The sequence below is a fragment of the Callithrix jacchus genome, chromosome 3 (assembly GCF_049354715.1).
Source record: "Callithrix jacchus isolate 240 chromosome 3, calJac240_pri, whole genome shotgun sequence".
NCBI classification, from domain to species: domain Eukaryota; kingdom Metazoa; phylum Chordata; class Mammalia; order Primates; family Cebidae; genus Callithrix; species Callithrix jacchus.
In genome coordinates this window covers 144,433,994-144,503,089 of record NC_133504.1, presented here as the reverse complement: position 1 = coordinate 144,503,089, position 69,096 = coordinate 144,433,994, and the positions used below count along the sequence as shown (strand labels likewise).

Sequence of the window (69,096 nt, the reverse complement as noted above, 5' to 3'; positions counted from 1 at the left end):
TTGTCTACTAGTTCTTAATTCCTAAGCTTTGCCTTTTTCTCTCTGCTGGGAAAGTTTTCTTCCCTGGTGCACACACTCTTATTTGTCCTTCAAGAATCTGTTCAAACATATTTTCTCTAAAGGCTTCAGAGGCTCCCACAGATCTCTTCCCTAACTCTGTATCTAGCCTTTTGTAGCACTTCACATTGCATTGTATTTTTATCTTGTCTACCTGCTGACTTCAAAAGATGGTGTGTTCTATCTGGAAAGTAGGTGTCTTACTCATCGTTTTATCTCCAATGTCTAGCACAGTAATTAAACTTAATAAATATCTTTGACATCTGCCCAGTATCCCAGTTTCTAACCCCCGACTTGCTTTGCCAACTACCCTCCCACTTAGGTGGTGAGATACCTGATAGCTAATCTTCCTGAAACCAAATGCCCCTTTGGCTATTTGAACATCACCTTCTCTTAGATTCCCTCCTCATCACTAATGTCCATCTCTGACAGGACATCCCACTATTCTTAATGCCAATTTCTATTCTCTCTCTCTCTCTCTCTCTCTCTCTCTCTCTCTCTCTCTCTCTCTCTTTTTGAGATGTAGTCTTGCTCTGTCACCAGTCTGGAGTGCAGTGGTGTGATCTTGGCTCACTGCAACCTCCACATTCCCAGGTTTAAGTGATTCTCCTGCCTCAGCCTCCTCAGTAGCTGGGACTACAGCCATGCACCACCATGCTATATTTTTAGTAGAGATGGGCTTTTACCATGTTGGCCAGAATGGTCTCCATCTCTTGACCTCGTGATCCGCCTGCCTCGGCCTCCCAAAGTGTTGGGATTACAGGTGTGAGCCACTGTGCCCGGCCTCTATTCTCTTTTAAAGAGATCCAATTTACTCACATGACCACATTTTAATGTGGATCATTTTCAAATGTACTATCGTCACCTTTTTTTTCCCCCCTGAAATAATGATTTTTAAAGTCAACTACATGCCTGGCAATTCCTCTTTTACAAATGAAGAAATCAAGGCTTGTAGAGGTTAAATGGCTGACCATATTTTCAACTATTCAAGTGCCAGTATTGAATCTAAGTCCATAAGTGCCCTTTCTGCCATACACCACAGCCTTTAATTTTGTACTTTCTTTTGCCTGTTGCATGATATTAGCATTTGGAAGCACAAAACAGAGCTCCCCAGGGCTGTAGTACAAGTCAGATTGTGAAGACACTTATCCCTTTGTTCACTTTGCAGTGGTTTGAATAGTGCCCTGCAAAAAGGCATATCCCTAACCTCCAATATCTGTGAATGTGGTGTTACTTTGAAACAGGCTCTTTGCAGATTGTTATAGACTGAATGTTTGTGTCTCCCTTGAATATTTCTTATTAATATTCCCTGAAATATTCATATTTCATATGAATATTTCAATTTTTTCTGTTGGGTTAAAAAATATTACTAGCATCTAAGTATCTCTGACATTGGTATCTAATGCTCACCATACAGTACCCCATAGAAGGGTACTAGACTAACCCTCATCTCTGTGTCTTCTAAGTGCTCTTTCTGGGTCCAGTTCTGCCCCTTCCATACACACAAAGATGATATGAACATAGAAGCAGAGATTGTAGTGATCACTCTACGAGGCAAGGAATACCAATAATTGCCAACTGCTACCAGAAGCTAAGAAAGAGGGATGGAGCAGATATACCCCTATAGCCTCCGAAGGAACCAAGCCTGCTGGTTTTTGGCTTCTAACCTCCGGAACTCTTGGACATCCAATTTCTGTCGTTTGAAGCCATCAAGTTTGTGTGTTAACAAATACACACTTTAAGCTCAACACGTGAAAAATTTGAACTCAAAATCTTTCTTCCCAGTCTGCTCCTCCTATGTTTCCTTAGTGAATGATATCACCTTCTAGTCAGACACTCAAAGTAGTTCTATACTATTTCTAGAATGATCTTCCTAAAATACAAATTGGATCATGTCACTGTTCACCCTCAAGCTGACAATCCTCCAATACCTTTCGTGATCAAATTTAAGCTTCTTATATTAGTACACAAGGTCCTTCGCCAAAAGGTTAGGACCTTTTGGTCCATCTGCTCCTTTTTAGCCTTGTTTCCTGTCCCTCCTACAAACACATCCAATGTGACTACACTGGAGTGAGGGAATCAGAGACAAACTAATCTATCCTGTTACCCGTGTGCAGTATTTGCAGTCCCCATCTAGTTGCTTGAACTCATCAAATTCTTAATGTCTCTGTTCCTTTGCATGTGTGCCTCTTTCTCCTTTTAATATAGCTGTTCTCTACTTGTCCACTAAAACTCAGCTCAAAGGACATCTCTTCTGAAAACTAAACCTTCTGCCCATCATACATTTCTGATTTCTGTGCTCCTCTCTGTGATCCCCAAGCATGCTGCTATTGTCACATCACACTATGCTGACATTTATTTACTTGTCCATCTGTTTTACTTATCTGTGAATTCATGCCTCTCCAGATTCTTCCTATTTTTCAGGACCAACCTCAGTCCTACCGCCTCCTGACTATCACAGCCAGTCCTTATTGCTCTTTCCTTTTAACTGTTATTGCACCAAATTGTTGTGACACCCATTTGATACTTAACTATCCTGTTATTTTACTTCTCATGCATATACAGTTTGCTTCTGATTAGACTGAGTTCCTTACAAAGCAGAGGCAATGTGTTATTAATTCCACATTGCTCTAGGTCCTGAACACATTAAGAACCAAGTACATAATACATACTTAATAACTCTGATGAATGAATATTAAGTTAATTTTTTCTATTGGGTAAAAAATATTGCTAGCATCTAAGTAAGTATCTCTGACATCGGTATCTAGTGCTCACCATACAAGTACCCCAGAGAAGGGCACGAGACTAATCATCTCTGTGTCTCCTAAGTGCTCTTTCTGGGTCCAGTTCTGCCCCTTCCATATTTAACCTCTTGTGACCTCCAATATGATATAAAAGAGACCCAATCATACAGTTTTTCTGTTTACAGCCTTTTGCTGCTTCCCCACTGCTTATGAAATAAAGATCAATTCCTTTTTAGCCTGATATATAAGACTCATCATAGTTGAAACCGGGACTGTCTTTGCAGTCTTGTCTCTGATTCCCCGACTACTCTGTAGTCACATTGGACTACTATTTGTCATTTTCTGCCCCTCCATTCAATTTCATACCTCTGCTATGATTCCTCCTGTTTCCATTTGTTATTCTCTTCATGGTAAACATCCATCCTTCCAAAAGAGCCTCTAAACATCACCTTATTCTATGACTTTCCCCGATCCTTTTTCAGAAGGATGGGAAATGAGGCAAAGGAGGAGTCATTGCTTCGGCAGAACTTTATATCTACTCTAACTGATCACATTGAACCATGGTTGATGTTTCTCTCATTTAAATAGACTATGAGATCCTAGGGAGAAGACACTGAGCTTAATTTTGCCCATGCTTAAGGCAGATGGTGTCTCACGCTAGAAATTCAGTAAATGTTTATTAAAAGTGCTGAAAAGGCTCTATTTCAACATCACTCATCCTAGGGACTGTCTCATGCTATTCCATATCCCTCTCCTGACATGCTTAAGGACATCTTGCAAGATAGACCATTCTCACTGTGCCTCTGCAATAGCTTAATGTGTCCTGAGCTTACTCCTCCCATGGGGGTTTTCACAGAACCTGACGTTGCCATTGAATTTAGCTAGCAGAGCTGCAAAGATGGAGGGTGAGGATGGTCTCTTCTGGGTCCAGTTCTGCCCCTTCCATATTTCAAAAACCTATGATGGAAACCTGGGTTGCGATAGGAAGAATATTTTGCGGCTCTCCAAAATCACACTACATTTACCTTGTTTTTTTTTTCTCCTAATCTGTATTTGTTGCAAATGTTCTATAGTTTATTTAGGTTCTAGGTGATACATTTGTGATATATTTAAAATATCCTTTTTTTTTTATAGTTTAATCAATAGTGCATGTGAAATAATTGTACAAAAAATTTCTGAACTGTTGCTCTGAGTGGGGAGTGCTCCTTGGCATGACACAGGAAACAGCATTCTTGCTTCTGTCAGTGGGGAAACCTGCCTCCAGCTGAGCTCCCGGTAAATTTATTTGTTCTCCATTGGGTGATTTTTAGAAAATTATTTCCCTTTCCCTTAATGTGGCAGAGAAAGGGACAAAACGAAACTCTTGAAAGGAGAACACAGAGCACTCAGGTTAGAAAACACTTAAGTGGACAAAGAAGTGTTTTGCTACCTACAAGAACAAAGTGCCTCTGAGCACGAAGAGCCTAAGCAATACATCAGATGAACATTGTATTTAAACTCAACTTTATGCAAGTGGGTCAGCAAAGACTAAAAGATTTTCCACAAGTAGTAATACAGGCCCTGATCCAAAGACACAAGATCCAGACACAGACAGCAGAAAGACAAGAATAGCATGGGTCAGCTGGGAAAGGATGAGGAGTGCTTAAAAGAGCATCCAGGCCAAAAACAGTTGTTCTTATAGGCCCCTTGGCTAAGGGTTAGCAACTGTCCTTAGTGAGGAAGACTTGAAATTAAGATGAGAATCACACTGCATAATATAATCCCCTGTAATTTATTGCATGTATTTATGTTTGGTGTAGTGTGAACTAAATATACATAGCTCTCACTTCAGGCAGTGGATTCAGTTAATCTTTTGTTGGAGTCTTAAAATCCCCAATTAAAAATCTTTCCAGCTGACTGACGTAGGTAAAAATCCAGAGTAGAAAAAATTAAAACTTATTCCAAGGCCAGGCACATTGGCTTACACCTGTAATCCCAGCACTTTGGGAGGCCGAGGCGGGCAGATCACCTGAGGTTGGAAGTTTGAGACCAGCCTGACCAACATGGAGAAACCCCATCTCTACTAAAACTACACTTAGTTGGGCGTGGTGGCGCATGCCTGTAGTCCCAGCTACTTGGGAGGCTGAGGCAGGAGAATCGCTTGAACCTGGGAGGTGGACGTTACAGTGAGCTGAGATCATGCCATTGTACTCCAGCCTGGGCAACAAGAGTGAAACTCTGTCTCCGCCCACCGAAAAATAAACAAAAACAAAAAACCTATTCCATCTAGATGTTTGACACATTACCCTTTCTAGAACAAATCACTCCTGTCTGGGTGGTAGAATTATGACACCATGAGAACCACCCATTGGCTGTTAAAATTGCCTTGTATCTCAATGGATTATGACATCAGATATGAAGCAGCAAATCATGTCCTTTCCTTTCCTATTCTGTTTCCTATTCCTTCCTCTCTTCCTCCTCCTGGTTCCCAACTTGTTTCTTCTTTCTTATGTGCCAGTTGCTGTGCTGAGGATATGAAACTAAATAAGCCTCTCTCTTTTTCTTCATGAAGCTCACAAGCTTATATAGGAAGCAAATAAATATAATACAGTGTGATAATTGTGAGAATACTAACACATCCAAAAGTTAAAGAGAGAAAGCATAAAGAAGAAAGTGATGAGCTCTGAGAGGTTGAAGTAATTAGGAAAAGTTTATCAGTTTGAGCTGGGTTTAATGTGTTAAAAGTGCAGCTGTAGAGAAATTCCTTGTTTATTGACTGGAGGTTAGAAATAGTAGTTATTCTAGCAAGCTTGCAGAATAAATTGTACTAAAAAATGGTGCCCAACTTTTGATGATTGGCTAATGTGCTCAGAATTAACGCTTGACCTAAAGTGAACTGTGAACCAAAAATTGAAACAAAGGGCAAGATTTGCTCAACCCTGAACCTAGTCAGTATGGTAAAACAGTATTAAAGAATGTCAGAACTGCAGGAGATCTTGAAGCTCATCTAGTCCCTATTACTCATTTTATAGATGAAAAAAATACCTGAGTGATTTAAGATTTATATAGTCACAAGACTTCACTAACTGGCAGAGTGCGAGATAAAGCAACAGTGGTCGTGTTTTTGAGTTTACTGTTCTTTCAGCTTCTCCCAAAATTGCTTAATTGGTAATGTCCTAAAATAATCAAATGGGGGCAAAATTTGAGCATCAAAATATTCCCCAAAAAGAATCATTACATATCTGGTATTTTCTTTCATATGTGAAAAAAAGATGGCTTATCAACTTTTACTTATTTATTTATTTAAGATGGAGTCTCACTCTGTTGCCCAGGCCGGAGTGTAGTGGTGCCATCTTGGCTTACTGCAACCTCTGCCTCTTGAGTTCAAGTGATTCTCATACCTCAGCCTCTTGAGTATCTGGGACTACCGATATGCACCACCAAATTTTTGTATTTTTAGTAGAGATGGTTTTTTGCTATGTTGGCCAGGCTGGTCTCAAACTCCTGGCTTCAAGTGATCTGCCCACATTGGCTTCTCAAAGTGCTGAGATTACAGGTGTGAGCCACCATTCCAGGCCAAGGCTTATCAACTTTTAAAATAGAATCTCAACCAGTTGAGTGCATGCTTATAATTTAAAACACATGGACTCTGTAATCAGCAGTATAAACTATTTGCACTCGCTTTTGCTCTCTCTTAAATTGATTTTTAAGAGAGCTCTACAGAGGGGACCATCATTAAGGGCCCTTATGAAGACATCCACTTATTCCAACAGATATGCAAGTTCTAAGCTTCTATCAAATAACATCACCTGAGAACTAGAAATGGGGTGTCAGTTACTTGGCCTGCTCTTTGAAGAGCTGTTCTAGCATTACTCCTTCAGTATTGATCAAAGGTGGCTTCACAAAACAATAATATCAATATTTTTTTCTATATATTTTTTAAAAAGGTTTATTAAGACATCGTTCATCTACATTGTCCAATACTCTTTGGAAATGAGCAAACACATTTTAGATTGGTACCAAGAAAACGTGTTTTGATTGAAAGAGCTAGTATGTGTACTTTAAACATCAAATAATCATTATCATAAAACTCATTTTCCTTTCTGCTTTGGCTTCCACTAAGCCCAGAAAGAAACGTAAAATGAGGTTGTTAGTTAGTACATGGGCATACATTTTGGGCATATTTGCTTTTTCCTCTAAAAAATATTACTAATCTGACAGTATTTTTATGTCTCTTACTATAAGCCATCTCAGATACTTTTTTGGAAGTAATGGGGTAGGAAGGGTAAATAATGAATAAACATGTGAAACGTTTTCTTGATTTTGATCATCAAGAAGAAGATCTATGCTTCTTACAATGAACACATGTTCCTGCTATATACAACACATCTCTTGAATTCTAGAGAAGCCAAGATGTACGTGAAATAACTGCAGGTCCTAAAGGTCTTGAATCTAATCATGGAGCTGGGGCATATGTAGAGATAAATAATATCAGGTAGCATATGCTAAAGTGATTTTAAAGATCCATTCCATCTTAAGACACTATAAGTCTATTAAATGAGCAATACGGACATTTAGTCAAAGCATGTTATGTTTTGAGGGAGCTGCTTAAATATTGGTATTTTGGCTAACATTTTTCTTTCTGAGGGTGGTAAAATTTTTGGGTAACTATTAGTCCATTTTCATGCTGCTGATACAGACATACCTGAGACTGGGCAATTTACAAAAGTGAGAGGTTTAATGGACTTGCAGTTCCACATGGCTGGGGAGGCTTCATAATCCTGGCAGAAGGTAAGGAGGAGCAAGGCACATCTTACATAGATGGCAGCAGGCAAAGAGAGAGCTTGTGCAGGAAAACTTCCCTTTCTTTTATGAAACCACCAGCTCTAGCTCTTGGGAGACTTATTCACTATCATGAGAACAGCATGGAAAAACCTGCCTCCATGATTCAATTGGGTCCCTCCCACAACATGTGGGAATACAAGATGAGGTTTTGGTGAGAATACAGCCAAACCATATCATTCCACCCCTGACCCCTCCCAAATCACATGTCCTCACATTTCAAAACCAATGATGCCTTTGCAATAGTCCCCCAAAGTCTTAACACATTCCAGCATTAACTCAAAAGTCCACAGTCCAAAGTCCAGTCATCCTAGAGAAGGCAAGTCCCTTTCACCTGTGACCCTTTAAAATCAAAAGCAAGTTAGTTACTTCCTAGATATTAGGGGGTACAGGCATTGGGTAAATACAGCCATTCCAAATGGGAAAAATTGACCAAAACAAAGGGGCTACAGGCCTCATTCAAGTCTGAAATCCAGTGGGACAGTCAAATCTTATTAAAAAAATTTTTTTTTGAGACAGAGTCTTGGTCTGTTGCCTAGGCTGGAGAACAGTGGTATGGTCTTGGCTCACTGGATCCTCCAACTCCCAGGTTCAAGTGATTCTGCTGCCTCAGCCTCCTGAGTAGCTGAGATTACAGATGCCTGCCACCAAGCCCAGCTAATTTTTGCATTTTTAGTAGAGATGGGGTTTTGCCATGTTGGCCAAGCTGGTCTTGAACTCCTGACCTCTGGTAATCTGCCTGCCTTAGCCTCCCAAAGTGCAGGGATGATAGGCATGAGCCACTGCACCTGGCCAGTCAAATCTTAAAGCCCCGAAATGATCTCCTTTGACTTCATGTCTCATATCCAGGTCATGCTGATGCAAGAGGTGGGTTCCCATGGTCCTGGGCAGCTCTGCCTCTGTGGTTTGCAGAGTATAGCCTCCCTCCTGACTGCCTTCACAGGCGAGTGTTGAGTGTCTGCAGCTTTTCCAGGCACATAGTGCAGGTTGTCAGTGGATCTACCATTTTGAGGTCTGGAGGACAGAGGCTTCCTACAACTCTGCTAGGCAGCACCCCAGTAGGGACTCTGTGTGGGGATTCCCACCCCACATTTCTCTTCTGCACTGCCTTAGCAGAGGTTCTCCATGAGGGCCCCATCCCTGCAGCAAACTTTTGCCTGGGCATCCAGGTGTTTCCATACATCTTCTGAAATCTAGGCAGAGTTTCCCAAATCTCAATTCTTGACTTCTGTGCATTTGCAGTCTCAATACCACATGAAAGCTGCCAAAGCTTGAGGCTTGCACCCTTTAAAGCCATGGCCAGAGCTCTACATTGGCCCTTTTCAGACATGCCTGGAGTGGCTGGGACACAGTCACCAAGTCCCTAGGCTGCACAAAGCACAGAGACCCTGGGACTGGCCCTTGAAACCACTGTTTCCTCCTAGGCCTCCAGACCTGTGATGGGAAGGTCTGCCATGAAGACCTCTGACACACCCTGGAAATATTGTCCCCATTTTCTTGGGGATTATATTTGGCTCCTTGTTACTTATGCAAATTTCTGTAGCCACTTGAATTTCTCCTCAGAAAATGGGATTTTCTTTTCTATCGCATTGTCAGGCTGCATATTTTCTGAACCTTTATGCTCTGCTTACCTTATAAAACACAATGGCTTTAATGGTACCCAAGTCACCTCTTGAATGTTTTGCTACTTAGAAATTTCTGCCAGATACCCTAAATCATCTCTTTTAAGTTCAAAGTTTCACAAATCTCTAGGGCAGGGGCAAAATGCTACCAGTCTCTTTGCTCCATTTCCCAACAAGTTGGTCATGTCCATCTGAGACCACCTCAGCCTGGATTTTATTGTCCATATCATTATCAGCATTTTGGTCAAAGCTATTTGACAAGACTCTAGGGAGTTCCAAACTTTCCCACATGTTCCTGTCTTCCTTTGAGCCATCCAAACTGTTCTAACCTCTGCCTGTTACTCAGTTCCAGAAAGTTACTCAGTTTCTAAAGCACTTTCACATTTTTGGGTATCTTTTCAGTAGCACCCCACTCCTGGTACCAGTTTACTGTATTCATCAGTTTACATGCTGCTGATAAAGACATACCTGAGACTGGGCAATTTACAAAAGAAAGAGGTTTAATGGACTTATAGTTCCACATGGCTGGGGAGACCTCACAATCATGATGGAAGGCAGGGAGGAGCAAGTCACATCTTATGTGGATATCAGCAGGCAAAGAGGAGCTTGTTCAGGGAAAATCCCCTTTTTAAAAAACCGTCAGATCTTGTGAGACTTAATATCATGAGAACAGCAAGGGAATGACCTGACTCCATGATTCAGTTACCTCTCACTGGATCCTTCCCACAACACGTAGGAATCCAAGATGAGATTTGGGCAGGGACTCAGCCAAACCATATTAGTAACTGTTTTTGGTAACTTTTTCTGAATAAGTTTTCATAGAAACAATTCATGGTCATGGTAGAAATTTGAAAAAATTAGAAAAATATAAAAGAGCAATTAAAATAACCCATAATTATACCTTGGATTCACATTGTATAATTTAACACAGTATATACAATTTAGTGTTCTGCCTTTTTCATTTAACATTATATAGTGAAAATTACTAGATAGTAGATACTCTACAATCACAAGCTTTTTATTGTGCAACATTTCATTGAATGGTTTGCTCAACTATTACCCTATTGTTGGAGATTTCGATTGTTTACAACTAGTTTTCTTTATTAAATATAAACTAATACTAATCTACATTCCTAATAATAGTGGATGTAGGTCATTAGTTTATATTTAATAAACAGCAATTACTGGAGCAATTACTACAGCATATGCCAAACATTGTGCTAAATACTTTACATGAATTATCTTAAGTTTCATCATAATCCTATGAAAGAAGAATTATTTTCCTTTTACAAATGATGAAACCAAGGATTAGAGGCTAATTAACATTCTCACAGCAAGGAAAAATAGTTTACCTCTAATTTATCTGACAGAAACAAATGTTCCAATTTGTTTTTTTATGAAAAAGTAAATGACACTGTTCAAAGATTCCCATTGCCTATTGAAATATGTAATTATTAGGTCCAAATTGAGAAATTTGAGGTTTTTCTCAATTCAATATATATATCTATATGAAGTTGTCTAATGAATAGTTGTTTTTTGAGGGAGTATTTTTAACACTAGTAATTATTATTCTACTCTGATCAAATAATATGTTATACCCTTATAAGTCCTTATTTTGTGGTCTACAGAGAATAATAGGAACACAGGCTCCAAAAATGAGCCTTTCATTTTCATTAGCAGGTAGTAAAGCCACTGTAATTAAAATAAATAAAAAAGAGCTGGTGAAAATTATTGATTTTACAATACTTGAATATATACAGTGTTCAAAGATTTTCAAGTCCCTACAGAGATGAAACTAAGTTAAACTAGCTTGCCAACCAGCTGAGGTTCTGCTCCACCACCGCTGTTTTAATGAACACAAAGGGATGATTTATAATCAGCCCATTGTTTTTGATGGTATATAAAAGGGCTTGCTTTGAAAGTGCTTAATGATGGTCGAAATGGTTCATTTCCTAAGTAGTTGAATCTATTCCTGTAGCAGAATGTACACTTTTAAAATAGTGCCAAACCAGATCACAAAGTCCCAATTAGAGAATTCAGAATTCAATGAAGCTTTAGAGCTTCAATGACTCTAAAAAAAATACTAAAATATATACTGCCAAATCTTATCCAACCTGAGGGATTAACTTTAATTTGTGAACATCCTGGAACATCTATTGACTCGGGTACGCTCCCAGTGGGTCAGGGAACAAAGCAAAAACTAGAAGCAGGAAGTATTGAAATTTTAGATACAAGTTGCATACAGGTAAACCCTAGACGCTACAAATGAAGAATTTAAGGAATGAAAGGCGGAAGAATAAAGACGCCAGAGTTGTGCTTCTGAAAGCCTAGCCCCAAACTTCTATGGAGACTTAACTTCTGCTTTTCTGAACACGCGTTGGCACCCAGAGCCCTGGCTAGGGAAGAATGCTGTAGGCTCCCTGCTGCCCTCCAGCCCGCGCGACGGCGTGTCTCAGCCCACCCAGGGGGCGCGCAGCTGTCATCTGAAGTCTCGGCGCTCTCCAGCCCCTGACCCAGCGCCGAGTCTCAGTGACTTTGGCGCCCTCGCCCTCGGCCAGCAGCAGCAGCAGCAGTAGGAGGAGGAAGAGCAGCAGCAGCAGCAGGAGCAGCGTCATGGCGCGCTCAAGCAGGGAGGGCGGCCTGGCGGCGGGGGCTTGGGGGAGCAGTGAGGGCGGGGCGGCGCGGGCGTTGCCACGACGCGGGCCGAGCGCGTCCCTGGCAGCCAACCCATCCACGTCAAGGTTTGTTTAATAATCGCCAGGGTATTTATGGCCCGGCTGGGGCGGCGGCTAGGGAGCCAGGAGACCGGGCGGGTCGGCCCGGCTTCCCGAATCGGCCAGGTCCGACCCAAGGGGGAAGATGGAAACACCTGCCACGCTCTGAGCCCCTGCGGAAGAGAACACCCTTCCCGTCATATCATCCCACCGTCCTGCGGAGGCCACCGCCTGGTCCCCCCAAGTCTCCTTTTCCTAGGGGTCGAGCGGAACAGTGAGCGATGGCGGAAAACCTGAAGAGACTGGTCTCGAACGAAGCTTTACGAACATTGCAGGAAAAGGTAGACTGCTGGCTGAAGGAGTACAACGTGAGTCTGGGTGAAAAACCCCCGGGGCTCGCCCTCCGGTAGGTTCCCGCACAGCCCTCGGAGGTGATTTCTTAGGGCTGGAGTCGCTGGCCGCTTTGCAAAGCCGCGGTTGTGATTCCTAATCCGGTCCTCAGCCTTTGACCGGGATCGCGGGGCAAAGAAGGACACGTGTGCAGGTGCCCTGGTCTCCGAGCTGCGCCGGGCGACGCGGGGGTGGGGCGGCAGGCGAAGCGCAACACTAGGCGGCGGATACTAGAGAGTGCTTCTAATTAGTGGTAACTAAGGACGCCGGCGCCCTAGCAACAGGTCAGCGGTGCAGTAGCGGCTGGTCTGGTGGCGCAGGCCCCTCTTTCCCATAGTCCTCACCAGCGCAGTCCACACCACCTCCTTCTCCAACCCCGAATTATTTTTTTTTACTACAACCCTCTCCTGCCCACGGTTGTACCAGAATGGATTTGTATAAAGTCACACCCAGGGGTTATTTACCCGGAAGTCAGCGAAACGGACACTTGTTAAAGTTGAGGTTTTCAGTTGTGTGCTGGGGGGGCCTGGCAATTGAGGCACAGTTCCAACACCAGGGCGGATTCAGGCCTTTTGCCCAGGCATTTGTGAGAAACCAATATTCTGTCACCAAACCCATGAGCACTTTTCAAATCTCATTAATCCCTACCCCCACCCCGGCTCCCCAAAAATTCCCCCCTCCCCAAAATAGAACTCTGAGTGTTGAATTTGCTTTACATTCGTTCAGTACGTCTTAAATAGGGATTTCCCTTCTCATATAGTAAGGAGCTGTCAGGCAAAAAGAACTGTGGACCGGGAATTATCCCCCCTTGTTTCTACTTTTAGATCTGCATAGAACTAGCTGAATGACAGGGTCAAATTATTTTACTTCTCTGGGTCTCAATACTTCATCTGTGAAACAGCAGAGATTGGTCTAGATGATATGTAAATTTCCTGTTCAGATTTCAAGTTTTTGAGTCTAGATTGCTTGTTTCTGAGATCCTACCTGTCATGAGGTCCTTGGGTTTCCCTATTCACCCTTTATCCAGGGCTGCTGAAGAGGTGGGGAGCTCAAAGAACGGCTACAGCTTTCTCCTTAGCCTTCCTTTCTAGTGCTTCCTGTTCAATCTCTTTGCTTCCTTTTGAAGAACCAGCACGGACTATTCCTTCTCCATTAGAATTCTGGAGAGTTAAAATGACATCTTTATCACAAAAGACTTGGGTTCTTCCCGTTAATTTAAAAAGTATCCGTTATCTAGTCTCAGGAGATTGAGCATAAGAAATCCTAACACATATACAGTATCACTTCCCCCCCAGTGGCCTAACGTCTGAATTAAAAAAAAAACCACCTTGTTGTTTGTCACAATGTTTACAAATAACACTAGTATTCCTCTGGAACTAATAAAGTATAATTTTAGAACCCCCCTGTAAATGACGAAAAGTGCCTTAGTTTATTACATTTTTCTGTCTTGAGAACATCCCATTCTCTACTCTTGTTAAAACCATTTTCATCCAGCAGCTCCCTTCATCTCTCTACAATAGAGGCTTCACTCACAACCACCAGTGTTTTTCATACCTTGTGGCCATTCCCCAGGCTCCATCATTTCTCTTGAGTTGGCTGGCATCTTTATCACACTGGAATGTTGACACCTGTATTCTTCTCCTCTACTCCTGCTTCATCTCTTACATGTATGTTGATGAATCTTATTTCTATGAGACGTGTTCTCATCTGAGCTCTCACTTTTCCAACTACACATTGGACATCTTTCAATAGTGAATGCTATTGTCATCTCAAAGTCAAATCTGTACAAAATGGAATTGAGCCTCTCTCATGCCCCAACCACAGGCCTCTTTTCTAACTAATCTTCATTGTTCTATACTATACTCCCTTTCACCATCATAATCTGTTGGTTCTAACTTCAAAGTTCATACAGAATCTGAACATTTTTCACCACCCCCACTGCCACCTTTCTCCATCCTTGATCTTCTTTCACCTGGATCATTACAAAAATAACAACCTAAAGAGACTTTTCTAAATGTCAAGTCATATCAAGTTATCAAGTTACTCTTTTTGCAAGACACTCCAAACTTCAGAAAAAGCCAAAGCTCTTACAGTGACCTTCAAAGTCCTACACAATTGTGCCCCTTTAACTTTATCTGTTACTCTCTCTCTTGCTTAGCCCTCTCCAGCAGTATCAGCCTTCTTGCTCTTCTTAGAGCCTGCTGACCAATATAACTTTATATGATTATGGACAGGTTCTATATTTGCATTGTCCAATGTGGTGACTATTGACTTGAAATATGGCGAGTGCACACTGAACAATGGAATTTTAAATTTGACTTAAGTCCAACATAAATTCAGATAGCCACATGTGGCTCATGGCTACTATCTCAGACAGCACAGTTCCATAGATGCCAGACAAGCTTTTGCTTCAAAGCATTTTGCACTGTTTTCTCTGCCTGGAAACCTTTTCACCTGTTGATATTTGAGTGCGGTAGTAACATCCTCTCTTTCTTCCTAAAAGGCGTTGCTTAACTGTCACCTTCTCAGAGAGGCTCACCTGACCATCATATTTACAACTGCAATCTCCTCTTCTCTTAGCACGTACTATCTTCTCTGCTTTAGTTCTTCCATAGTAACTGCATCTTCTAATTTTTACTTATCTACTCATTTATTTTGGTGATCACCAGTCCCCTCTCCCCCTCCACTGGAATGTAAACTCCAGGGATTTCTGCTGTATTCCTGGCACTTAGAACAATGCTTAGCACCTAGCAGCTACTCAACAAATACTTAATGATTTAATTAATGCCAGACACTAAGTTTCTTCAACTAATTTCTTTTCTTAAAACCTTATATCAGGTGTAGAATTAAAAATGATCCCCACATATCTTTAATTTGACCTTTATTAAAATTGAATTGAAACTGGAAGCCACAATGTCCAATTTGGAGCACAAGTGAGAAAATGCAGGTATTCCCAACAATAAGTGTTTGTGTAGCTAAAGAGAGAATGAGAAAAATCTCTAAACCACTTATCATAAAATGTGAGTTAAACCTAAACTTATTCTGTATCTTGCCATCTATATTTTTGGTTCTGGTCAATTGCTAAGTGTTTCCCTGTAATACTGCAAGGTTATCTTATTAGTCCAGGGACTTTTGACTTGATACTTTAAGATGAATATTCATAGTAGCAAACTACAATTGTTAAAACGTTGGTTGTAGAAAACTACATTTGTTTATTAAAACCTAGACATTACGTTTGCTATCAAAGGTAGATTTTGCCGACCATGACCACATTGGTTTAGTTCTAATGAACACAAGTCAAATAAAAGGCCACATGTACTCTTTCAGAATTAGGAAACTGATTAAAGCAATGCCCATGGGAAAAAGTTGTTTTCAAGGAAAATAAATGAATGACTTAGATAATTCTAAAACACAATACAAAATTTTGATTTTATTTTCTTTCTTTCTTTCTTTCTTTTTTGAGACGGAGTTTCGCTCTTGTTACCCAGGCTGGAGTGCAGTGGCGCAATCTCAGCTCACGGCAACCTCCGCCTCCTGGGTTCAGGCAATTCTCCTCCCTCAGCCTCCTGAGTAGCTGGGATTACAGGCACGCGCCATCATGCCCAGCTCATTTTTTGTTTATTTTTTAGTAGAGATGGGGTTTCACCATGTTGACCAGGATGGTCTCGATCTCTTGACCTTGTGATCCACCCGCCTCGGCCTCCCAAAGTGCTGGGATTACAGGCTTGAGCCACCGCGCCCAGCCGATTTTATTTTCAATAGCCATTATTTGGACTAACTGTTAGAACTAAAAACATAGTTTTGCTTCTCAGTTTTTCTCACATGATTTTCTTCTTCTTCCTTCCCATCACCTCCACCTTCATCTGACCATCGCCAGGATTTCATGTATAACATTTTAGCTGTGCTTCATGATCTGTTTCATTGTATCCTCTATATGATATCAAAGAGACAGTACATTTTCAAAAAACATAATCTTCTGCCCCAAAGCCGTTGTTATTTACTTGCTGGCATTTTTTTTTTTTTAATCCTAGCATTCTTTTTTTTCTTTTTTGAGATGGAGTTTCCTTCTTGTTACCCAGGCTGGAGTGCAATGGCACGATCTCGGCTCACCGCAACCTCTGCCTCCTGGGTTCAGGCAATTCTCCTGCCTCAGCCTCCTGAGTAGCTGGGATTACAGGCACGTGCCACCATGCCCAGCTAATTTTTGTATTTTTAGTAGAGACGGGGTTTCACCATGTTGACCAGGATGGTCTCGATCTCTTGACCTTGTGATCCACCCACCTCGGCCTCTCAAAGTGCTGGGATTACAGGAGTGAGCCACTGTGCCCGGCCCTATCCTAGCATTCTTTTGTGTCATAGGAAAAACCATGTATCAATTGATAAAAACTTCAAGAATGGATATTTTTCAAACACCTTAGAGAAAAAAAAAATTACTAAAAACAACAAACCTTGCCAACTAATTTTCTTTTAGTCGTTAAAGTGATGCTGAATGAATCCCAAGAGTTGATGAGGACTTTGCCTTTAGAACTTTGATTCAACTGGAAGTTCAGGGACAGCTTGGTGTGAACACATGACTTTCAGAAAGTTTTCCTCCTCTGTGGTTGTTAAGAATGTTGGTGAGAGAGCCATCAAGAATCCCTTCTTCTGCCAGTGTGGTGGTTTACCCCTGTAATCCCAGCACTTTGGGAGGCCAAGGCAGGCAGATCACTTGAGGTTAGGAGTTTGAGACCAGCCTGGCCAACATGGGGAAGTCCTATCTTTACTAAAAAATACAAAAATTAGCCGGGTGTGGTGTAAATTGCCTGTAATCCCAGATACTTGGGAGGCTGAGGCAGGAGAATCGCTTGAGCCCAGGAGGCAGAGGTTGCAGTGAGCCAAGATTGCACCACTGCATTCCAGCCTGGGTGAAAAAAAATTGTTCAACCAAGAACGAAGTCAATTATCAAAAGCTTAATAATTCATTCAACACATGGTTACAGAGCTTTTTTTGTAGTGTCCATTCATTCATTCATTCATTCAACATTTTTCAGAGCTTATGGTGTGCCTGTTTATGCTAGGTACTGGGAATAGGCATGTGAACTGCATCTTAATGATGAACGTCTAACTAGAGAAGAGGAGAAAGGATAGAGAGAATGGCAGCAGGGAGGCATGAAAAAGCCGGCAGATTTTGAGGGGGGGCTATGAATAGTTCAAGGCAGGGAGTGGAAGTGAGATGAGGCTGAGCAGGTAGGGTGGTTGGGGCCAGATGGTGAAGAACCTTGGTGTTGTGACAGGGAGTTCAGACTTTATCTTGAGGGAAATGGGGAGAAACTGAAAGCATTATGCATCAAGGAGGCATGTTTGGATTGTGTTTTAGAAAGGTTGTTCTAGTTGTCCCATGATGGGGAAATTGGAAACTCTAGGAATAATATATGGGGCTGGGTGACACTTTAGGCAAGAAATAATATGACCCGACATTTCATAAACTAGACTAGCACGTTTAGTAAACAAAGTCAAAGATTCTAAGAATGGCCTTTAAGTGAACATAAGAGTATGCTGTCCCAAATGCCCCAAATTTATCATGCAGTGTTGGTGTGGTTTTCTCAATCATCTCTTCAAAAGGCTGAAATAACCTTATGTACAGAACTGAATTCTGGCTACCTAATTACTCTATAGAGATGTTATCCATTCTCATCACCTCTACCTTAATCTGGCCATCACCACCATTTCATGTGTAACATTTTAGCAGTGCTAAAAAATTACCATTCCTGTTGGTTTATAGTGACATTAATATAAATCATAATTTCAAAGTCAACATTCCTTTCACTGTGAACATAAGTGAAGAGAAATTGACCTTACATCATTAACTATACCTGGAGGAGGTCGACTCTGAGCGGAATCCCTCCTTCTTGAGATGCTTTTGTTTTCCCTGAGTCCTGTTGATTACGGAGTTGATCTGGGATAGATACTTGGAGATTTGATGTTTTCTAAATATAATCTACATACTTACAGTAGCAAGTGGTAAAAACTCACTATACTGTGATAACCCATCCCCAAGATAGGATGAGATTATATATATTTTAAGTAAAATAGTGGACATCAGAACATTACATTCTATTCATAGAAGCTTTTGATTATTTAATATGTGAGTGGGATGGTGGAGGGGGCTGGTAATGCAATAAGACTTCCTCAGACATTAGTCTTCTCGTGTTCTAGAAATCTGAACTAGCAAGTGAAAACAGTATATTAAGTATCAACACATAGAAAGGGGATCTTAAAGAGGTGTCTCATCTGTTTGTTTTAGAATCATCTTTGTGAGTGAGGGATTATAGACTGCCTCCATGCTGAAATATGCCTGATTCCTAACTCAAAAGGTTGTTGTAGTTGCTATGGTGAGTTCAAACAGACTCCCTGCCCTCCTTCACACCTCCTCCTTAGTCAACATACTTCTACATTCTTGAGGATTCAATCTGATTGGTAACTTTATAGAGAACATATTTCTTCCCTTTAGGACCTTCGTCTCTTTACTTGCCAGACCAAGATGCAGTAATGAATAAAACCCTGCACCTTGGTGTCTCAACAGAATGGAGATTTCTCTCTTATTCACCTGAAGTCTGATGGCAGCTCTCCACCACCACTAACTCAGTTTCAGTCTCTCTATCTTGTAGAGCTGCCATCCTGGAAGGTCTCCGGGGGAGAGAGAGCGAAAAGCTTGCGCTGCCCTTAAATCCCACACACTACTCAGACTCATCGTTCCTTGGTCAGAATTAATTGTAACTGGCTCCAATCTAATCGTAAGAGAGCCTGAGAAATGGGGCAGAGCGGGGGACTGTGGAATTTTATCTGGTGCTACCCCTTTCACCACCGTTACCAATAATGAAGTTATAACTCCAAAAGAAATTGCCAAGTGATGAATGCAGGGGGTATTTTTAACAGAGAGACTGTCATCTTTTTAAACTTGACTTTTCTTATTTTCATTTTCGACACATTTGTTAATGTAAATATTATCATTGCTTAATACTTAAAACGATTAAATAATTAAAGAAATCCAATAGGATTATTAACTGTGGGTCCTGACACTATAAAATCTAGCGGAAAAGCCTGAATAGAAGCTTTGCTAAGTTGTTGGGGATTCATAAGCCTACCTTTTCTGATGTCTAAAATTCAGTATTTCGGTTAGAAAACTTTGTGGTTTAGGTAGTGGTGTTGTGATAAGGTCAGCCACAGTGTAGAAGAGAGGACCAGTTTTACGAACTAGGCCTGCTGAAAAAGCTGCCCACATATGGGACTGCTGCCTTCCTGGAGGAACTATTGTAGCCTGTTATAACCAGCATACAAAGAGCCCTTGAAAGCTTTCAAAGTACAGTACTCTTCATCCTTTATTGCCTTTAAACTTTGTTTTAAAAACCCCTGTGAATTAAGCATGTTTTATTTTATTTTCTGCATTATATGGATGAAAAAACCAAACCTCAGGAGAGCAGCTTACCTGTCCAAGGTGTCTTTTGGTTAGAAGGGGTGGAACTTAGATTTGAAACTAGGTCTTTTGGATGCCAGTTTATTCTCTCAGCTCCTACAGAGGAAAGGAGGGTACAAAAAAATCCCATTTATCTGTAGTGTCCATTTCCTGCCATCCTCTTCCAAACCCCCCATCCCAACCATGCATACAGATCCTGAACAGTAAAAAAATATGGTCAAAATTAGACCTTTGTTTTCCATGTGTTAATTTTCATGGCCAGTTAGAAAAGGCTGAAAATTCCTTCTCTTCTGTCTAGTGTCAAGATACTTATTAGCTGATTCATCTTTTTTCCTTACTCATTTATGAATTCTCTACTTGGCAGAATAGGAATGACATTTTTTTGGGGGGATGTAAAATGAGTCTTTTTAGAAATAAAAAAGTCAGTTAAACCATTTAATATTGTAATAGCATTTATATTTTAAAGGAATATTGATGGATTTTTAAAAAATAAGACTAATAAATCCTTTCATATTCTTTTTTTTTCTTTTAGAGAGAAAAAAATAATGAATGAATTTAATGATCAATTCCAAATATACAGTACAGGGAAGGTAGAATGAGTAAGAAAAAAATCATATTTTCTTTCCCCTTTAACGCTAAACCATATTATTCAAAATGTGTTTCAAAATACTTAGATCATCAAATCCCAGTAACTACCTTAAATATTCGCTAAGAAAATATTCAAGCAGCAGAAATCCATTGTGAGACACCATCTAGGGAGAATAGCTACACTGCTATATGTATTAACTTAGTCTCCAATATTTAGCAAGTTTGTTTAAAAATTACTATTCCTGTAGGTTTATAGTGACATTAATATAAATCTATAATTTCAAAGTCAACATTCCTTTCTCTGTGAACCTAAGACTTCTTAAAAAATAGTTGTGGGTTGGGGTACAATAATGACAATGACTGTGGCTGCTGGGCATGTTCAAAGCCTAAAAGACTGGCAGGCTTAGAAAGGAATAAACTATATATTAAATATATACATGCTCAGCCTACTACTGTTCCCCACATTTTTGCTGTACATTCTTGTCTCAAAGTCTGGTATAAATTATTCCCTTAAATTTGAAAAAAGGATGAACACATTTTCATCTTCATTTCAAAACAGCCCTTTTAAATAAAAAAGAAGTTACTCATGTTTGTTAAATTTGTTCAAAAGATGGATTTAAATACCTTCTTCACGACATGTACAAATTTTTTACCCTTAGTGCCTCATTACCATCAGTTTGGCAATAAGACCTCCAGTGTTTTATCAAAAACAGCATTCGATAGATTATACGATTGTTAAATCTGCATTTGAATCATTCTTAACATACTGAATTATAACAAAGTCCAAAAAATGTATGACTACTCATCATCACCCTTGGAACTTATGAATTATTGCACATCATCTTACATGTGTATATAATTAAACACATTTATGGGGAGGGGGTGTAAAATAAATACTATCCATATTTCTTCAATTCTATGTAATGCTGCCTAGATGGACATGCCATCTGAAGGTCCTACAGGCCCCTTCACTTGTTCAAACCCAAACTCAGGATCATCCCTCTCATACTTCTTGCTCCTTTCTAAACTCCCTGAACTTCTTAGGTAATGCTGGAATCAGTGGGACCTTGACTGGCACAGATGTAATTTGGGGCTGGGAAAGACCTTTGGGGGACCGTTGGTGTGTCATGTCTACAGCCTCCAGCATCTCTCAGCCAGATGGTTATACCCATCTACCTCCCTACCAGACTCACTCTGTAACCCAAATTCTATCTGGACTGCTTTTGTCAGAGAGATTTTCATAACATGCGAAGCAAATGTGAACGTATCATACCCACCTTTCTCTATTGCATCCTTAGACATTTTGATGATGGAATAAAGCCTAAGACCCTTAATGTGGCAAGTCGAGTCTTCCAAACTTGGTCTCTTGACCCTGTACTCACTTCCCCCTACTATGTCTTGGTACTTTCTGTTCTTTTGAAATGCCCTTCTCTCTTACCCTTCACCCTTCACCAGAGCTTATTTTGCTGCTCCTCTAGCTTGTTATCCACACAGGACACTTAACATAAACTCTACCGTAATTATTTATCCCCTATGTGCCTCTTGTTCTCCATCTTACTTCCCCATCTAATTAGTTCATTGACTGCAGTCAACTTTTTTTTTCTTTTAAGTATAGCTTTGTTTCCTGAGCTTTGTTTCCAAGGCCTTCCATATAATAGGAGCTCAACGATTTATGAATGAATAAATCTGGAGAGTCTGTGCTCTGGAGACAGTATAATTAGTCCATATCTTTGCTCTGTTTGTCTTGTGTGGGTATGTGGGTATGTGTTTACTAGAATAATGTGACCCTATTGCAACTTGACTATTGTGCAATGCTTTGTGTTTAGAAGTTGCAACGTGTTGTAACATGTCTTGAGAAGGGGAACTGTGTGATACAGGCTATTCTCTCCTGTTATTTAAGTTGTGTTTAAAAACTCATTTGACCAGTGTTCCTCTGGGTACCCACTATGTACCAGGCACTGGGCATGGCATAGTAACAGATAGGAATGATACCGTAATAATGCTTCTAATTATTGTGTACCTCTTTTATGCTAGGCTATGCTCATGAGATCAACTACCTCCTAAACAGGAGGAAACAGAGCCTCATATTTAAATGTCTTTTCTAAGGGAATGCAGCTGATAAGTTGAGAACCAGATTTGGAACAAAGGTTATTCCTAAACCACTGGCACCTTTCAGTACTGCATGCTACCTCATAGGTGCCAACTGATGGACACTGTCTGTGTCTCAGGTGTTGGACATGTATTATTTTGATTTAATTCTAATGCTAGGCAAGGCATTGCTATCCCCATTCTATGGGAAAGGAATGGTCTCAGAAAGGTTAAGTAACTTGTGCAGGGTCACACAGAATTGTGGCAAGTGACAGGGCTGAGATACTTAGGTTTGCTTGACTCCCAAGCTCATTCTCACTTAGCACATGGACTGATCTAGTCAGAAGGCGAAAGGCTTGTAAGCGGGTAATTGAAGTTCAGTGTTATAAGTGCAGATATAAAATGGCCAGGGCAAGGAGCCGCTGGATTAGTCAGGAAGGAATGGAGATAGCTGTTCAGGCTCTGGGTTTTAAATGCTCTATCATGTTAACATTAGGTTGTTAAACCATTCATTCATCAACTGCTGTTTGGACCCTTCAATTTGCTAGGATACTAGTGGCAATAGATACAAACATGAGAAAAGCAAGGTCATTTTAAAAAAGAATTCATGATCTTTTTGGGAGGAGAGGTTAGAAGGACAAGATGGAGAAAAAATGGCTACAGGAGAAATCAATGCTACAACAAAATTAGTCATCAGGTAGCATTTACCGAGCATGGAAAGTAAACCAGCGGCCCTCTCAGTTACAAGCCCATCCCATCCAAACTCCATGCCACGCCTGAAAGGCTCTCCAGGTCAACCTGCTCTGCCAACCTGCCCTGACCTTCTTTGCCTCTGCCACATTGACAAATGTTTTGTCATCAAGGTTGCCAAACTTGTTCCTGCCTCAGCACCTTTGTCCTTGATATTCCCACTGCCTGGCATACCCTTTCCCTACTGCTGTGCTTTCCTGAATCTTATAATCCAGGAATGCTCAAGGGTCCCCTCCACAGAGCGGCCTTCCCTGGATGCCCTCCCCATTCACTCGTGGTTGCATTGGAAGCCAGGCTGCTGGGGTTCCAATCTCAGCACTGACAATTTACTAGCTGGGTAGCCATGAGCCAGTTACTTAACCTTTCTGTGCCTCAGCTGTCTCATCTAAAATGGAAATGCTAGTTCTTCTATCTCCTAGCGTAGCAGTGCGAGGATTAATTGAGTTATATATGTAAAGCACTCATAGAGCCTGGCATGTAGGAGAGAGAGAATCAATCCAAAGTGAGTGAATCATCTCACTGACATGCTTCCATCCAACACATAATGAGTCTGAATAAGGGTGCTGTAGAATGCAGGGTTGGGAATACAACTAACAGGACAGGCCCAGTCTCTGTCCTCAAGGAGCTTCCTGCCTGTCTGAACTGTTTCCTTGGTTGATGCAGATGTGCATTTGACTTGCAAACTTTTGCCTAGAGATCATCTCAACTTTTCCTCTTCCTTCTAGTTTCTATCCTTTTTGTACCCTGTTTTCTGTTCTGGGATTTGTGTGTCCAGGAGGCACCGAGGACCTTATTGCACCCTTAGGTGACACAAAAATTGATGCATTTTTACACCCACGTGATGTTTGCTACGTAGTTGTTTCCCTTCTTCTAGTGTTGGAGTCAGCTAGAGGTTTGGCTAATGCTGAAATGGTAGAATCTTTAAAAGGAATGATGAAAGCAGAATAATAGCTGTAAGGTTCACTTCTTGGACTCCTCCTGTTCTGTTCTCATTGCTTAGAGTATGGAACAACTGGAGCCACCTCTTTTTCCAAGTCTGGCTAATTTCGTCTTGGCCTAGATTTCACTTCCTCTTGGAAGCCTTCTCAGACTTTCCAATGGACTCTTGGGTAGAGCTTGCACTCATTTGTGTAGGTAAGACTTATTCCACTGCAGGGTAACTGGCTGTTCATCTGTCTGCCCCACGAGTCTGCAAATGCCAAGTCCCTTATATCCTCAACCCAGCAATACCTTCTTGCTGTTAAGAAGTAATGTTCTCGATGCACATATAATAGATACATATTGAATGTATACAGAGGACAGCAACCAATAAAGCAGATAAATTCGGCAGTGATTTGTATTGTCTTACCACAGGTCTCTTTACTTTTTAAATGTATTTTTGTATGGTTTTACTGAGTAGGATTATTGCTATAAAAAACCACATGCAAGTCTCAGTGGCTTAACACACACAAACCAACTTTCTCAACCATGTGACAATTCAATGCAAGCATTCAGTCAGCAGCCTTGCAAATCTTGTGGCTCCTCCATCCCTTATGCCCCCAGCATCCTCTCTTGGCTCTTCTGCATTCAGCTGGCAGATGGGAAAAGAAAAAAAGTTGTTCAAGAGGTTTCCGTCTGGGCCAGGCCCCAGGCATGTATCATTTCCCATCCAGTTAGCCAGAACTCAGTTACACAGCCATACAAACTGCTAGGGAAACTGAGGAAAGTGGTCTAGTTGTGTGTTCGGGAGGAAAGGGAAATAGGTTTTGATGACTATACAGAGCATACGAGAGCTAGGCAGCTTTTGGGTCAAGAGAGGCCCTGGTGTTCCTGCAGTGGTCCCCAGAGTGAAGGAATTGCCCTGTTGATGTACTCTTTTGCTCTTGCAGACAAACACCTGTGATCAAAATCTAAACCACTGCCTTGAACTCATTGAGCAAGTTGCCAAGGTGCAGGGACAACTCTTTGGGATCCTCACAACAGCAGCCCAAGAAGGTGAGAATGGCCTGTACTTTCCCTCCCAGCTCTCCTTTCCTTTCTCTTCCTGGTGCTCTTTGACTGTGGGTGCGGTTGGGTTTCTCTTGCTGACCTGCTGTGTGTATTCTTTTAGGAGGACATAATGATGGCGTGGAAACAATCAAGTCACGGCTTTTGCCTTGGCTGGAGGCTTCCTTTACAGCTGCTTCCCTGGGAAAACCTGTTGACAGCAAGGTCCCCTCTCTGCAGGTGGGAGTGCTGAGAGATAATCCTTGACTTCATTAAGAGTGAGATAAAATGAATCAGAAACCTCTAAGAGAAGAGAAGGACTTAACTCTGGTAGACTGACAAAAGAGTGTCACAATTTGTGATGGATATTGGTGGTTTCCATAGATGGTGTTAGTTTTTGAACAGGTGGAAATTAGATCGGAAAGAGGGAGCCCATACCTTGCTAAAGGCATCTGCATCATTACATCTGGGCAACCAAAACATCTGTTACTTTACTTTTAAACATTTATGTGGATTCACCTATAATCATTTCTAAAATGGAAGCATTTAGAAAGCATTTATTCTGTTCTGAGAAAACCAAACATCGCATGTTCTCACTCATAAGTGGGAGTTGAACAATGAGAACACATGGACACAGGGAGGGGGACAACACACACCAGGGCCTGCTGGGGGGTTGTGGGGTGGGGGTGATGAGGGGAGGGAGAGCCTTAGGACAAATAGCTAATGCATGCCAGGCTTAAAACCTAGGTGACAGGTGGATAGGTGCAGCAAACCACCATGGCACACATACACCTATGTGACAAACCTGCAAGTTTTGCATGTGTATCCCAGAACCTAAAGTAAAAAATAATAATAATAAAAAGAAAACATTTAGTGTGTTCTGAGCAAGAGCCTTATAATATAGGGGCTGAAGGATCCCTGCTTGGAGATCACTGAGCAGAAAACCAGTTCCTCTTTTATGGCTCTGGGTAGGTATCTAAGTGTTTCTGCCTCAATTTCCTTATTTGCTGAATGGGGCCGATGGTTTTGCTGACCTAATAGGGTCATTTGTGAGAATTAAATGTGATAAGCACCCTAAACAAGTTGCACAGGGCCTGGCATATGTTAAGTACTTTATAGACTTAAGTTGTTGTTATGTAAATTCTTTTTTCCCTGAGAATTTTTGGATGCTCCTCAGATTTTTACCCTCTGTGGGTGTTATTCTAGGTATAGAGATGTAGAATGATGTTTCAAAATCTTTTTGGATATTGAGGTATAAATTATATTCAGTGAAATCCATAGATTGCTGTTTTGACAAATGCATATACCTGTGTAAACTCACATCCCTGTCGGAATATCAGACATCTCCATCACTCCAGAGCTTTTCTTACACCTTCCCCAGAGCAACCATCCCCTGATTTTTATCACTCTAAATTAATTTTGTCTGCACAAGAACTTCATGTGCTTGGAGCTGGACATTATGTGTTCTTTTGAGTTGGACTGTTTTTTTCCCCGAATTCCTCTATGCTATTTCATGTATTCAGACTGTGTTTTTTTTGGTGTGTGTGTGTGTCTATCTTTCCAGGACACGTTTGACAGGGAGAGACGTAAAGATCCCAGTCGTCAGGATTGGGATGCACAACAATTAGATGCTAATTTGAACTCAACCTGGAGTCAACTCAGCCAGGTTCAAGACAAGTAAGAGGAATGCAAGTTATCTTTTTCCAAAAAGAATTGTTTTCAATTTAATTAAGTTTTAAATTTTAAAGGAGAATAATGGCTCATGTGAAATGTGGGCATTTGCAAATAAGTAATATGATTGTGTGTGTGTCTGTGTATGACAGAGAGAGAGAGAGAGGGTTTAGAGTCTGCGGATTTGGGGACAGTATATCTGTATTATGATACCTGGTCCAGGAGACCTGTCCATTACACTCATTTAGGGGAGTATGTGTGCCTCTCTGAATCTGAGAGAGTCAGTTCTTTTAAGAAAGGAAGAATTCAAGACTTTGGAATAGCTATTAGGTAGAAAAATATATTTTTAAAAAGTTAAATGCCAGGCAACAACAGATATCAGATGCATGTTAAGGGCAGGGCCAGGTAGCAAGCTTAGGGAATCACTGCAAAGAAAATTGCAGACTTTGGGTTTGTCCCTGAGGAAGGTAACAAAAACGTATGAAACTGTGTTTGACATACCTAACAAAAATCCATCAATGGGAGTTCGTCCTACCCCAGCACTGCTTCATTGCTGACATAGTGGGACAGAAAGGAAGCTGTTTTTTAAAAAATTAATAGCTAGTTAAGGCTTGGGCTGGAATAATGTGTGGTGCTCTGCCTTGTTCTCTGACATTTCCTTTTATCTAAGGAAAAAAATTTTTATTGATTTAATTTTGCCTGATTATAAAACTAATACCCATTTATTTCTCAAAATGCAAACAATAAAAATATGATGCAAATCACCTGTTTTCTTGTCCCCATTAACATTTTAGTATATTTTGCTCCAGACATTTTTTTGTGCCTGCACCTCTACACACACCCATTCATTTTTCCAATTGGAGTCATAATCAATGAGCTGTTATATACCTGAAGCACTCAAAATTTATAAATGTAATATGCAAAAAGCATAAAATCTTCTACGGTTTATTTCAAGTAATGTCAGCTCATTTTGGAGGATCCTTCAATATGCCACTTCAAGGTCACACAGTCATTTCTGGTTTATCGTAGTCCATTTTCTCTAAACATTCAGTTCATTCCAAGTACAAACATGCATTAAGAGCCTGTTTTTGGCCCCTCATGGGGTCTCCTTTCCCCTCATCCTTCCTAGGGAAGGGATGCTTGCATATTCTCCTGGTGATGGACGTGAGGAGTTTTCGTTCTTGTACTGCCCTCTGGGTTCTTGCTGGCCTTGGTTTCATCTAGGCACTAGTGTCTTGTGCTGATGGGTCCTGAGTTGTGCATGTCTGGTCTGGTTAGGTTTCCTGGGACATTAGCTAGCAACTGCTGCAGATGACCCTCCACTTTCCTCTAGCTGTGAGGAAGTGCATCAAGACTTCACTGGTTCTTGATGGCTGTTGGCACCAATAAGGGCCAGGGTTTCCCACTTCTCTGTCTGTTTCAGTGACACTGTTGTTACCTGTAAGGGGCACCATGGGTCAAGAAACTTAATGCATGCTTAAAAAAAACTTTTCATTTGAAAAAAATGTCAAACACAGCAAATCTTCTAGAATAGCACTAAAAGTATCCAATACCCTTTCATATAACTTTGGCCCTATTTGCTTTATCATTTATGGGTGCCTTCGCTCTCTGTATGTATTCTCTCCCTCAACCATTTGAAAGTTGCATCCATGAAGGTGCTTGACACTTTCCCCTGGATTTCTTAGTTTAGTTTTTTATTTTTATTTTTATGTTATTTCACTAGATTTTGGGGAACAAGTGGTATTTGGTTACATGGATAAATTCTTTAGTGGTGATTTCTGAGATTTTGGTGCACCTGTCACCTGAGTGGTGTACACTATAGTCAACGTGCAGTCTTTTATGCCTCACCCTCTTCCACACCTTTCCCTCCAAGTCCCCAAAGTCGATTATATTATTCTTATGCCCTTGCATCCTCATAGCTTAGCTCTCACTTTTAAGTAAGGACATATGATATTTGGTTTTCCATTCCTGAGTTACTTCACTTAGAATAATGGCTGCCAGCTCCATCCAGGTTGCTGCAAAGGCCATCATTTCATTTCGTTTTATGGCTGAATAGTATTTCATGGTGTATATATACCACATTTTCTTTATCCACTAATTAGCTGATGTGCATTTAGGTTGGTTCCATATCTCTGCAATTGCGAATTGTGCTGCTATAGACATGCATGTGCATGCGTCTTTTCCATATAATGGCTTCTTTTTCATTGGGTAGGTACACAGTAGTGGGATTACTGAATCAAATGGTAGTTCTACTTTTAGTTCTCTCAGGAATCTCCATACTGTTTTCAATAGTGGTTGTACATTCCCACCAGCAGTATAAAAGTGTTCCCTTTTTCTCCACATCCATGCCAACATCTATTATTTTTTGATTTTTTAATTATGACAATTCTTGCAGGAGTAAGATGGTATTGCATTGTGATTTAAATTTGTATTTTCCTGATAATTAGTGATTTTAAGCATTTTTAAAATATGTGTATTGGTGTATTGGCTGTTTGTATATCTTCTTTTGAGGGTTGTCTATTCATGTCTTTTGCCCACTTTTTAATGGGATTAATTGTTTTTTCTTGCTGATTTTTTTTGAGTTCCTTGTAGATTTCAGATATTAGTCCTTTGTCAGATGCATAGTTTGCAAATATTTTCTCCCATTCTGTGGGTTCTCTGTTTACTCTGCTGAGCAGAAATTTTCGTTTCTTCGTTTCTTGTGCTGTGCAGAAGCTTTTTAATTAGGTTCCATTTATTTATTTTGGTTTTTGTTGGATTTGCTTTTGGGTTCTTAGGCATGAATTCTTTGCCTAAACCACTATCTAACAGAGTTTCCAATGTTATCTTCTAGAATTTTTATGGTTTCAGCTCTTAGATGTAAGTCTTTGATCCATATTGAGTTGATTTTTTGCATAAGGTGAGAGGTTTCAGTTTCATTCTTTCATATGTGGCTTCCCAGTTTTCCTAGGACCATTTGTTGAATAGGGTGTCCTTTCTCCACTTTGTTTAGTTTTAACCCACCTGTGGTTCTTATTCTATTTTTAAATTTAAGGTACGACTAAAAGAATTTGTTCTCCACATTCTGTGGTAACCAACTCTCTCTTCCTTCCCTTACATTGCCTCCTTGTCTCTTAAGCTGGGGTGCTGCTGACTATGGAATGAATGGCCCACCCAAGGAGGTTCCCTTTGTCTAATCTTGTGGAGACTGGTTTGGTTCTGACTTGGTTCCAAAAAGCAAATTCCAATAACTATGGCCTAATGGCCACAACTCTGCACAGGTTTGATGAAACCCCAGGCAAGGGAAGACTTCTAGATTTTATACCTGGATTCTGGTTATGAATCTTGCTTTTCCTTCTCTCCTATATACAATCTATCAGATTGTCCAACTGAAACTGCCCCCTAAACTTTCACACTTGCCCCTTTCTTTCTATTCTGCCACAGCTGCCCTGGTTCAAGCCTCTGATATCTCTTTCTTGAACCAATTGCCTTCCTTCTAACTGGCTTCCCCACTTCAATTTTTGCTCAACCACCATCCATTTTTCACTTAGCAAATATATATATATTTTTATTGTATTAAGTCATCCTTCTGATTGAAAGCAGTTTCCTCCTTTTAAAAATATTACATCATATTTTATTTTAAGTTCTGGGATACACGTGCAGGATGTGCAGGTTTGTTACACAGGTAAACATGTGCCATGGTGGTTTGCTGCACAGATTATCCCATCACCTAGGTATTAAGCCCCACATACATTAGCTATTTTTCTGATGCTCTCCTTCCTCCCAACTCCCAACATGCCCCAGTGTATATTGTTTTCCTCCCTGTGTTCTCATTGTCAGCTCCCACTTATGAGTGAGAACATGCAGTGTTTGGTTTTTTGTTCCTGTGTTAGTTTGCTGAGGATAATGGCTTCCAGCTTCATCCATTTCCCTGAAAAGGACATGAACTCATTCTTTTTTTGGCTGCAGAGTATTCCATGGTGCATATATACCACATTTTCTTTATCCAGTCTATCACTGATGGCATTTGGATTGATTCCATGTCTTTGCTATTGTGAAGAGTGCCGCAGTAAACATACATGTATCTATAATAGAATTATTTATATTCCTTTGGGTATATCAAATGATATTTTTGGTTATAGATCCTTGAGGAATCACCACACTGTCTTCCACAATGGTTGAACTGATTTACATTCCCACTCACAGTGTGAAAAAGTTCCTATTTCTCTGCAGCCTTGCCAGCATCTGTTGTTTCTTGACTTTTTAATAATCACCATTCTGACTGGCATGAGATGGTGTCTCTCTGTAGTTTTGATTTGCATTTCTCTAATAATTAGTGATATTGAGCTTGTTTTTATATGTTTATTGGCCGCATAAATGTCTTCTCTTGAGAAGCATCTCTTCATGTCCTTTGCCCACTTTTTGATGGAGTTGTTTGGTGTTTTTTCTTATAAGCTTGTTTAAGTGGTCTCTTCCTTTTATACTTAGAAAAAAATTCTAAATTTCTCCTGCGGGCTCTCATAGCACCCCTCTTGTTTTTCTGCTCCAGTGTCATTTCATGTCACTTTCCCCCGGCCCAGTCTACTCTCTACTTCCTAACCTTGAGGACTTTGCCTGTGCTCTTCCACTACCTGAAAGAACTTTCCAGTCTTCCACTGGCTCTTTGCCTGCCTGGCTCTTTATTATCCTCCAAGTCTCAGCTTAAATGTGACTTTCTCAGAGTCCTTCTGTGGCTACCATACGTTAAAAGGTCTCTCTTCTCACCTTTAATTCTCTTTCATGGTGATCTACTTTTCTCATAATAGCACTCATGAGAAAAGTTAGAGAGTGAAGTCACAACTGGGGACTTAAAAAATAAACTTGCTTGCGTATTTATGATCTATCACCCTGACTAGCCTGAAGATCCAAAGGGCTACTGTCTTGCATTGCTGTCTGACACTGTTGTATCTCTAGTACTGAGCATCATGCCTGGCTCAGAGTAAGTCCTCGATAATCTGCTCAATGAATGAACAGATATGCAGCAAAACATTTCAATAGAATTCCAGCCTGATTAAAACAATTCTTGGCATATGAATGTACTTTTCTTTCTTCTCTCTGTATGTCATCCACACATGTGAAGTCAGCATGTGTGTTTGCTTGTATGTGCATGCGCTAGAATGTGTTAGGAGAAAAATACCCAAGTTCTTCATTCCTGCTTGTATTTTCCTTCTTTTCTTGGCCCGTTTTCTACAGTTCATTTTCTCTTGATATAAATGTTCATTTTCCCATATTTACTTTAAAAAACCCATTACATCTTTATATTTGAATTAAATCATACTAGTTTCCTTTCAATCTCCAATAGCCATATTATGAAGTTAATGCTACTGTGGCCTTCTTTTCATCTTTAGACATTTCATTCATTCATTCATTTCTCATAAAAAAAATATACTGTGTGCCAGGCACTGTTTAGGTGTCGGGGGTAGAGATGAATAAAATAAAATCATTCTCCTCAAATAGTTTAGAGTGTGAATGCAATGACGCAAATGTGAATGGAGCTCAGAGAATGGGAGACAAGCTTCGTTTCGGAGAGTTGGGGATAGTGTGTGGAAGGCCCTTGCTGAGTGGGCATTTATTAGGGGAGGAAGCAGGTGGGGGATAGGATCTCTGGGATTGACAGTGCTGTTAGCACATTATTTCTCAGTCTGCTTCACTCTCTAAGTGAAAATCCCAGTGTTTTGCCTTCCACTGTTCTTCCATCCAGAGGGAAGGAGAAAGGCTGGTGTGAGTTTGATAGGCAGTTGCACTCTCTTAGCCTCAGGAAAAGTGCTGTGATCTCTCGCAGGGTCAGAGAAGTCAAGAAGACTTTGTCAACTCAAGTCTCACTGTTCTGGGGCAACTTTATTGAGGACCATTGGTCTTCATTCAATATCATCCATCTCACTTCCTTTTTTCTATTTGAGACATGCTCTCACTCTTGTCACCCAGGCTGGAGTGCAGAGGCACAATCATAGCTCACTGCAGCTTCAAACTCCTAGTCTGAAGAGATTCTCCCACCTCAGCCTCCTAAGTAGCTGGGACTACAGGTACACATCACCATGCCTGACTAATTTTATTTTTATTTTTATAGAGACAAGGTCTCACTATATTGCATAGGCTGGTCTTGAACTCCTGAGCTCAAGAGATCCTCCTGCCTTGGCTTCCCAAAGTGTTGGAATTACAGACGTGAGCCACTGCACCCAGCTTCACTTATTTTAAATTAGATAGACTTAAATAATAAGATTTATAATGATTTGTCTACCATGAAGGAGATTTGAAACTAACTATGACAGAGATACAGAGAAAACTCAGAGAATTTGTGCTCAATAAGAGGTAAAGCCAGAGGCAGGAAGACGTGAGTAGCTGATAGTCAAGGGTGATTGTGAGGACTTTATAGGTGAGGATGTTATTATTATGATTATTTTTAATATTTAGGAAGTCTGCAGCTCCACAGTGCAAAGTAATGAATATCAATGTTTGGTATATTGTAGAAAAATGGAGATTTTGTAGAGAGAAGCAACCTGGGGCTTTGCTGCAATGAGAGCAAATGAATTAGGAGGTTGAGAAGGAGAAATTGAACAGGTTTCTTTGTCCTTTATTTTCTAATACTAATAGTCTTTTGGGGGCAGTAGCTCTATAGTTTCCTAGTGTTTGACATTTGAGCAAAGGATGTTAGCATGTTTTTGCATACAAGTCCACCACAATATTTCCAACATAACCTGATTGAATGCAGATGTCTTTTAACTTGATCTTACTTATGTTGAATTTATGTCATAGACCAAAATTTCCTAAGTGAGCCTCTGCCTTGATTTAGAAAGTCTGCCAATTTTGAAAAATCTGTCTTTAGTTACTGATTTCTCTTACAGTCTGGCTGAAACGGAAAAGAATCTTGAAGAAACCAAGAACAGATCGGCCATATCCCTTTTGGCTGCAGAGGAGGAAATAAATCAGCTAAAAAAGCAGTAAGAAAAAAATTTACAGGATTATTGCAGCCTAAATCATTGAACTTAGGTTTTTTGTGCTCCATTACAACATGAAAGAATCTGTTCACCATCAGAGAGAAAAGGCAGAAGTATTTTTATTAATTATATTTATATTTAGTACAAAAATATTGCTTATCTACTATGGAAAACTTCCAAAGTACAACATGGTATAAAGGAATATAAAAACCCTTTCATAATTCCAGAACCAGTGATTGTTACTATATTACATTCTCTCCAATCAATGTATTAAAAATAGAGCTGAGACTACAGAATAAAGTATGTAAGTATATAATTCTGGATCCTAACTTTTCACCTGACATTGTTTTCCTCTATCACTAAGAAAAACATACTGCAGAAGTTAGTTTTAAATAGGTTCATCATGTTCCATCATCTGGGTATTTCCCTCATATTGAATATTTACTTGTATACTAATTTTTAACATTGGAAATAATATTGGGATAACTTTTGTAGAAAATCTCAGTTGAATTATGAGATTATTCCTTAAAGATGAACTTCTAGAAGGGGAAAATAAACATTGATCTTTTAAGGTTATGCCTTTCTGGATTTTAATTTTGATCCCCCTCCCAAAAGAGTAAGTGGGAGGTGTATTTTACACACACACACACACACACACACACGCCTTTTGATTATCCTTAGAGGTGTTCCAGTTCTGATTTTGTTAGGAACACCCATAGATCTTACCTAGGAACACTGTTCTGTTTTCTACTTCTGTCTTCCCCCTCCCCATCATTTTAATCTTGAATTTCCTATTTGTTGTCCTTTCTCAAATCCATCAATCATATTACTCATCAATTTCCTATAGCTCCGATTTTGTTCCTATTTGTAGTGCAGCTTTTCCTTCCATTACATCTTCAGCTTCTTTGCATCTTCTTAATCTCATTAACTTCCTTATCTTATTAATCTTACCTTTTCAGCTTACACCCTTGTCATTTTCATCACAGCATATTCTCTTCTTATGGCTTTTGCTCTTGTTTTATGGTGGCCATGCCTCTTTGTATCTTAATGAGGATGCCAATTTTATTTCTAAAGACTTTTTTTGTGTGTTTTTTCTACATTATTTTCATAGGTTCACACTTTCAGCTAGTGTTTTGGATGTTATTCAATTTCCATTATAGTTTTCTCTCATATTCCAACTCTTCAGAGAATCAAAGATTCTAATTAATATTAAATATTCCAAGTAATATATTAAAAATAGAGTTGAGACTATTCAGAGAATTAAAGAACTAGTGAGGGTAGGAGATTATATTTTAGACCAGCTTCCTGAATAGCTTTTGGAGGGCAAATGTTTTCAGAGTTTTGTGCAGTTAAGATCTGTCCAACGTGGGACAGTATGACTCTGGGCCCACTGTTCTGCATGAGTGTCCTTTCTTTAGGAACTTTTCCCTATGCAATCTGCAGACATGGAGTGGCACCCTGACCCTGTCTGTTCTGCTCCTTGCTAATTTGTTTTCCATCAGAGTTTCCCAAAGCAATAATGGCAGGCTGAGTAGAGTAGCGTCTGTGGTTAAGCATCCCAATTGCTGCTTATTGCCTTTTCCTTCCCTCACTCTCTTCTCTCTTCCCTTTCTCTGCCTTCTCTCTTTGCTGTTCAGGCTTAAATCTCTTCAAGCCCAGGAGGAGGCTCGCCACAGAAACACAGATCACAGGAGCTCAGAGAGGAAGCCAGGGGAGCCTCGGAGCTCAGAGCAGCAGAGGTCTGAACAGAGGAGCTCAGTCAAGCGGAACGCAGAGCGGCGGGACACAGAAGCCACATCCGATTATGAGAAACCGCTCCAAAACCTGAAGGAGGAGAGAGCTGTTCTGTCTGCTGAGAAATCTGGACTCCAGGGAAGGTCAGACAAACTCGAAGTTCTTCTCATTTAAGCTTTTTTTTTTTTTTGATGAGTTAAGGGGCTGGGGGGAATAAGTAAAATGATACCCTGAACCAAAACCTCACCAATCTGGCAAGGGATTGTTTTCTTAACTGCCCCCCTTCCAGAGAGAAAATACTTCCTGGCTTGCCAGGACTGGGACACTAATTTAACTTTGGGCTGTGAGATATGTGGAAGGAAAGTTCTTTTCTTTTTTTTTTTTTTAGACGGAATGCTGCTCTGTCGCCCAGGCTGGAGTGCAGTGGCACGATCTCCACTCACTGCAACCTCCGCCTCCTGGGTTCAAGCAATTCTCTCCGCCTCAGCCTCCGAGTAGCTGGGATTACAGGCGCACACCACTATGTCCAGCTAATTTTGTTTGTATTTTTAGTAGAGATGGGGTTTTGCCATGTTGGCCAGGCTGGTCTCGAATCCCCCTGCATTGGCCTCCCAAAACTAGGATTATAGGCATGAGCCACCATGCCCGACCATAAGGAAAGTTTTTTGGCTTGAAACCAGATTTGTGTGGGCCTGTGGTACAAGAGGTAGTACCCACGTGGAAAGAATACTCTGTAATATGAGGGTTATTTTCTCTAAGGCCTGGGAGGCCTCTCCCTAGGGATGCTGTCCATTTTACTGCAGGGATGCTGTCTCTCTCTCTCCAGGGATACTGTCCATTTTATTGCAGGGATGCTGTCTCTCTCTCTCCAGGGATGCTGTCCATTTTATTGCAGGGATGCTGTCCATTTTACTGCAGGGATGCTGTCTCTCTCTCTCCAGGGATACTGTCCATTTTATTGCAGGGATGCTGTCTCTCTCTCCAGGGATGCTGTCCATTTTACTACCGGGATGCTGTCTCTCTCTCCAGGGATGCTGTCCATTTTACTGCAGGGATGCTGTCTCTCTCTCTCCAGGGATGCTGTCCATTTTACTGCAGGGATGCTGTCTCTCTCTCTCTCCAGGGATACTGTCCATTTTACTGCAGGGATGCCGTCTCTCTCTCCAGGGATGCTGTCCATTTTACTGCAGGGCATTTCCTTTTTATATCTGACTTTGATGGCATGTGTAAGTGAAGTGTTCTTTTGAAATCCCTTTGTACTGATGCACAGATGTTAAGACAAGTCATCAAGTAAGGACAAAGTAGATGTTTCTCTGGAGTCTCTGCATTACCCTTGTTTTTAACAACCCCCCTGAAGCCCCTAACGTGTCCTGCTGCAGGCTATGAGAGCCCCCCATTCCCATTGTCTAAATGTCATAATCTTTAATTTTGGGGAATCATTCTGTTAGTGTTGTGTTTGTGCCAACTTATACTGGCTCCCAAGAACCAATTCTGTGCCTGTCAGACATGGTGGTAGTATTTACACAAAGGAAATTGGCAAACACCATAAATGCATCTCCCCACACCCAACCCAACCCCCTGGCTGTTGTACTCAGTTTTGCATTACCTTTCGTCAGATAGTTTCTTCTGTAAAACCTCCCTTTTTGGAGACCCATTTACTTTGGGCTAGCTAGTCTGAGAACTTGCTTCATACTTGAGAGCAACATACTTTTTACTGACACAGTAGTTTATAATACACTCAGTACTTCCACATGTGTTTGCTTATCTGACCTTCCAATCCCCACCTCCACCCTAAAATAGGGCAAAAGTTATATATGTGAAAACTGGGAATTCCAGCTACTTAGGAGATTGTGGCAGGGAAGATTGCTTGAGTCCAGGAGTTCTAGACCAGCCTGGGCATCATGGCTGAACTAATCTCTAAAAAAACGTTAAAAAAATAAATAAATTAGCTGGGTATACCTGTGGTCCTATATCCTCTGGAGGTTGAGGCAGGAGGAACTCTTTAGCCCAGGAGTTTGAAGCTGCAGTGAGCTATGATTGAGCCAAGGAATTTTTGGAAACCAATCAGTAAAGGTTTTGACTCAGTTTTGGTTACTTTGGGAGAGTGTGTTTAGCCATTTGGCTTCTTTGAAAATTTCTCGGACATGAGTTTCCACTTTTCCTGACACATTAGTGTAGATCAAGACGTTTAACTGATGACAGCACAGTTGCCTCCTTGTCAGCTAGGAGATAATATAGAGCTGTTTCAAAAACCATTCCTGCTAGTGAGCCTAAGACTTTTCTAGCAATGATAGACTTGCACCAGTATTTGCTAAGGCCAGGATTTGCCAGTATTTCAAGGGAGGTGAAAAGTTTTCATCGTGTGATTTTACGGTAAGTAAAACCTCCCCAAGGGGCAAGAGTTGCAATAATTCCCACAGCTCTGGCTACAATAAGTCCTGGGGCCCTTTTTCTTCTAGAATGGGATTCTAGATTGGAAGTTATGTTCAAGACAGTGATTTGGGTGGGAGCTATTGTACCCGGAGCACAAACACCATAATAAAGAGAATTTTGAAGGTGAAATAAAGCCAAAGCTTGAAAAGGGTTTAAATAATTTTTAGCAGTACTGCAAAGCCATAAGAGCTCAGGATGGGACGGGCAGGTAATAGAGTATTATTGGTTTGATTACAATGTCTAAAACAAAAGAAAGGGGACTTTGACAGTTTTTGAGAGGCCCCATACCAGAGGAGAAGTCATGTTAATGTCCCAATTGGTTGGGGGATGGGGGACATGGCGATGGTGTTTAAAACCAGGGAAGTGTATGTGCAATGGATAGGATATAAGTGGCATGATGGTTATTTACCACATTGTTTATATCATTATAGTAACATACATGAATGGTATTAGGAGTGCAAGAGGTGGTGTATACTGGAGGCCTTACTAGATTAGTTCATTTAAAAGGCTTAAAAATCAGCAGTGATGAGATAGATTCAGAGTTTTGTTGTAAGAGGCTAAGCCCTTAAATGGGTTAATGTCACCCACAGGAGTATCATTATAACAGTTATACATCCCAAAGTAACATTACAAATTTTAAAAATTACAATGATACTATGAGTATGGATGGTGGGGGAAGTAATAAGATCACATAAAGGTGGAGACGTTTCCATTTTACCAGCATGGAGAGAAATGACTGGAGTAGGAAGGTGTGGTGAGAAGACTTGCTCAGCTGCAATTAGATTTACCCAAGGCTCATCCATAGAAATGGAAAAGACAAGGGCCTGGAAGGACCCAAGGCCTCATCAGTCAACCAGAGGATGACTTTCAGAGGCTTGGTTATAATCCAGGAATAGAGTTAGAGGTGTTTGTCCTTCCTCGTGTCCTCGTTCTACAGTACCCCCTTGTCAGGTATGTTGGTGAGGTTGTGGCTGTGATCTTAGGAGAAAGAAGTGCCTCTCCATCTCGAGGGAGGGAGGGACACTCACTTTTCCATTGATGCTCTGTTTGCAATGAGGACAGGGTCCTGGGGCAGTTTGTAGCCTGGAGGTTTTGGTCATTTTCTACTCTAGTGTCCTGGATTTCTGCAGCGATACAGGCCCCTGTTCTGTTAGTGTTATGGGGATGAGCCTTGGGGTTATTGGCTAATGAAAAAGAATGTGCCATTGCTGTCACCATGCAATTATTGTGGCGCCGGCATTTTTCCTCTTTGAACACTTTTTATTTTTGATATTTCCTCCTGATTATTGAAAACCTTAAAGGCTACATTTAATAAAGTAAGAAAGGGAATTTGTGGGCCTAGCTCTAATTTTTGGAGTTTTTGTCTGAGGTCTGGGGAAACCTGACTTATAAAATGTATTGCCAGAATGGGTATGCCCTTAGGGATTTTGGGGTCAAAACTTGCACCAACGTAGCTTAGAAAAGGATGAGGTTCTCAGATGGCTCCTGAGTGATTTCTCATAATTTAAAAAAAATTAAAAGTTTATTACTGCCTTTTTCATTCCTTCCAACAAAAAAGAGATCATGTAATCTCGTTTGCTCCTGCCTCTGTTTGGGCTGGCATCAGTGTCCTGGTATTGCCAATTGGGTTCTGTGTCGGGGACATCTTCTGCCCTGGCTTTATCATTGTGATGATTAAGAACATGAGCTTCATCTGCCCGAACTTGGCCGTATGTGTGATTTGTCTTCATGGGAACAGCAAGTAGTTAATACCACAAATATTTCTTGCTAGGTTAAATCAAAGGCAATAGTTAAAGCCTGAAATTCTTGAATGAACTTAGAGGGATTCTAACTAAATGAACTCAGACTTGGTTGAATTTGCGAAAGATCAGACATTAGAAAAGGGATCTGAACTTGGATTGCCCCTAAATCTCAAGTAGCCACCTCGCAGAGAGGCAAAACATTTTGGGATTTTCCGAGGACTCTGCACTAGTGGCATATGTGACTCCTGTGCGAGCATCTGAGAGGGATAAAGTATTTGGATATGGGGGTGGTTGATTAGGGGATGGAGCAGATGGAGAGAGTGTAGGTGAAGGAGGAGCAGGCAGAGGACAGTGTGATAGGCAAAAGGATCATCTAAGACACCAGAATCGGGAAGGAGGAAATTCCTTGGAAGGATAGATGAAAATTTTTATGTAACTCTGGGTTTTGAGATAAAGCTAAAAAGACCTGAATATATGGGACCTATGAATCCTTTTCGAGGTTATGGTAAATGCATCGTCTAGTTGTAAAATAATATTGTGATCCAAAGTTCCATTAATAGGCCAATTTGATTTATTAGGGATTACAAAAGAAAATGATATCCTTCTTTTTGAGAGTGTATGGGTTAAAATGGACTGATTTTTTCATGAATGCAACCCAAGGGTGAGTTGGATGGAACTGAAGAATAAAGAGAACCTATGTTGGGTTTAGATAAAGGACTACAAGGTCCCCAAATTCCTGAGGGATCTGGACCTTCCTTTTCCCTTTGGTTCACTCTGTTTGGGGGATAGAGGGCCTGCCCCTGCCTGGATGACCGGTCTGGCTGTGCCGTTGTTTGAGTGGTCAGCTTAAACCTATTTGTGAAAGGGAACTCACCTGTAACTTGGGATGCGATGTCTGCACCAAAGTTGAATCCAAAATTGAGTCAACAATGGTAGAGAGTGTCTGTGCAGAATTGAGAACTCCACTGCTCATTTCCAAGGTGTGGTTCACACAATGTTAAGTGAAAGTGGACTTACCACCCTGATGGGCAATAGCAAATCAACTCTTTTGTCTTGGCCTTTGGGTAACACTGGGGAGTGTCCTTGGCAGGAAACCATCAGTCACTAAAGAGTATTCAAGCTAGTTCACTGGCAATCCAAAAGCAGAAAAGAGCCCTGGCTAGTCCCTCACCCTTAAGAGCACTGATAGACAGGTATTCCGTCTCTAGGGCTTTGGGATCCCACCAAAGACTGAACTCACCAGGGAGTGTCAGTTTCCAAGGGTAAAGAACCACACCATCAAGGGAAATGGAGAAAAAGGAAGGGGAAATTCCAGTAAAGTCCGCGTATGGCCACCAAGATGCGAGGCATAGTATCAGAGCCCTGGTAGCAGAGAGTGGTTGGCTTGCAGATGGTAAAAACAATTCACCAGCAACAATAGGTTTGAATAGGAAAGTTTTATTAGAAAGAAGGCTGCAACAGAGTGCAGTGGGGACTTCAGCTAGAGAGGACTGAGCACTGCGGTGGATTTTCCTTAGGGTTCTTTATGGAGCTTAAAGTGGAAGCTTAAGGTAATTTGGGCCACATTTATCACATGGGCCATGATAAATGATTGCATTTGTAGACATTTTGGTGCCTTGATGTCAGCAAAGATTGTACAATGGGTTTTGAACATGCATGCATTCTGGAGATTTATAGAAATTCTAGTTACTTATAAATTTTTGGTAAAGGAAGTTGATACCAGATTCTGGCTTTAGATAACAGGGAAGTCTTATCACGTCTGAATTCCTCAGATGAGGGGTTTTGCCTCTGGATGGTCGGATTGATGGCCACCAGGTGATCTTTGCTCTACTCAAGAAGCAAATCAAAGGGTTTCCCTGGCTGATTCTTGCTCATCAACAGGTGCTCCAGGAGCCGGTCTCCTAGCCCTGCCTCTCGCAGCCACAGTGGATCTGCCAGCCCCTCCACCACTGTCAAGGTCAGGAGTCCGTCCCCAAACCGCTCCAAGCTGTCCAGTGTGGGGCGCAAGGCTGCTCTCTTGTCCCGGTTCAGCGACTCCTATTCCCAGGCCCGCCTGGATGCTCAGTGCCTGCTGCGGCGCTGCATTGACAAGGCTGAGACCGTGCAGCAGATCATCTACATAGCCACAGTGGTATGTGACACCTGCGGGACTCCCGGCTCCTTGGGGCAGCCAGGAGACATATTTGGGTAACATGACTCGAACAACTTGCAAAGACTAGTGGATCCTGAGGTCACTGAAGTGGGAGAGATTTCAGTCTCTCCATCTGTCTCCTTCCTTCTCTTCTTTCTTCCTTCCTCCCTCACTCCCTTTCTTATTCCTTTCCCCTTCCTTCCTTTTTTCCTCTCTCCCCTCTCCCTCCTCCCTCCCTGCTTTCTTTCCTTCTTCTCTTTCTGTCTTTCCCTCTCCCTCTCACCTTCCCTCTCTCTCTCTCTCCATCCCTTCCTCCTTACTTCCTTCATTTCTCCCTTCTTCCTTCATTCTTCCTTCCTCTCTTCCTTCCCTTTCTTTGCCTTCCCTTTCATTACAAATATTTAGGAGGGGTGAATCATTTTCACAGTCAATAACTATTTACATATATAGAATGGTTCTATAATATTTATTTATTTATTTAGTTAGTTACATTGACCAGGTGTTTAAGAAGTAGCCACAAATGCCATAAATGCAGGACTATCTTGAATGGGTTTATACAAAGTTGATTTGCACTGTACCTTTTTTCTAATATGGACATATGTACACACAGTGGATGTGGTATTGTCAATGTCTGTCATTTGGTTTCCTTCAGTTCTAAAAGAAAATCAGAAGGTTGTGATTGTGTTAATTCTTCTGTTTATTTAATTAAGAATAGTTAGTAAAACTGCTAACATATCAGCTATTTGAGTATGGCAAATTAAAAAATTTAAAAAGTGCACATATGTATCCTTAATTTCCAAAGCAAATATGTTTGTATTATGGGTTGGTACCATACTAAGATCCTGAGAGTTCATAAGGAGAATTGTTGAATATTAAGAAACAGAACAAAACATTGGTATGAGAGCAGAATTATCAGAAACATTGAACTTTATCCTATATTTATTTAAATCAGGGGTTAGCAAACCATGACCTGGCTCATATTTCTTTTCTTTTTCTTTTTCTTTTTTTTTTTTTTTTTTTTGAGATGGAGTCTTACTCTGTTGCCCCGGCTGGAGTGCAGTGGTGCCATCTTGCCATCTTGACTCCTGGCAACCTCTGCCTCCTGGGTTCAAGTGATTCTCCTTCCTTAGCCTTCTGAGTAGCTGGGATTATAGATGTGCGCCACCACACCCAGAGAATTTTTGTATTTTTAGTAGAGATAGAGTTTCACCATGTTGATCAAGCTGGTCTTGAACTCCTGATCTCGTGATTCACCTGCCTTGGCCTCCCAAAGTACTGGGATTACAGGCATGAGCCACCACATTCAGCCCTGACTCGTATTTCTAAGAGAAATACTACTGCCTGAAAGCTAAGAATGTAAGAATGTATTTAGATTTTTAAAGGGTTGTTAACAACAACAACAACAACAAAAAAGACAGAAACTCTATGTAGCCCAACATGCCTAAATATCTGCTGTCTGGCTCCTTATAGAAAAACATTTGCTGTCCCCTGGTTTAGATAATTAAGAACCACTTACTGAGTTAAAGCTCTGTAAATGTGCAGGCCACATCTTCCTGGCATAAGTGAGTTTTCTCAATGCTTACCACACAATAGGCATTTAATAAATATTTGTTGAATTAATATATGCCAGGAAACATGCCTGAGGCTTGATATGTGTTTATAACATAAACATTACTGATCATTTTCTCTTATTTCTTGACCAGTAATGCGATATTGCTATGAGCTCATAGCAGAGGATTTATTTCCTTCAATCTCTGTGCTGTCCTGCTTCCTGCACTCAGAATTTCCAGAATAATGGCCAACTGTCTTGACATTAGTGAGCATGGATGATCATATATGTGTTTATGTACTTTTCAAAATGGGAGATGTATTTCCTTCCAGATTAAAAATGTTTTTGACCGACTGCGTTTAGTTATCAGGAAACCACTATGATGTTGAAGCTTGTATTCTTTCTAGTTCCTTGCTTTGTATCTCTTCACCTACCTGTTTCCACCAAATAAATTTGCCGCATTTTTATATGCAGGAGGCATTCCATATAGCAAAAACGGCATTCAGACATTTCAAGATCCGTGTGAGAAAATCGTTGACACCACCTTACGCGGGGTCAAATGACTTTGAGAATGCTGTCTCGGACTATGTCGTCTGTCACCTTGATCTCTATGATTCCCAAAGCAGTGTCAGTGTAAGTGTTGGGTCTCTTATTAGGACTGGTTTGTTACTGCTGCTGCTGCTGTTTATATTGAGTACTGATAACTCAGAAATCCATCCAGTGGTTAGTATTAATTCTATGTAATGAAAAAGAAGAGAAGAACAGCATCCAATTTACTTGGTAGCATCTGCCATTATTGACTATTTCTTCCTTAAACATATTACAGGGAAGAAATTGTCTGAGTTTCTTTAGACAGGCTCTTCAGGAGACAGAATCTCATAGTTCTTAAAAGCAAGGATTTGGGGAAAAATAAGTATGGATTTGCTTCCTGACTCTGCCACTTACTAGCTGTGTGATCTTACACACTTAGTTAATCTCTCTGTGCTTTAGTTTTCTCAGCTTTAAGTGGGAGTAACAAGGTTTGTTACTCCATAGAGTCACTGAGAGCGTTAAATGATAGAATGTAGGCAGTTTGCTTAGCACAAGACTTGGCCAGAGTTAACACTCAGTAAAAGCAAACTATTATAATGATTATTATGGTTTATAAACAATTCAGAATTCTGTGTTGGCACATCATACTCTTGCCCAGAATGGAAAATAGGGAAATGATAAATAAAAGCCACAGAAGTTCTGTTTCCTTTGTTTTTAGGACCCTCTTGGCTTTTACGGTGTCATTTCTACTGTGTCCTCTTTCCTCCTTTCCTGTTAATGGGCGGCAACGTCTTTCTGCTTTTAGCACATACGCTGTTTTTCTGCTTTCACTTGTTTGGCTCACATACTCTTTCCCCACCTCCCATCAGTTCTAATAGTCTTAGGATGTCAGAGTGTTTTTGACACAGGTTGGTAACAAAGTGATGCCATCTTTTGTTTTTCAGGATGTGATCCGAGCCATGAATGTCAATCCCAAGATTTCCTTCCCTCCTGTCGTTGACTTCTGTCTCCTCAGTGACTTCATCCAGGAGATATGTTGCATTGCCTTTGCAATGCAGGCCTTAGAACCACCCCTAGATATTGCATACGGGGCAGATGGAGAAGTTTTTAATGATTGCAAGTAAGAGACACAGGAGCAGAGGCTAAGGGATTCATCATGAATTCATCGTCCTGTCTCTGTTTCCTGAGAACAATTTAGGGAAAAGAATTCTGGGTGGGGAAATTAGCAGACACTACGTGATTTCCAGGTCCTACCATATACTTCTCTGTACTCCAGGGCAGGACCCACTCCTGGCGTCATCTTCCATTGAGTATGTTGGTCTTTGTGGGAGAACTAATGAGGACTTGAAGCCTGTCTAGAACACTTTTTTTTAAGGTGCTCTATAAATACAAATGTACATTACTTTCTGTTAGTTTTCATTGCATTACTTAGGCCAGATTTCTCAAAGTATGATGTGTGGATCACCTGCATCAGAGTTACTCAAGGTACTTGTTAAAAATACACATTCCTGAATTGCATTTCGTGGCATTTGATGCAGCAGGTCTAAGATGGGGCTCAGGAATTCTCAATTTCACAAACACCCAGGTGTTCCTTATGCACACGAATGTTTGAAACTTGGTGCTCTTGACTCTTTTTTGTCTAGGACCAGTAGATTGCTACCAACTTTTACAGGGCAAATATCCCCCTTATACATTACAAGACATTCAATTAATTTAAAACATTTTATTGTGACTTCTTGAGATCACAGGATATAGCTGGAGATTATCTGGAAAGAAGCCAAGCTAGTGGTTAAGAACATAGGCTCTGGCCTCAGCTGCTTCGGTTCAAATTTCAGCTCCACCACCTATTAGCTGTATAATGTTAGGCATGCCACTTAATTTTTCTATTACTTAGTTTCTTCTCTATCCAATGGCAGAAATTATAATGCCTACTTCCTAGGGCTGTAGAAGGTTAGTTGAGATAATTCAGACAAAGTACTTAGGATGCTGCCCGGCATGAAGTGGGTGCCCAGGAAGTATTCACTCTGGGTTCTTATTCAGGTTGTAGAGTTATGTCCAGCATTCCTGCAAGCTTGTTGATGAAGGAGCATAGATAGTACCACTCAGAATCATTCACTTTCTTTCACTTATGCAAATCACAGCAATAATGAACTTTCCAGTTGCCTTACAGCATGCCATACTTTCTTGCCACTGCTCGGTTTCTGGTGTCTCCAACATGCATCAACTCACGAAAGAGCTGACATTAGGACATTACACTGCAGTTGGAGCTTTCTGATTCCCCTACAGAGCACATTATCTTCATTTGTCTCCCTTTATTTCTTTCTCCTTTAGAGGATGGATAGTACCACTCAGAACCATTCACTGTTTTAGTTTATGGAATCTGCACATATCAAAGACTTCCATAGGGCCTCTCGATGATATGCCTTTAACTAGAGGGCATGTGCAGCTTCTAGGGCATTCTCTGGCTCGTGAGACTGGATATCTGTGCAGCTGGAATTGGAGTTTCTAACAATGATTGGATTTGATTCTACTTCTAGAACTTCACCAAACAAGGCTAACCCTTTTTTCACCATGGCAGCCTTTTGTACATTTGAAAGCAATTACTCAAATCCTCCTCCTTCTGGCCTCATGGCTTCAGGTTTTCTTCATATGAAGTAGGTTTGGGATTTCTTGAAAAATAGATTCATTTTTTTGGGATCTGTGCACTGTGCTCTTCTGAGTACCCCTTTTAAAGAAAGTAAACTGACCAGCCTAGAGGGACTAACACTCTGTTTATTCTTAGTCTCCATTAATTCAGCTAACTTGCAATAGTTTTCCCCTTCCTTCCTTCCTTCCTTCCTTCCTTCCTTCCTTCCTTCCTTCCTTCCTTCCTTCCTCCCTCCTTTCTCTCCCTCCCCTCCCTCCCTCTCTCCTTCCCTCCCTCCCTCTCTTTGTCTTTCTCTTGTGACAGTGTTCATTCATTTTGAGTACAACTGAAACCTGCTATATTTCTACTTGTACTGTGACTAAACCATATATCTCCTCTATTTGTGCAAATACTTTTTAGGCTCAATTATAGGACCTTAAATATATTCACATTTCATTTTATCTTATTAAACTCAGCTTATTGTTCCAGTCTGTTGAGCTGTTTTTAATGTCATCTTTTTTTTTTTGTGGCTAATCACCTGCATCTTTGAGCATGTTTTCTATATCTCATATGAGTCATTCATAAACATGATAATTTATCACAGGATTGAGAGAGAGCCCTCAGCATCTTCTTAGTTTCCAATCCACCTACTTAAGTTAATCATCCTCCTATATTTCTTTTATTTGTCCACAAAGACAGCACCAGAAATTCTATGGGAAGCCGAGTGGGATTTCAGATAGGTAGTCTAAGTCATCAGCATTTCCCTGAATTGCAACTCTGTAATCCTGAGAAGAGAAGGAATACATTAGTTTGACAAGACTTGGTCTTAATGTATCCATGCTGGGTCCCAGTTATCATTAGTTCCTATTCTAAGAGGCCACAACCATTCTTTAATAACAGAATTAGGATCTATATTTATCTAGATCTGAGCATAATACAAGATGAAAATTGACACTGATGTTTCCCCCTAGTTATGCTTCATAATTGCTCAACTTCTCTTTTTTGTTTTGTGTATTTAAAACAGATACCGCCGCAGCTACGACTCGGATTTCACTGCTCCCTTAGTTCTGTATCACGTGTGGCCTGCTCTCATGGAGAATGACTGTGTCGTAATGAAGGGAGAAGCTGTCACCAAGAGAGGGGCTTTTGTACGGTGGCCTTGCGTAGTGACAATTCATCCCAAGTGTTTGATTCACAAGTTCGAGAACATTTATGAACCCAGAAATTCTATAAAAGAAATTCATAAAGAGTTGATAAGATTTCATACAAAGGAGAGGATGGAAAGGATCTCAAAAAAACCGATTCTTTTCTTTGATTCTTCTGTAATTCTGTATAATTTCCTGGCAGTGATTTCTTTGCTTCTTGCTTTATTTAGAAGATGGAGCCAGGCATGGCGGCTCATGCCTGTAATCCCAGCACTTTGGGAGGCCAAGGTGGGCGGATTACCTGAGGTCAGGAGTTCAAGACCAGCCTGACCAACATGGGAGAAACCCCATCTTAACCAAAATCAAACAAAAAAACAAAAAAGAAGGTGGAATTAGTCATATTTACCTCCTCCATCTTACAATTATTATGATATTTTAAAATCAAAGCCATTTGAACTTATAGGAGGAGTTCTATAATTCTAAGCACTTAAAATTGACTAACTTTCAGGAAATGATTTGCGAAATTTTTACTGACAGTTCTCTATTTTGGGAAACTGTGAATGTGCCCTGTTTTTCTCTCCTTGGTATGATGTGTACGGAGGGGAGGGATGGAGACACAGAGGGCAGAGGAGATGGGAGAGAGGAGCCAATCAGTTTGGGAAAGTTGCTTCCTATATCCATTGCTTATACAATGTTTTGGATCTAAAGAATGTTAAATACTTGAGCAGCCTTTAAAATGGAGTCTTACATACCGTATGTGAGTGCATGGGAATGTATATGTTGTAGTGGGGATTGGGTGATGGAACTGGTAGTGCGTGGATATTCTGCATAGTTTATGTTATGTAGATTTTACTAGAAAGAGCTAAGCGAAGCCTCTTAGTCCAGGATGATGCCAACAGCTGGCTGATTTCTGTTCCTGTTCTCTTTGAACTGGAGAATAGAGGAAGTGCTTTATGGCACCTTTCATACATACAGTGGTGAAGGGGAATATTTTATTTTAAGAGAATTTAAGAAAAGGATTTTTTAGCTTAAAAATTTCATTACGGTGAATACTATCTTAAAATATTTTGTTCCGTAAATGTTGAGCCATTGGCTGGGCATGATGGCTCACACCTGTAATCCTAGCACTTTGTGAAACCATGGCAGGAGGATCGTTTGAAGATTTTGAGATGAACCTAGGCAACATAGTGAGACTTCATCGCTACAAAAAAATTAATTAGCTGGGTGTGGTGGTGCATACCTGTAGTACCAGCTACTTGGGAGACTGAGGAAGGAGGATCACTTGAGCTGGACAGATAGAGGCTGTGTGAGCCATGATTGTGCCACTGCACTCCAGTCTGGGTGACAGAGTGAGATCCTGTCTTTTTTTTTTTTTTCTTTTTCTGAGATGGAGCCTTGCTCTGTCACCTGGGGTAGAGTGCAGTGGTGTGATCTTGGCTCACTGCAACCTCTGGCTCATGGGTTCAAATGATTCTCCTGCCTCAGCTTCCCAAGCAGCTGGTATCACAGGTACCTGCCACCACACCCAGCTAAGTTTTGTATTTTTAGTAGGCACAGGGTTTCACCATGTTGGCCAGGCTGGTCTCAAACTCCTGACCTCATGATCCACCCACCTCGGCCTCCCAAAGTGCTGAGATTACAGGCATGAGCCACCATACCCGGCCTGAGATCCTGTCTTTAAACAAAAGAAGGTTGAGCCCTTAGAAATAGAAATTGGGTTTTATAGATCTGACAGCTACACATGTTCTACAATGAAGCATACTTCTTTCTCCTACAGCAGTCACTGTCTGTTAAGAAGATCTTATCTGCAGTGCAGTTTGGATGGGAGGGAGAAGAAATACCCACTCTTCTTATGTTTTACATCAAATAGCAATTGCCTTTTGACTTCCTTCTTCTCTCCCATCAGCTATCATAAACATTTGTCCAAGCTTAAACCCTAAAACAAAATAAGGAAGCTCTCCCTAAAAGAAAGAACTTGGAAAAGAAAGGGGTTGAATTAAGGGAAATTTTAAGGATTTTACCAGTAAAATCTGATTTTAGTGAATATAGCCTTCTCATTTATTCACTTAGTTAGAAAGCAGATAGGCAGTAGTGGTGTTTCATTCATTCACCCAATGCTATTTATTCAATCGTTATTATATGACCCAAACACTGTATTTGTGCTAGAAATTTAGCAATAAATAACACAGATACAAATCTCTACCCACGTGGAGCTTACATTCTCCGACACTTTCAAACTCCTATGTAATTTCTAATTGGGTACTCGTAAAAAAATCCTGCTGGCACCAAACACCAGAATATCCCAAGGGTCATCGTAATGGGATTCTATTTAAAAACCACCTTGAAGTTATTGCCAAATATTGGGCAGCTATAGGAAGTAAAAGGCGTATTACTTGTGCAGATGTTCAGTAATGGGCAAGTGTAATCATATCAGTAGAATTCTCATTCTATGGGATATGCATGTCCCATAGAATTGTTTTAAGCCATGGCAACTTCCACAAACTCCTGACTATGTCTCTCTCTTTCTTTTATGAAGTGGAATTCGGTGCAACCTCTAACTCGATGTCGAAGCAGGAGTTTAAGTCCCATTTGCCCCCGTAGCCATACTGGTTTAAGCACGGTACATATCTACCTAATCATTTTTATACAATTTCATCTATGGTTAACAGTTTTTTCTTCAACTGTACAAAAGAGGTGATTGTTAGTCTACAGGTGGAAAGAGAACCTGTTGCAATTATGCTAGCTCCAAACTGACTTTTGTACTACTGTGGGCTAAAGAATTTATTATTCTAGAAAGAAGTAGGAGAAGTTTTATCTTTCTTTCTTAGTTCAAGGGATAGTAGATTTCATGTTTTTCATAGTTTCGTTTTTATCTTTGGATGAAATGAGCAATATATTAGAGATCAGATAGTTGACTGAAGAGTGAATGGGATACCTTAGTCAACTGATGTGGGCACAGGTGCCTGGCCCCTTTAGAAATTCATGTATAAGTTTGGAGAAATTGCTCAAATGATCTGGATTTTGATACCTTTTAAAGGTCATTGCAGGTGTTAATTTGTTCTCAACTTCAAACTAGAAAAAATAAGAATAGGCTTTTGTGTATATTAGTTTTTGGAAAGATTGCTAATACTTCTGTTAAAGAAAAAAATAAGAGCAAAAACATCTATTAAAACTATGAAGAAAACATCCCTGAAAACATTATTATGGGCTGGGCAGTGAGGCTCACACCTGTAATTCTAGTACTTTCAGAGGCTGAGATGGGAGGGTAGCTTGAGCCTAGGAGTTTCAGACCAGCCAGGGCAATGTTGGTAAAATCATCTCTCAAAACAAAAATTCTCCCCAGAATTAGCTGGGCATAACAGAAAATCTCCCCCCACCCCAATTAGCCAGGCATGGTGGCATGTGACTGTAGTCCCAGCTATTTTCGGAGGCTGAGCTGGGAGGATCACTTGAGCCCAGGGAGGTCAAGGCTGCAGTGTGCTGTGATTGCACCACTGCACTCTAGCCTGGGTGAAAGAGTGAGACCCTGTCTTAAACAAAATGAAACAAAACCCTCCAAAATGATAAAAAAAACATTATTATGATTCACCACTATTCATTAATTCCACAAATATTTAGTTAGTACCTTTTGAATACAGGGCTAGACCAAGATGTGTGGACACCAAATAGGCTAATGACGTGCTGTTCCTCCAAACAGTAATTATTTAAATAGTTGTTCAGCCTTGTTTTAGAGAGAGTGGTGGAGAAGGAGAATGACATCTGGCAACCCTACACTTTTCTGAAATTGTCTCTAGCATGCAGCTATAGCCCCAAAGTTATACAACCTCCTCAGCAAAACAAAACCAAAACCAAAAACCCCTGCAGTTGATGAGACCCTTACTGACTTTAATGAGCATCTATTGTGACTCCTGCATGCTCCTTATCAAACATTCTTCCTGGATCTGAGGGATGCTAGATTTAGGAGGAACACAAAAATGACAAAAACATGGTCTCTTCCCTGAATAGGTCTTAATTCAGGAAGATCACGAGATCATATCCTTTGCAGGAACATGGGTGGAGCTGGAGGTCATTGTCCTTAGTAAACTAACACAGGAACAGAAAACCAAATACCATTCTCACTTATAAGTGGGAGCTAAGTGGTTCGAACAGATGGACACAAAGAGGGAACAATAGACACTGGGGCCCTTTAGAGAGTGGATGTTGGGGAAAGGGAGAGGATTGAGAAAAATAATTAACGTACTAGGCTTAATACCTGGGTGATGAAAATCTGTCCAAAAATCCCCCTGACAAAGGTTTACTCATATAACAAATCTGCACATGTATGCCTTAACTTAAAAGTTAAAAAGAAAAATAAAATACATAAAAGAGAAAGATTATTATAATTTAAACACATTAACGGAACATGATACAGTTTACAAATCAATACATTCATAATGTGATGCAACATGATAGTCATTAAAAGAAGCAGAAAGGCTAGAGTCATCAGACGAGACAGAGATTCCTCCCAGATTTGGTCATGAGGAAGGTGTTCATGGGGACGTAGTATTTAATTTGGTGTTTTAGAATGTGTGGAATTTCAATGGGCTAGGAAATTGGGAGGGAACATTCAAGTGAAGGAAACGGCCTAAAAAATGATGGGGAAATGGAAAAGACATGCATGTGACACAATCCGTTTGCTCTTGGAGATTTTCATATAGCTTCATTATCTTTTTTCATGAATAAGTATTTATGGCAGGTAAAAGCAAAACAATAGTGCAGTTAGTGGTTTGGTAAATAAAAAGGAAATCTTGGGAGCATGATACTGGGAGAACCACAATTCCCCATTCTAAGAGGAAATGGCATGTCAGAAGAAAATACTATTAGACACTTACTGTGCAACAGCCATGGCAAATGGTAACTCTGGACTCTCATCAAAAGGCTTATCCATGGGCAATGTCCTCTGTGAGAATCCCCTATATCTTCTCTTTCTTTCTCATGTTGTGCTCAGAAAGAACACATTAATTTAAACTGTAGATGAGAATAAAATATATTCTCAAAGGTAAAACTGTAGCCAACTTTCTGTTTCCATCATCCTCTTGCCACAACAAAACGGGGCATAGCCACAAAATAAAATACAAGTATTTTTGGTTAGTTGGGTTAATTTTTGCTTATGTGGGGTCTTGATTCATCCAGAATGGATTCCTTTTTCATCAGCATCTATTTACCTAGAGTGTTTGAAAGCTCAGAACAATAATGTTAGCCAGTTATGGCTCACCAACTATGTCACAGGCTTAGTTCCAGTGCAGTGGTTCCAGTGCAGTACCATCTACTTAGTGAAAGTAAAGGTGAGATTTGAAAGATGATGATTTTCTGGCTGCCTGGTGACTTTTCTTAATAGAGCAGAGTTTCTGACTTATAATTATTATAAAGTATCTTCCAGAGATTGTATCATCATTTTAGCTTTAATTTGTGAGTTTTAATAAATATTTTTATTTTCTGGAAAGCACTGAATTCAGTATGGCTGCTCTTAGGCCACTGAACCCAGCTTTTAACTAATAATATAATTTAAACCAAGTTGAGTGCCCACGTACTTCAGAAGTCTAACAAGAATCACAATAGTCAGCCTTAAGGGGGGAATATCATAGGGCTAAAGTGCCTCAGCAAGCTATTTGGTTGGTTTTAGGGAAAAGAAAGTATGTCAAAAGGATTCATCTTTTGAGCTTCATGTACTGTGTAATTCGCGTTATTCTTTTATACTTTTCAGATGTCTCGAAGTCGGAGTCCTTCTCCAGTGAGATGTGGATTGCCAAGTAAGTGGGATCAGTTCAGATGGATCAAGTTTTCTGCTTTTTAATACTCCTTCTAGTCCTTAGCACTGTGCAGCAAAATGAATGTTTTGCTGCTTCCTAGAGAGCATCTTTTTCTTTCTCCTCACACCTTTAATGTCTGGGCCTCTGGCTGATGGTACCCTGGCAGGTCCCATGGGCCATGTGGGAGGAGCTTCCAACCAAGAGACCTCATTGCCATAAACCTAGATTAAGTACCTCTTTCATTTAGGTATCTCTAAAAGAAAATTGAAGAAAGTGACCATACTGATGAACTGTTTATTTTTCTCCCTAGGATTTTAAAACCACCAGACCTGCTCCTTTGCTCCAGGGCGTGGAAACAGCTGCCTCTCCGGTTCCTCCATCTGCCTGCTGTGTGTGCCTCAGATCTCACTTAAGATAATGTCAAAAGGCAATTCTGTGTATCACTCCACACAGAGTTAAATGTTTTGGCTCAGCGCATTTGTAACTTTGGATACATTGCATTTTATTTTATTTTATAGATACAAATTCCATTAATTTCATAAAAACGGTTGTATAGGTGTTTAGGATCATATTCATTTGAAGCAAAGTCCATTACAAAGGTTCAGGATTTCCAACTCAAAACACTAGGCTCTTCTATGGGAACTGGGTGAAGTAACTAGGAAGCATTTACCATGTGGAGGCTAAAAGAAAAGATGAACTATTTTAGTTTGCAGACGGATCGTAAATATTGTAATTGTTGGTATCAGCTTTAGTTTGAAACCAATATTAGGTGTTTTAATTTCCCTTTAAGGTTTGGAAGACAGCCCTAATCTCAGGTCGGGGAACTCATGTTAGTAGCAGTGGCTTAGGGCTAAGTGTAGAAGATCATTTAAAACATATTATTAGTTGGCTTGCTTTTGAGCCATTAGCTGGCTGATTTTGAGAGTGCCGTTTGGTTCATCTGAGTAATGAATGTCCAAGAGAGAATTCTTTGTTCCGTAAATGTAGAGCAGTGATTTGACTAGAAGCCAGCTTTGAGAGAAATGTTAATTACCTCATGCATATCTCCCGGGAATATTTCAAACTGTTTTAATGCATGTGTTATATATCAAAGTTTCTTGGGACACACTCTTCACCTGTTCTACCTAGTTATTTGCAAATTCAGACCTCCTGTTGAACTCCATCTGCCCAAAACTACTTAAACTCAAGGCCTAAAACCAGGGGCATCATTTACTGATTTTAAATTGAGTATATATCCCTTGACTTCTTCACTGTCAAATACTTTTGAAAGTTTATGTTCGAGATAAGAATGGAATGTTGCTTTCTTGAGATAAGTAATATTATTTCCGCCTTTATTTCACTTTCAAGCCAGCCTTAAACACAAGCCTTACAAACGTCTGCTTTCTCCATATACCTTTGAGAGAGACACTGAATTGACCTCAGCTGAGTTTTGTATAAGCTCAGTGCCAGAACAAGCACCTGATGCTTTTCAGGTGAAAACGAAGTGAACAGCTTCTCTAAACATCTTATTCCTGTGCTGGAGTTTTGGGGGCCCTCTCAGTGCCTGCCCCTGAGTCTAATGGTCACCAACTCATTTTGAAGTATGAGTTGAATTTTTAGCCCTCTTTGCATATTTACACAGTCATCACTTTGAAGCAACGCAGTGTGTTGGGAGGAGCACTATCTGCCTAGGTAACTGCTGGTGCTGACTCGGTCATCAGCTTGCCTTGAGCAAGTTACTTCACTTCTCTGAGCCTCAGTTTAATTGTAGGGTGAGGAGGTTGGATAAAATTAGTGGCTCTCCTAACCCTACAGACTCAATGTTGCCTCTCATAACAAATATTTTATTCTGAATATGAAATGAAAATCAAAGTTAATATAATCATCTATGTGCACATATAATTTTAAGCAATGAGCATAGTACCCTAACTATAATATAATGTAGAAAAAAAGAAAGCAACTTTTAATAAAATAAAATTTATTTCAATAAAAATGCTTGGGTATAACCACCCTAGAAGATAAGATTAAGCCATTAGATGCCTGAACCTGTATGTAGAGCCAGCAGCTACAAATGAAGATCAGTGTACTGGCAACAGAAAATCACAGTGTTGTCACTGGATGTGACTTTCTGAAATGGCGGGCAACTCTTGTTCATGTTTTGAACAAAAAAATCTTATAGTCTTGCCCTGATTTACACAGTAGTCGCATTCCTGGAAAAGTCAAGTGTGTATTAAAAACATGCAACAGTTACTGTGTGTTATATGTTAAAAGGTCTTCACTAATATCTCACTAAGTAATGAAAATGCCTATATATCAGACTTTTTTTTCAGGAGCCAAGCGCATATAGTGATTTGGAAAAAGGCACAGGTAGCTCAGTTTATTTGCTTTCTACCCTGCCTGGGTATACTCTGACGTGAGCTGTAACTACACTGGGAAGGCTAAATAGTCTCAGAATTTTTGGAAAGAATCCACAAAACCAAAGGAGACTGACCTATCCTCATTTTATCTGGGATGTACCTCACCCTTAGAGACTTTGAAAAATGAAAAGCTCTTATTTTGCAATTTGGGTAAATGTTAGTTTCTAGATTTTTGGCTAACATCTAATAATAAAATTTAAAAATGTTTTTGTAACTATCAGTTATTTGCAATAAAATGCTTTCCTTCCACAGTCCCAAATTCCATGATGTTCTTTACCCATCTGTATTAGTCCATTTTCACACTGCTATAAAGAACTAGACACTGGGTAATTTATAAGAAAAAAGATTTTTTAAATTGACTTCATAGTTCCGCATGGCTTGGGAGGCCTCAGGAGACTTACAATCGTGGCAGGAGTTAAAGGAGAAGCAAGTGCCTTCTCCACAAGGCGGCAGGAGAGAGAGTGCAAGGGGGATCTGCCGAGCACTTTTAAACCATCAGATCTTGTGAGAACTCACTCACTATCATGAGAACAGCATTGGGGAAACTGCCCCCACGATCCAGTCACCTCCCAGCAGGTCCTCCCTCGGCATATGGGGATCACAATTTGAGACGAGGTTTGGATGAGAACACAGAACCAAACTGTATCAATCCCTGAGGCCCAAACCAGTGCTTACTGCACCCTGCTCCGAGGAAGATCCTGGGATTGCTGCAATTCCATGTTGTAGTTTTAATTGCTGGCTTTATTTTCCTCACAGCTCATTGTCATGTTCGAGACACTGTCTCTGAGTAGTGCGTTACCATTTTTGTGCAGCTTTCACTTACATTATTTCACTTACTCCTCACAGCAATCTAGGTGTGTCCTCAACTTTATACGTAAAGAACCTGTCCATCCAATACACTATGTAGTCTTGTTCCAAGGCCTTTTGTTTCAGAATAAGGGTCTATCCTGTTCTTTTTGTTCCTTCATGACACACAGTATCAGTTTTTCTGTTTGACTGTTTGTGTAGGCATTCATTCATATTCTTATTGAATACCTCCTTTGTGCTACCCATCATAGACACTAGTAGGGATATAGTGGTGAACAAGGCTCTGGTTTTTATGAAGTTTAATGTCATGTCCAGTTGCATTCCTTGGTGATTTTTGTGTCATGGAGAGCAGATGTAATGGAAGAAATAAATAAAGTACAGCAAAATTAAAAGAGAAAATGTTACATATCAACTGAAGGAATTTAATACATGAATTTGTGGGGCAAATACCTGTACATAAAAACCTTTGAAAGGTAATAGTAGAAAAATAATATAGTGAAGTACACAAGACAGTGTCACTCAGTTATGTTAGCCACAGGCGAATGACTCAGTCCTTTAAAAAAGATCTATTAAGCCTATAATCCTGTGACCATTAATAAAATGAGTGTGGGGAGAAGGATCGGCTCATAAGATCAATTCTTGCACCTCCCGTGACCCCAGCTGGGTGCTCCGCCTGCTGTATTCCTAAGTAAAGGCAATTTGTAGGCCCTTCTAATTTCCTTTTAAGTACCCCACAAATCCTTCGTGAGGTGGATCACTGCCAATAGCATTCCATAATGTTTGGGTCGAGTGGAATATTTCTTAGTAATATTGCTTTGAATAATTTCATACCTATAATTAAAGGCAAGGTGCTATGGAGCTTTTAAGAAACTAATGTTACACACCACATGAGGTCATTGAAACATGAGCCCAGGAGCCATATGGTAAGCGACATTAAGTATGTGCCACTTAAATACCAAAGCAGTGAAGTGCATTGGCTTTAGTACAGTGTGAACAGAGGGCTTGAAAATAAAGCAGGAACTAATGTTCTGATTTCAAAATGAAATGCAACGGGACAATTTTACTCTTAAAAAACTGCCTACTGAGTGTCAGCATGAACATCGCACTTCCTATAGGATCACTAACAACTGCCTATCAACACCAGGCAGCTCTCTCTGTTGTTTGCTGAGTAAGCAACAAATGAATGTAATAAATGGTTATGTTACAAGTTTATTTAATGTAGTTTAAGCCATAATTTGGGAGATACAATGGAAATTAGAATATTGAAATGTGGCATAAAATATGTCTTACAAAACTAGTAATTGGGCAACTTTTTGAAGATCTTGAGTTTCACTTGATGAATCGGACACTTCAACAATTGATTTTTGGGGTTGGGATGCTGGGGATTGAGCATGACATTTTCCTCCTACTTATTTCTGTTTTCTTAGGCCAGTGAACAGGTGTCTGAACCATGTCTTTAGAATAATAGACTTAGGATTGACCTAGCTCTATGGGTCACAAGTTTGAAGTTGGAATGGAAAAAAGTTATTTGTCCATTCATCATTCATTCATTAAAGAAGCACTTGCTGAGGACAAAGGGTGAGCAAGACTTTCGATTATGGAGAGAATGCACTCAGCATTCCTTGGCAGTGTGTACCTATGGGATAGATTTGTGATCTTTCTGAAAGATGGGGCAGTGGCTGCTAATGACATCTTGTTTGGGAGACAATAAGCTCATAATGTTGGTCGAGGGTTGAATCAGTCTTTCCTGGCACTGTCACCTGGAAGCCTAGACTTAGCAATGTGTGATAACTCATTCAGGCTTCAAACAGGGGGTTTCCCAGCTCAGTGTAACATACAGAGAATGGATCTGAGAAAATCCAGATGCTGCCAAGTAAAGCGCTGAAAATGCCAAGCACGGCCCAAAGGACTTTGCACGCACCCTTAGGAATAAGGCTTTAGAGCCCCAGAGAAGACACAGAGGTTGGAGAATCTACTTTCCACAGGAGCAATTGTAGGAGCCCTCCCTAGGAAGGCCTCCCCACTCCACACTTTGTTAGCAAATTCCTGACATTTCGCTTTTAGAATTTTACTCAGACTGAAGAAGTTGAAGGATGTTAGGAGGCAAACGCACATAATTCAGAGCAGTAACCCCAGAGCATGTATGAGGTTTTAGATTTTTCCTGAAAGTCATATGGGTTGAGGGAGCAATGCAGACTCGTAGGGCCCTTAGTTCACGACCAAGGTTGGCAGGTTGTGTAAGGAAGTAAGTTAGGCTTTTTTCCTCTGAATTGGATAGTCAAGGGCAGGAAACCAGGTTTCACCTATTCCACCGTTGTGTTTGGCATGAACACAGTCTCACTGGCCTGTGAGACAGCTGTGTTTTTCTAAAGTAGCTTCACCTTAGAAATGGTTATCTTTGATCCAAGATCTATTTACATCTCTGTTATAGACTGTTGCTTATGACGCTTCTTTGCTGCAAATCATTGGCTTGCTGTGATGTGACTGACTTCTGGTATTTCTTGGTTTGATTTGAAATTTCCCAACTGGAAAAAAAAGTTTAGGGGGAAGAAGGGAAGGAAAAACACAAAAAACTTGCCAATTTTCTTTGATTGAAAAAATATATTTCTTCTAGTTGTTCTAAGAATGATGGCATAATTTAATACTTTTTTACTGACAATTTGGCAGAAAGTTTAGGATGTTCTTAGGTTTCCCAAAATATCTTCTGAAAGATACTAATAACTGGTATTTAATCTGACAATTACCATGTACCTGACATCGTGCCAAACTTTACATCATTAAACCCGTTTTGCACAGGGAGAAGCTGAGGCTTAAGGTTATTATTAAGTAATCTGCCCCAGGTCACATAGCTAGTAAAAGTTGGAGTGAAGGTTCAAATCCAGGTTTTCTGATATTGAACCTACCCTCTTGCTAATAACTCTATAGGATATTAATAGGATTTGGAGTGAAATGAGTCCTGTGGTCAGACAGGTCTGGTAAACACTGAATTAAGAGTGACTTTAGGCCGGGCGCGGTGGCTCAAGCCTGTAATCCCAGCACTTTAAGAGGCCGAGGCGGGTGGATCACGAGGTCAACAGATCGAGACCATCTTGGTCAACATGGTGAAACCCCATCTCTACTAAAATTACAAAAAATTAGCTGGGCACGGTGGTGCGTGCCTGTAATCCCAGCTTCTCTGGAGGCTGAGGCAGGAGAATTGCCTGAACCCAGGAGGCGGAGGTTGTGGTGAGCCGAGATCGCGCCATTGCACTCCAGCCTGGGTAACAAGAGCGAAACTCCGTCTCAAAAAAAAAAAGGAGTGACTTTAACAGGTTTTCTGCTAATCCTCTACTGTGCATGGGAATCTTAGAGAAGGAGAATGTAATGCGCAGCATTCCCCAAACTTACTTCACCAAGGAACCCCTTTCTTCATGAAGCTTTTGCCACAGTACTGTGCCAGAAGACCTGCTTTGGGAAACGCTTCCTGGGGACCTGTTTCCTTAGAATTAAAGATGTTGCTGACCATTTGGAGTTATGTTTTATCAACTTTTACAAGTGAAGGAGGAATCCTGACTCTATCACCAGATAAACAGACTTTTCACCCAACAAATTATCTACTAAGTACACAGCCAAAACTTTTTACAGAAATCTCCTCTTTATCCCTGTTCATTGTACCTATGTTTATCTTTTCCTTTTGTCTGTTTGCTACACCCTGCTATCAACCGCATCATAAAATAAAATTCACTTGAGCCCTAATATTTATGTCAGTATTGTGTTTCCTGTGTTCCTACTTTTCCTGAAGTCCCTTACCCTATTACACCTTTTCATCTTCACTTCTGTTTTCTCTCCCTGGTTCTCTTATAGATTCTTGCTTTTTCAGGGTTTCAGTTTTCCTAGTCAATCTCCCTGATGCAAATCCATATATGCTTCTTAAATACAAGGACCCATAAGCCAGGTGCAGAAAGACAAAAACATCCCATGTTCTCACTCATGGGAGAGCTAAAAAAAGTTAATCTCATGGAAGTAGAAAGTAGAATGATAGTTACTAGTGGCTGGGATGGGTGTGTGTGTTTCTGGGGGATCGTGGGGAGATAAAGAGAGGTGGGTTAATGGGTACAAACACACATGCAGATAGAAGCAGTAAGTTCTAACGTTCAACAGCACAGTAGGGTGACTACAGTTAACGATGTACATTTCCAAACAGTTAGAAGGGAGGATTTGCAGTGTTCCCGACACAACAAAATGAGAAATGCTTGAGGTGATGGATCTCCTAAATACCGCGACTTGGTTATTACACAGTTTAGCACGTAACAAAATACAATATGTACCTCATAAGTATGTAGATATAGTAGGTATCAAAAAAATTATGAAAAAATACAGGCACCTAATCTTAAATGGAATTATAAACCAATAAAAGAGACAAATACATATTATTCACAATTAGGATACACTAAATAGCATTTCATATAAAGATTCATTTATATCATAATTCATAAATGCATTCATTTTATGAAAAATTCAAATTAATCTTTCACATTTAAAAAATATATAGGTTATTAAAAAGCAGCAAGTTTTAAGATGAATTACACTTCCAATAAGTCTGAGGTTGATTACACTTAGATCTTGAGTAACTTCAATGAAAATATTGACTAGTATTTTCAAAGTTTGTTTGATGATGAAAATCACTTGACTTGATTATTAGAGATAAACTCTTGGATCCCACCTCAAGCTCCCTGGACCAAAATCTCCAGGGCATCTGTCTCTTCAACATCAGTAGGCAAGTTTGAAAAACACTGGTCGAGACCATCCTTAATGTCCAACAAAGAGAATATTGCAAAAATAAATTATTATATATGTGATGGGACACCATCATACATGCAATACATGGAAAATTCTAAATGGAAAATGATGCATTCGTTTAAAAGACTCTGAGAATATTGAATTATTTGCTACAATCCAGAAATAGATAATTTACATAAAATTCATATGTATTTTTATCTGCATACATACATATAAATAAATGGCTAATTATGGGCCATTCAGTTAAATTTTCAAAAAGGAGAAGGATAAGAAGTATAGTAATTCTTTCTTCCCTGGAGGTTAAAATTTGCTTCTCTTGTGTTTCATATTTGTAAGGCTTCTTTGTCGAACTGACAGAATATGTTTTTCTTACTAGAGTTATAAGTCATTTCCTTCCATCTTACAGGTCTGTGTTCACTGCGTATAATTGAGATTTGCCGTCACAGACTTAGAATAATGAGTCCCTGTTGGTCATTGTTTGATTAGTCATGGTCATCTGCCAAATTGAGCTAGATGTCACCTGGATGATTCAGATTTGGGAACTTTATGATTGTTCATATGAGTCTCTTGAGGAAAATCTAAAATGGAGTGAAACTGACATTCAAATATTAGATCTCACAGGTGGCCTATCTCAACTAAAATTTTCCCAATCACTGCATAGAAAAATTTGGCTTTTTCTGTTTACTTGGCAAAGTACAAAATGTTCCAAAGAGAATACTGGAAATGAACTTGTGGTAATTTCCATTCATGAAAATTGGAGCATTTCTTCAAGTCCAGTATCATTTCTCATCATTATGGTATCTTAGTGTTTACAAGCAGGTTTCCTGAAAAACTCCGGGAAAGGGACAAATGTAACTCCAATTGGAGTGCACCAGCATTTCAAAGATACGGGCTAATAGATCTAAGAGATGCCTTGGTGGCAATGACAGATTTTCCTCTTTGTGTTTTCCTTGTCTGAATAAAACGTTTCTTCATCAAATAGCCAAGGTGGTAATGTAAGACAAAATGACACTGATTACTGGAAACCAAAGTTGGACAATTTCTTGGCATGACCTCTCCCTCTCTTACCATACTTGATCCACAATTGGAGGAAATTCTAGGGACATAAGTCAGTTCCCATCATTGATGCTCTTAGGGTCTCTCTAGTTCACCTAGGCCTGGCATTTCTCTGGGAAATGTATAGAGTTAGCCACGAGATGGCAGTGTTGCTTAGGAAATGAGAGGATACCAGCTGTTAGTAATAAGATTCAAATTGGGAAATAAATAGCAGCTCCTCAGATAAAATCCATAACTTAATTACTGGTCTTACTGCTCTCTGTGAATTTGGAAAATAAATTGATGGAGAGTGGCCAGGGATAAATTACAAAGTGTGATAGAAAATGTGTGGTGTTAAATAACTATATCCTTATATTTAATAAAGGATTTACGCATTTGATCCCATTAAGGCTCAGGAAGCAATTTTTCTGCTAGAAAAAAAAAAAATTTGTTACTTAAAAAAAATCCCCGTATGCAACCTAATACCATCATCCTGTCAACTTAGAGTTCTTACTGCAGTTTGTTAACAAATGATTTGGATGTAGATCTTTGCTCTTAGACATGGAAAAAGGAGGAAATAATGGTTTCTTTCATGATCCTCTATGATTTCCAAGATTTTCAAATGATTAATATTTTACATGGCCCAAACTAAGTTTCACAAACTCTCAGGGTTATTTCCAGTACCCCTAAGTAAAGTAATTTGAAATTTTAGTTTTCCCCTAAAAGATGGAATCATATTGCTAAGCAAGTCTCAAAGAAATTGTAGGAACTCACCACAGTGTTATTCCTAGAGTACTTGGAAAAGGTACAATTCTGTATGAAGGCAAAAAAAAAAAAAATTATAGCGTTAATAATAATTAAAAAAAAATCTCTGCAGAAAGAAATATTTCAACTCTAAGTTGTGGATTTTATTGAGAGTAGCAAGCTGGCTATCTCTCACCACTTCAAATAAGCCCCTCACACTGACTCCCCTACAGCCTTCTTTCTGGCCCACCCAAATCACTCTCTATTTCCTCCCGGTGCACAAACAGAACTCCTACCTCTGGTAAGAAAGTCTGGTTGCAGTGAGAGATTTTTCCCAGTTATGGCAAAATGCAAGTAAGAGGAAAGGAGAAGGGAGAGAAGGTAAGGAACACAATCAACACCCTGTATCTGCAAGATGGCGCCTTAACAGGGGTCAACCTCAGGGAGTAATTTCTGGTCTTCTTTCTGTACCCTCTTGTTCCTGACGCAAGTCTCCCTACAGGCCCTACATCCCTCTACAGAAACAAGATCTGCAGGGTCCTTCTTCTGAAGTTTCTGGCCCGAGGATTATTTTAGAATTGGCATCAACTCAACTCAGACACTACTCTAAGAAGGGGAAGATGTTTTACTTCATGAGACATGAGTGATTTTTTCGTTTAACTCATGGTTTGAGTAGCTTCTGTCTCTGAACCCTCCTTCTCAAAAAAACAGGCTTTCTAGCTGGAATATTTTACATAGGCAAACTAAAACTGCCCACAGCCGCATCTTGGGCCTTTATCAGCTTGTCAGTATCTGTGGCAAGTGTGTGTGTGTGTGTGTGTGTGTGTGTGCACGTCGTGTGTTGTGCAGAATGGACCAAATCCTACACTCCTTAAACCAGTCCTGGAAGGTCTGTTGGTCTAAGCCCAAGGACAACCAGCCCAGTGAAAACGCAGTACCTTTGGCTCAGCCATGCCTCAGAGACTTCATTACCCGGAGCCCTGAATTTCCATACAGCATCCACAATCTGCTGCCCTCAAAGTGTGGCTAGAAAAATAATAAAGTAGATACCAGAGAGAGGGGCAAGAAAGAGAGACTGGAATAAATGCCGGTGGATCAGAGGATGGTGGGTAACTGGGTAGGTTTATGGCTCTGCGCATTTGCCTCTGCCTTTGGAGGTGGCAGTCAAATTGCCCATGTCTTCTTGTCTCTCTTCCTACCCCCGTTCTTCAGAATTGCTGAGCCCTGCATAGCTCTACTACTCAGAGAGAACCAACTCCTGACTCGCTCAGCTGCGTGATCAGGCTATTTGATCTGTGGAACTAGTGCCCAAGCCTTGGATTCAGGACATTGGGGTGAGAATTTCTGCTTTGCCCATGGCTTCCTTTGTGAGCCTGTGCAAGTCACTTAACTTCCCAGAGACTCACTTTCTTGATGAATAAAATGGAACATTTTTGGGAACTGAATTTGAAACAATACAGAAGCAGGCTGAGAACCCGAATCTCCATAGACCATCAAAGAAGCAGCTATGAAGTGGCAAGTTGCTTTTTGCTGGGGTTGCTGAGCATTTCACCTCTCTGTGTACCTACCCTCCTCAAACTCTACCCCTTTCTCCTTCGGTGTCACCGCTCATTTCCTCGAGTTCCCTGAGCCTTCAGCCTTCAGTTCTGGGGCATGGGCCATCTTGGGCATTTCTAGGCGTCTTGGGACTTTAAAGACCTGGGAGAAGCTGCCACTGAAGGCAGGACACCACGTTAGCCAAGTGTACAGGTTACCAGGGCAGACCTGGTTCTCATTTCAGCTGTGGTGAAATCACATCGTTGCTGTTTCTTTTGAAAGCATTAATATTTTTGAAAAGGACTACTTAAGAACTATGCGTAAGAGAAAGAAGTAAAATTATTTTAACAGGAAGGGGAGCAGCTAGCTCTAAAAAACAGAGTACCCCTCTGTACTATTCTTTCTACTTTGAAATATTTTACATAATTGTAAGAGACAAGCAAAAGTGTATGAAGTAAGGAAACTGTACCTTTCAAGCTTTTTTCCCCCTACAACATAAAGAACTCGTGAGCATTTAAGATAAAAATCCACACACCAATTCCTCCTGTAATGAGACCTCTCTGCAAAGCCTCTCTCTTTCCTATGTCTGTAACCAGAATCTGCTCTGGTCTGGCCTGGAGCTCTGATGACAGGAAGAAAAGCTCCATTTCCTCTTGTATGGCTAATTCTTGCGACAAATGAAAGTGTTTCCTAGGAGAAGTGTTTTGTCTGGTCCTAACGGAATTCAAAAGCTAAAGGCATTATCCTTCCCACTCTGCAGATGGAGGAGCTTAACAAAATAAGAATGGTCACAGCTTCACCCGTTCCTTTCCTATTAAAACATATCACAGCAAAGAGTCCCACAGTAATTGTGTTTGGGGAGACTTGGGAAAAAACTGTCCTCAGTGATGTGCTATTTTAATATTTAGTTTGCTAAATCCCTTGCCTGGCTGGACTCAGTTTTAATAATTAAAAGCTCAACTATATAAGCGCAGGCAGTGTGCAAGCTCAAGTTTCATTCGGAGCCCAAACTGAAGGAACAGCAGACACTTTACGGGCTCTGACTTTTTTCAGCGTGAACCTGCAGGGGTTTGTTACCCAGCCTCCGTCTCTCTGCCTGCCATATGCTTTCCTCACAGTGACTTTAATCAAGACCAGACTTAGCCTGATGTGAAATAAGATCTGAAGGTCCTGAGAAGTCATGCTAATGAAACTCAAGCAGCTGGAGCACACTGCCCAGGAGAAGTTGATTTAGAAACATTTCAATTCCAGATTTCCAGTCCATGTTAAAGGGAACACAGCTCAAATCTCTGGACCCTAAAAAGTCGCATAAGATCTTGGGCTTCCTGTGAACTGGAACCTGGCTACATAACCATTTCAGGAAGTCAGAAGACGTTTTAGAGGATCTAAGTTTGGATTTGCAATCAGTAGGTTGCCATGGGGTTTACACATGGTTTTCCAGTAAATAGATTCGCTCTGGAAAATGGCTTATGAAAAATCATCATTGTAGATATTATTCTGATTAAAATGTGTAGTGAAATTGTCTTTAGTATCAAGAACTTGGGATTGAAATTTCACCAGGTTAAGATGACAAAATGTCTCATATTTAGAAGACATGCTTTTAAAAGTAAACAACTCAGGACAGGTTAAGAATTTGTGTTATTTGGCCGGGTGTGGTGGCCAGCACTTTGGGAGGCCGAGGCAGGTGGATCACAAGGTTAGGAGTTTGAGACCAGCCTGGCCAATATGGTGAAACGCTGTCTGTACTAAAAATACAAAAAATTAGCTGGGCGTGGTGGCACATATCTGTAATCCCAGGTACTTGGGAGGCTGAGGCAGGGGAATTGCTTGAACCTGGAGGTGAAGGTTGCAGTGAGCTGAGATTGCACCACTGCACCCCAGCCTGGGTGACAGAGCGAGACTCCATCTCAAAATAAATAAATAAAATAAAATAATTTGTGTTATTCATACGTCATCTAGAAACCTCAGATGGATTCTATTTCTTCTCATACCACTACTTTACAAATCTTGAATTGCAAACTTCTCTAATTGCAGAGTCTGCTGGGAAAATACACACATTGTGGCCTACACATTCATTCTGTCTGGACACAAGGTCCCTCCAATAGGGTCAAATCCCTGTGGTTTGCATTTCTCTGGGGGCAGGGTGAATGGAACCAGCTGGGAGGCTTCAGTAGGAAATTCTGAATTAAACACAGTGGTTGTGGAACTCAGATGTCATCTGGAGTTTCCTGGACCTTTATAATATAGATAAGAAAGGCCTAACCAGGAAAGCTCAAAGCCCAGCCAAAATCCTGAAATTCACTGTCACCTTTGGCTCTGAGTTTCTGTGTCCTCTGAAGTTTTGTTTTCTACTTTGTGTCTTAAAGGTGGTTCAATTTTTCTCCCCCCTCCCCCTCTCCAAACTTGGAGTCTTCTTGATTTTTCTCCACCAAACAGTTGTTAAGTACAGGCTGTAGACTGCAGCAGGACTTTTACCAAAGTTCTTCATGTTACCAGTAGGGGGCTTCATATCACTACACTGCATGGGAATTAGCATAAAATTACATATATACATTTGACCCTTGAACACTGTGGATTTGAATTGCATGGGTTCACTTATACATCGATATTCTTCCACCTTTGCCACTCCTGAGACAGCAATACCAACCCCTCCTCTTCCTCCTCCTCCTCAGCCTACTCAACAAGAAGATGAGGAGAATAAAGAAGACATTTAGATGATCCACTTCCACTTAATGAATAGTAAATATATTTTCTCTTCCTTATGATTTTCTTAATAATGTTTTATTTTCTCTAGCTTACCTTATTGTAGGAATAAGCATATAGTACATGTAACATACAAATTATGTGTTAATTGTTTATGTTATTGGTAAGTCTTCCGATCAACAATAGGCTTTTAGTAGTTAAGTTTTTGGGGAGTTAAATGTTACACATGGATTTTCAGCTGTGCAGGAGGAGGTAAGCACCCCTAACTCTCCTGCTGTTCGGGTTAACTGTAGTCTTATTCTCAAATGTTGTCTTAAGACATCTAGCGCCACCATGGCCTCCGCATAATGCCCATGCCTCTTGCCACTTTGCTAGCTCTTCTAATTTCAATTTCTCCTCTTAATTTTCTTTCTTTCTTTTTTTTTTTTGAGACGGAGTTTCGCTCTTGTTACCCAGGCTGGAGTGCAATGGCGCGATCTCGGCTCACCGCAACCTCCGCGTTCAGGCAATTCTCCTGCCTCAGCCTCCAGAGCAGCTGGGATTACAGGCACGCACCACCGTGCCCAGCTAATTTTTTGTAATTTTAGTAGAGACGGGGTTTCACCATGTTGACCAGGATGGTCTCGATCTGCTGACCTCGTGATCCACCTGCCTCGGCCTCCCAAAGTGCTGGGATTACAGGCTTGAGCCACCACGCCCGGCCAATTTTCTTTTTTCTTAATTTCTACTTATCTCCCAGATTGCTCCCAGGAATTCTATATTTCTCTAACTCAGTTCTCTCCAATCCTTATTCCCAAGTTAGATCCAGGCCCACCTTTTCATGTCCAAATTTCACATAGTGTTTGGTTGAATAAAAGTGTCATTCCTTTAACTGGACTATCCTCCTTTCAAGACAGGGGAGGCTTTTTTTCAAAGCACTTCTTCCTTCAGGTATACCTAAGAGGTCACAGTTGAAAGCCATTTCTCAAAAAACCGGGAATGAAGCCAATTAGTGTTTCATGTTCAAAACCAACAGCAACTAGAGGCTGATGGGTCACTTTCTTAGGAAGCCAGCAAAGGTACAAGGGACTTGATCACTGAATACCAGAAATGGCAGAAGTGGTGAAGTGATGAAACTCTTGAATGTTGGAGTATGTTCTCAAACAAACCTAAGAAAATTGCTCCCCAGAAGATTTTAAAAAGAACAGACTTAAAAAGAAAAAAAAGTCTTGTTGAAGTAGTGCAACCTCTGCCTCCTGGATTCAAACAGCTGTCCTGTCTCAGCCTCCTGAGTGGCTGGGACTACAGGCACCTGCCACTATGCCCGGGTATTTTTGTATTTTTAGTAGAGACTTGGTTTCACCATATTGGTCCTGCCGGTCTGGAATTCCTGACCTCAGGTGCTCCACCTGCCTTGGCCTCACAAAGTGCTGGGATTATAGGTGTGAGTCACCGCGCCCGGCCAGAAAGAATACACTTTTGTCTGCAGGGAATAAGTTAGGGACAGACAGATGGGTCACTCTGAAGTGACCTTCTCAGAGGCCAATCTCTGGCTCCTTTGTCTCATCATTAGGTCAGAATCACGGTGTCTTGGTGGTCTTGTTGATGCTCAAAGTAGAGA

General features: G+C 40.5%; 1 protein-coding gene across 5 annotated transcripts; it reads left to right on the top strand.

Annotated features, from left to right (window-relative positions):
• The first annotated feature begins 12,037 nt into the window (after window positions 1-12,037).
• SPATA18 (spermatogenesis associated 18) lies at window positions 12,038-56,143 on the top strand. Of its 5 annotated transcripts, none has more exons than XR_618649.5 (13): window positions 12,038-12,326; window positions 25,096-25,201; window positions 25,317-25,432; window positions 26,757-26,869; window positions 33,724-33,819; window positions 35,454-35,693; window positions 41,607-41,856; window positions 43,880-44,038; window positions 44,881-45,056; window positions 47,587-47,760; window positions 50,244-50,327; window positions 53,451-53,496; window positions 53,807-56,143. XR_618649.5 is itself a non-coding variant. In XM_008993350.5 (13 exons), exons 1-13 carry the CDS (start codon window positions 12,240-12,242, stop codon window positions 53,812-53,814), a joined length of 1,605 nt encoding a protein of 534 aa, XP_008991598.4. In that variant the 5' UTR covers window positions 12,038-12,239; the 3' UTR covers window positions 53,815-56,143. The 5 variants fall into 5 exon arrangements, 4 of the variants coding, with proteins under 4 accessions (XP_008991598.4, XP_008991601.4, XP_008991599.4 ...); XM_008993350.5 differs by having other exon boundaries at window positions 47,587-47,710; XM_035293721.3 differs by lacking the exon at window positions 12,038-12,326 and adding an exon at window positions 18,637-18,719 and having other exon boundaries at window positions 47,587-47,710.
• The last annotated feature ends 12,953 nt before the right edge of the window (window positions 56,144-69,096 follow it).

What these genes read in the sequence shown, in the direction of transcription:
- SPATA18 (XM_008993350.5), top strand. Translation starts at nt 12,240, where the DNA reads ATGGCGGAAAACCTGAAGAGACTGGTCTCGAACGAAGCTTTACGAACA. An exon ending in GCAAGGTCCCCTCTCTGCAG is followed by an intron (nt 25,433 to 26,756) that starts GTGGGAGTGCTG and finishes CTATCTTTCCAG; the next exon opens with GACACGTTTGACAGGGAGAG. An exon ending in AAATCTGGACTCCAGGGAAG is followed by an intron (nt 35,694 to 41,606) that starts GTCAGACAAACT and finishes GCTCATCAACAG; the next exon opens with GTGCTCCAGGAGCCGGTCTC.